This window comes from Ambystoma mexicanum, chromosome 4q (genome assembly GCF_040938575.1).
Source record: "Ambystoma mexicanum isolate Mex_15411 chromosome 4q, UKY_AmexF1_1, whole genome shotgun sequence".
NCBI classification, from domain to species: domain Eukaryota; kingdom Metazoa; phylum Chordata; class Amphibia; order Caudata; family Ambystomatidae; genus Ambystoma; species Ambystoma mexicanum.
This window is the reverse complement of record NC_090928.1, coordinates 959,018,770-959,090,858: the sequence shown is the minus strand read 5'-3', so window position 1 is coordinate 959,090,858 and position 72,089 is coordinate 959,018,770.

The window sequence follows — 72,089 nt, the reverse complement described above, 5'->3', positions numbered from 1 at the left end:
GGAGCCAGTGAAGGGATTTCAGTGCCAGAGAGATGCAGTCCCTGGGATTGCGGACAAGGATAAGTCTTGTGGTTCTTTTCTGGATGAGTTATAACAGATGGAGAATAGAAGTAGGATGATTGAGAAAGAGGCTGTTGCATTAGTCTAGCCTAGAGAGAGCCAGGACCCTGGAGACGCTGAGCCTTTGGGGGAAGGTAAGAAAAGGTAGAGTACCTCTCAGGTGGTGCAGCTGGTAGTGGGACTTTTTGGAGATGACCAAGATGTGAGAAGAGAAGCAGAACAATCAGTAAAACAGCCAGACACAATACTGTAAAGGAGGTGCAACAGTTTTTGGGACTCTGCAATTATTGCAGGGCAGCAGCCTTTGACTATAGCACATAGGTAAGGCCGCCTTTAGAAGAACTGAAAGAAGCACAGAAAGACAGGAGAGATCTAGCATGGACAAGTGAGATGGTAAATGCATTTGATGAATTAAAAAGAACAATCAGCACAGGTTCTGTGTTAGGAATCCCAGATTATAATGAAGACTTCTTGTTCTCCCAGTCAAATGGAGATGTGGTGATGGCAGCCCTCACACAGAAAACGTCATTGGGACATAAACCACTGGCATATTTACAGCAGGATTTTTTCGGCCCAGTAATAAGAGGCCCTTACTCATGTGAACCTGCATTGGCTGCAGCAGCTTTTGCAATTGAGAAATTGGTGGCCATCACAATGGGCTGTTCAGTTACATCATATGTGGAACATGCTCTCTTTGCCATACTTCAGAAACCCAAAAGCACATTGACAACCCAGAGAGCATCGGTTTACGAGATCATAATCTCAAATTCATTGATGAAAATTATTAGGTGTCACACAGTGAACCTGGCAAGGTTCATAGCAGAACCAGTGGAAGATGATGATTATGTACATGACTTTAGTACCTACAATGATTTTCATAATGGCATACATCGCATCAGGGAAAACACCCTAGAAAGGGGTATGATTCTCTTCATTGATGGGTCATCAATGATCCACCAAAGCAGTGGATCACAACTTAGTGGGACAGTAGTAGTGGAGGCAATAGACAATGGAAAGTTTGAAGTTGTTAAAAGTGCAAGATTGCCAGCTAATATTTCAGCGCAAGCAGCAGAGTTGATAGCCTTGACTTTAGCATTTGAGGAGAATGTGGATGAGGCTGTGGTAGTGTCCTCTGGCTCCGCCTACGTGACCAAAACAGTACACTCAAAGTTGTCATGTTGGAAGAGGCAGGGCTTCCAATTCACAGACTGCACACCAGTACAGCATGTGCCATTGTTAGAGAGGCAATTGGTTACCATTGAACATCCATTAGCAATAACTGTGGCCAAGTGCACAGGGCATACATGAGGCAATGAAGCCGCAGATGCAGAAGCAAAAATGGCAGCATATTATTCTACACATCAAAACTACCCCAAACAAATACAAACACACACACATAATAAGGTGATGACAGTAGGGTTAAACCAATGGCAATAATGCAGATTGTCGAGTTGCAGGGATGCGCCCCACAAGTAGAGCAGGATTCGTGTCAAAAGAGGGGGTGCTCACTGTCAACCTCTGAATTAGTGTGGCATCAGGACAGCACGGGGAAACCCATTATGCCTGTCAAGCTGCTTACAGTAGCACTGCAGCTGCTCTATTATCCAGCACACATCACCAAAGAATGCCTTTCAGTATTGATTTCGGAAGACTGGTTTACCCTTAATCTGAATGAGCATGTAACCAATTATTTTTTATAAATTGTATGATGTGTTAGAAATGTACTGCTGGCCACACACTGAGAATGGTGAGAGGAGCAATACCTTGTCCTACTAGACCATTTTGGCATTTGCATATCAACTATGTAGATAAGCTCTAAAACTGTAACAGTGATAAATATATGATCGGAATTGTATGCCCTTTTTTCCACTGGATCAAAGCATGTCCATAGATACATCAGCCCAAAATTCCTACAAAACGTGTTTCCCAGATGGGGAGTACGTGAAGTGCTATGCTCAGACAAAGGACCCCATTTTGCAAAGAAAGTGTTTGAACACATAACGTCCCTATTGAGAATAAGACATACATTCTCACCTACCACCTGCAAGCAAACAGAATTTGTGAGCACCTCAACTGCCTCTTTAAAGAATGCATTGCAAAAATAAAATACACCCTGCATAAGAGTTGGCTGCATGGCCTTTCCCTGGCACTGTTTGCCGTATACACTCAGCCAGGATCTGACCACCACCTGACACCTCATGAGCTGGTGACAGGATATAAAATGACTTCCACAATTCCTCCTCCTACTCCGGCTCAAACTGATGCTGAGAATTCAGATACTGTACTTGGAAAAGAAATGCATGGCTATTTGATGCCTATGACAAAATCTCTCAAATGTATCTCCAAACAGGTGCAAATGAGACAGAGAGGTTTAAGAGTCACAGAAAATGCCAATGGACATATTGATATAGACAAGTTGTTGCTGACCCTTCAAGTATATCGAGGCAACAAGGTCCTGTGCAGGAGCTTTGTAAGGTGCTGGCATAAACCCAGGTTTGAGGGACTCATTCTAGTAGAAGCAGTGACCCCTTCTGAAGTTAAAGTAGAAGGGAACAAGTCCGGACTCCACTTAAATGATGTCAAGAAGTATTGTTGTGATACCCACACCCACGTCCCCTGTCCTCGGATCCAGAGGGCAAGGGTGAAGAAGTCCGAAGACCCCAGACCCGGGCGATGACCAGAGCAAATCAGCAAAAAAATGAACCTTTATAGAAACAAAAGGGGACTTTTCCTCTGGTAGAACACTGCATTTATTAAATGATATTAGATATTCTCTCAGCGCCTAGAAAAACATGCACAGGTAAATAGCTGCAAAAGGCAGATACGCTAGCTCTCCCGATCATGGAAACTTTTTTCGCATTTCGATGTCTGTATTTCATTATTTGCATTGCAGTAAAAGAGCTTGTAACTAAGATTATGCTCTGACCAGTATCCAGTGGGAATAACACAGGTATAGCCACTGAAAGAATGGACAGTTTAATTACACTTGAAGCATTCCGAGTCATTCCCTGAAGCAAACACATCATTAAAAGATTAAATAGAAGTGTGACATATGACAGAAGTCCCTTGAGCAAGTATTTTGATAATTCTCTTCACGTTATCAATAACATGTGGTACAAGCAAATGATTGAAGTGGGGAGGGCGAAGTCTGATGAGAGCTGATTTGTCTGTTCCCTCATCCCGTATGCCATGAGTGCCTCTAGGGTACTAATAGCAACAGAAGCAACTACAAACACAACACATTGCCTGACATATCTTGCACTACACATGACACAAGGACAATTCCAGGGCCAAACAACATCCAAAGAGTGGCTAATGAAGGCAAACTCTCCAAATGAGGATAGTCTTTTAGAACAAATGTTCTAATGATCAATGGTAAAAGTCAACACAAAGTAACAAAATATGTATTATTAGGTCGAAATTCGGGAGAGATTAGAATATAAGACCACCAAGTTAGGGTTGATGGATTGAAAGGATGTAAGGCGCTAGCAGTGCTAGAGCAGCCTGAGGATATTATTGTGTTATATTATGTTGATTTATAATGTGCATCACTACCAACCAAGGGCAGTCTCCAGGTTGCCATGTGGCTCTGCAAGAGAAGAGGGTGGGGTGTGTTAGTGAGGATAGGATGATAGGATAGGTTCAGCACCAGAAGGAACTGGCATCTGCGTGTATTGTCTTGAATGTGGGAGGTGGTTTGAGGGGCCCTGCTTGTTGGGACTGTATGGGTAGGACTCAGTGCCTCTTATATGTGCTAGTGTTTCTGTTTGGTGTGTGGGTTATATGAGGTTAGAGTGGGGTTGCGGTCATGAGCACTGGTTATTTGTATCCATAGGGGGTCCAGAGTCGCTGATGACTGTTGGGTGGTTGACTGTATTGTATTGGTGCGCATTTGTGTAATATGGATGGATTAATGGACTATGTGCCAGGCTATGTTCCCTCTGAAGTTATTTTCATAGTCTCAGAGAGTTAGTTTATTATGAGTATTAGATTAGTTCTCGGTGCATCTATGTGTAGTGTGGCTAGCCCCTAGTCATTTATAGTTGCATTTGTTATGTTGGAGGAGCAGGGAGGGGGGCGGAATTGGTTGGTACCTCGGTTAGTTTGACAGTGGGCCTCATTATGACCCAGGCGCTAAGTGGTTAACGGCACCGTAAAAGGCTGCGGCGCCATTAACCACTTAGCACCTTACTACGAGATCCCTTTGCGGGACCCGACCTGAACAGCTGGTCTGGACCAGCCGTTAAAGTAGGGACCCGCAAAGGGACCTCGCAGGCAATTACGGTACCTCAATTGCCGCCTTCCCCATTCCCATTGAGCCCTATGGGGCAAAAATGGGAATGGGGAAGGGCCATGGTAAAATGGGGAAATACCGCCCCACCAACCTTGGAATGGGGCAGTATTTCCCCATTTCACCATGGCAGACTCGTTACAACATGGTACCAACCATGGTGCTAATGGTTTAGCGCCGGTGTTATAATGAGGGCCAGTGTCTCTGAAGTGCGTCTTTGGTTGCCTCTCGATGGTACCTACCCAGGTTCTTGGTTAGGATCCGTTGGCCAGCCCCACCTCCTCTCCAAGCACAGAGGCTGACTTCCCCTACCTATTTGAGGGCATGGGTTGTTTGTACCTTGTGTGTTCTTAGTTACTCAGCTGGGATTAGCCAGAGTAGCTGTGTTTTGGCCTGTTGTGCAGTTGGCTGCTAAATGGGTGACCAGCTGGTATTATAATAAATTTGAGGAAGTGGTGCTCAACCGGGCAGCCCTACATATGTGGGTGAGCAATTGTTAGGGTGATACTTCTATTTAATGCGTTACCATTTCTGGGCTTTCCTGAGTGCACGCATTGCACTTGGGGTGTCTTTCCCTGGGTCGGTCTGTTGATTGGGTGGGCTACTCTTTGCCGATTTCTCTAGCTGTGCGGTATGACTGGGGGGTGGATGTGGGCGATGGGGTGTTATGCAGAATTCCCTGCAGAGGTTGTGTAGAATGCAAATAAAGAGTGATTTAAAATATGGCCTAAATATACAAAACTTTTTACCTAGGTAGAAGATGAGGGAAGACCAGTACCTACAATATCATTGGAAAATGCTACCTTGTGCTTCAGAAATAATGGCACCATGAAAGTTGGAATTAACAGAGGATGAGGATGCATTTTTTATTGTTGCAGGTATAAAAGTGGGTACAGGTGTGTTCATGGATAACTATTGGGCTTGTGGTTCAAAGGCCCATTTGCACCTTCGACCAAATTGGAAGGTCTATGCACCATAGTGATATGATATGATATGATATGGTATTTGTAACGTGCCTATACACAGGTGTTTCAAGGCGCGACGAGGCAGGGAGGGGAGGAACAAGGGGAGACAAAACAAACGATCCTACTAGGCCAGGTGTCATTCAGATCGCGCAAGTGCAGGGGTGGGGGAGGGGGGAAAAAGTGCAAGGGGAAGGGGAGGGGGGAAGTGCAGTAAAGGTAAGTGGCGTAAAGTAATAAATAAAAAAGGGCCAGCTAGTGGCAAGTGCAAGGTAAGTGCAGAACAAGTGCTGGGGAAGAGGGGGGCTGTAGGGATACAGAGACAGTCCCGTAGTGCAGAGGGGTTCCAGGGGATCAGTGACTGGGACCAGGACCGAAGGCAGTTTAGAGTGGTCCAGTTGCAGGATCAGTGCAGTTTAGTGAAGAATTAATTAGCTGTTCAGCAGGGGAGAGGGAGAGAGAAAGCAGAAGCAAAGAGGAAGGTTTTGAGGTGCTTCCGGAACCGGAGGTGGTTCTCCTCAAGTTTCAGGGAGGCAGGAAGGCTGTTCCAGAGGGAGGCCCCTGCCGCGGAGAGAGATCTACTGATAATCAGTGCATCAGCTATGGTTTTGCCTCAGAGTGAGTTACAGATTGGTAATTTCCCACTGATGAGTAAACATGTCAGAAATACAAGGTCTCTTATCTTGAAATGCATCAAAAAGGAAAACTATTTTTCAGCAGCATCAAAAGAGGCCTATAATGGCATACCAGACGAACATAAACTGTTTGGTAGAGCAGCAATACTCAGTACCTCCTATCTTGTCCTTGGCCTGCAAACAGCAGGGAATGCCAAGTGGTTGCAGATAACAACATGGAAGCTGTTGCAAACAATACATGCAACTATAAAAAGTTTTAATGCAATCAAGGAAGAATTGCGCGCAGTAAGGCTAATGACCCTCCAAACTAGGTATGTCGTTGATTTGATAACTGCCATGGAGTGAGGCATTTGCGCTAAAATCAGGCAATCTTGCTGTACGTATGCATCAGCAAATGATGAGGAAAATGGGACCCTTACAGAGGATGTAACAGCCTTATAGGCACTGCACACTAAGATAGTGACAGAGGTGGAAGAGATTGAATATGATAATTGGCTCAATTACCTGTTCCCATGGGTTCCCACCTGGTTGGCAAAATCATTCAAAATATTCTTCGCCATACTGGTACTGGTCCTAGCGGCTATCTGCATCTTGAAAATAGCACTGAATCATTTTAAAAAGGCAGACACAAGGCACTGGACATTACAATAATAATAAAAGTGGGTACCCAAGTAGATGAGTATGTACAAACAGATGCACTGGCCAAGATGTACAACCTACACCAACCTATTGACCTCCAGGGACATATTTCAAAAAAGGTAGCAAGCGCTCCTCTCCAGAAAGAACATGGCATGATAGCCTGTTCTGAGATGAGAGATTGCAGCACACGCTTTTTGCTCACTGTACTTTTCACAGATGTTAAATATTCATTTGCATATCAGCAATGTGGGCAGTCCAGCACTGAAATGCTATGGCAATTCCTCTCTGAACAAGAGTACCTACAGCAACCCCATACACGTGTTTCAGCCATCAGTGAGGTGAAGCTGTGCCTCTCTGAGCACAGTGAGCAGGAAGTCCACGTCTGGTTGCCCCCAGGTAACTCAGGGTGACCAACCCCAAGTTCCTTGCATATATTTCAAAAAAGGTAGCAGGCGCTCCTCTCCAGAAAAAAACATGGCATGATAACATGGCATGATAGTTTGAATGTCCTGTTGACCCTCACAATTATTTCAAACAGTGGGTGGATTGTGAAGCTGATGGGGTTCGCTGGTTTATGACATGTGGTCCAGAAGAATATGTGCCAAAAAGAGGTAGCTCGAGGGGGGTCAGGAAAATACAGCTCCCAAAGGAGGGTTGTAATGCAATAAACAGCAGTGAAGCGGTGGTCCATGATTGATTCCTATAGCTGCCCCTCGCCGGTATCATCCAGGTGAGAGAAAATACCCGTTGAGGCAGCCATACTGCACCAGAAGTCTAGGGGTGAAAGACGAAACTAAGACATGAGGTTGTCGTTATGAGTAGAATGAGTCACTATGAGTAGAATAGATGGGGTGACCAGTAGGGTGACAGGTAGTTGCTACTATATGTATATCTTGAGCCTGATCTTCTTAAGTTCATATCCTCAAGACCTTCCTCTTTTCCTCCTCCTTCTCGCTCCCTCTAACCTGCTAACCTAGCTCTTTGCTCTTTTCATCTCTCCCTCCTCTTCCTTACAGCTTACCGACAGATGCCTGGTGTACCTCAGAGTCTCACAGGTCCCGGGCACCCCCGCCAGTTCTCTCTGCACTTGCCTCAGGGCCCTGCACCCCATACTCCCCTCCCTCAATGCACTTGAGAATTAACCCAAGAGTGTGGATCTCTCTGCACTTACCCCAGTCTCCACCGACTGGTTGCACTTGGACTTCCCCCTCCCTTGCACAATCCGAATGCACCTTTGCCTGAAGATGGCCTGTCTGTTCTTCCTTGTCTTCACCCCTTAATGTGCACTTGGTAAAACTGCAGAATCTCCATCAGGCCTATCTGCTGTATCTTAATTGTTCAATGTAGTATTTCAAGGACTCTAAAACACTTTTTTATCTCCCCAATGTTCCTACACTTCTTGAGCGCTTTGAAAGACTTGCCTGTGTATAGGCCTTTATAAATAAACATTACCATACCATAACAAACCTATATATATATATATATATATATATATATATATATATATATATATATATACTAGCATTCAGATTATTTTCATATTTAACCGAAAAAGATGAACATATGAACAAAGGAAAAATGTGATGCATGTTAATTGGTTTATAGTGACTTTTTCGAATGGCATTTTGTCGAATGCCATTATGTCAAAAACAATTCGCGAAAAAAAATATTTTGAATTTCTTATTCATTTATTTTTTTTTAAATGGGGGATCTCCACAAACCCCTGTTTTTTTTAAAAACACTTTTTTTACTTTCAAAACCCCAACAAAACATATGAAATAAAAAAATTACACATTCTGTAAGAGGATTCAATTCAACACTACAGCAAAGTCAACGCCTAGTCTATAATACTGAATGAAAACCCTTATTGATATATCTTTAGGTCCAGTTCATGCGTTCTGGATGACTACCCCTATATAACACCCCTCTCTTGGAATCCCCCTGACCCCACTGAGCCAAGAAGTAGTTCTGTTTTGCAAGTTTAAAAGGTTTATTTGATAATTTAAAATAGATATATCACACTTTATAATAAATTAATACTTGAATATCACCCTTAATCTGATATGATGAAGATTAACAACGGAGAATCTGGCACTAACACGCTTCTCTATAATCAATAAGGAGTTGACATGAAATGAATAAAGTGGCACACTGGTGAATCGGAACAAAAGTATAAGGTGGTACAGAATGCTTTATGTAAGCTCAGGTGGATGCAATATTCAATGAATGCAGTACAGAAAATACTCAATATGATTTCAACCAACAATGTAATCACTTTTCTCTGGCAATCCCCTCCCCCCCTTGATGCAATGCAAGGAAATGGAAGGAAGCACACAGTTCTCAGAAATGCAATCAAATGTGATTCAGTTCAATCCCCCCCCAAGCTTAGACAACAGAAGTTTAAAACACAGATAGGAGTTTTGAAAACACAGGCCCAAATGCTTTGATATGTGCTAGCAATGGATGAGAAATATGCTGGAAATGCTTTTTAATTCCCTTTCAGAGGTTCAGGGTAAGTGGTATCTAGTTAATATTAGTCCAGGCTCACACTAGCAATGATGCAGGGATAGTTAACAGGTTAAACGAATTTCTGGCAAATGGAAGGCAAGCAGCAGCAGTTTTTACATGTGAAGAAATTGCAAATCGCGGTAAAATTCGCGGATGCGTGTTCCGCGATTGCGGTAAAACTATAAGGGGTAGGAATGCGGTTCTTGGTGCGATTCAAAGCTACGATTCTAAGCTATCAGAGGAAAGTTACTGCAAGTCTCTAGCCCAAACGGTTGCGGAGATATGACCGATTTACTAGAGGTCGTTTTTGGTTTTTGCAAATTTCAAAAGCTCAAAATGACAAGTGCAGCTTGCAACTAGAAATGACAGGTGACAGCTAGGAGGCAGTTCTACTTAGGTTAAATAGATTGAATTAGATGAATTTAAACTAAGAGATTGGTTCTACACAGTTCTGCTGGGTACTCACACTATATTCTTGAATTAAATGGGCCTCATCACGGATCTGGTCAGGGTTTTAGACTGGGCTCTGGTCACTCTCTCTGCTGGTCTCTTAGTACAGCACTGCTTTCTCTCTGGGTCTGGTCTCTTAGTTCTGGATAGATTGATGAATTTGAAGTCTGGATCTCTGGATGTTGTATGGAGGTAAGTATGGATTTTTCCGGCAGAGCGTCCCGCTGCAGATGGATTTTGAAGGTCCCTATCTGTCCTGTCTGTCTGCTTTTATGTGTTTAGAATGTGGGTGTGTTCTAGCATCACTGACCCTACCTCTCTCTCAGCTTCTAATTGGTCAAACTTCCATTTCTCATTTGATTGGGGAATGAACTGTGAGTCAGAGTGATGTCATTTTACAGCCTGCAGAAAGTCCACTCCTCTGTCAGATTGCACATATTCTATATTTGATAATAAAAGACATATTTCACAGTTACACAGTTGCTTGAAATTACATATATATGGTGTGGCTGAATTTAGCCATGTCTCTGTCCAAATCTGCTGTTTCTAAGAGCTTGCATTCAGAAATGGCACATATTTCACTTTTTAACTGATTTTTCAATTTCTGACATTGACCCAACTTTACATACATGTGTGCAGGGAGTATGGACATTAACTGAAGAAGTTTCAGATTTTTAACATGCATACATTTAGAGTAATATCCACTTTTCCGCTGACACCCCCCTGAACATGCCACCGGGTCGAAAAACCTCTTAAAATGTGGGCAGAAAAATCACAAGAATTATGGTATCATTTATAAAATTTTCACATGTCCGCTCTATGAGTTATTCATCTTTTTAAAGTTATGTTCTGGCTCCAAAGGGGTGTGGTTTCCCAGGTCACATGGTATAGAAACCAGTCTTTCCAGTTTCTGCCAAGCCAGCTTGCTCTCACAGGCAGTGCCCCTCCCAGCTCTTGCCAAGAGGAAGCTACATTTTACGACTGCGGTAATAAAAACCTTTGCCTGAGTGAAGAGGGCTTTGTTCACTCTCCTGCAGAGCACAGATAATTCAATTATCAGATAGATGGCATATCCTTCGTGTGGGCAGCAAAAGGAAGGTTGGCCTGGGAACACAGTGGTGACTCAAATTTCCCTCCTGATGGGGGTAGTTGCCAGGCAGAATTCAGTTCCTTAAGCCGGGTTTCAGATAAAATGTCACTTTTTGTTCCCCAGTTTCTGCATTCAAATAAAACTAAACATTTTTACATATGCAGCTAGAAGGCTGATTCTAAGTTTAAAACTATGACATTTAAACAATTACAAAGGCATGTGACACCAAACATAGCTCACTCATTTAATCTAAACATTTTCGATTTTAGTGTCTTTAAATCCAGTGCAACTTAAACTGCTGACTCCATAGCAGTTTTGTTATAAGCATTGTTTTGGGCTCTTCATTTCCCAGATTTTGTAGGCACACAAAACTCCATTCTGCCAAATGTCTGCTGGTGTTCAGTAAATATTTTGCACATATTGCAATGTTTGAAAATAGGCATTTTGACTTGCCTTCAGGGAAACAGAGTGGTTTTAAAATGCCGGCTTTTGGATAGTGGTGAGTACTGGTACTGCACCCATTTTTGGGATTTAAGAAATGAATTCCCCACAATTCTAGGTTGCATTTGGCAATCAGCATTGCCATTCCCAATGGTTTCAGACTACTGTGCGGGTAGTCCAATGGTGGTTTTAGGCAGCGTCCTTCTGTGCCCATAACATCGGCAAAAATGAGTGGCAGCCTATTCTTCATGTATTTCCCTGTGCATTTTCTGGGAAGCTCTGGCCATCATGATGTTTTCATGTCAGTACTGCACAGTTTTGAGGTAGGGCTAGGATGCATGGGTAAATACATACCACAATTCAAAAACATTTTTTTCGACTAAATGTTTTCGAGATAATTGCATTTCAAAGAAATACATTCGAAAAAATGACCGGATACCATGTTAATTTTACTAACAAATTAAACACCACATTTTCTTTTATCTCTGATTTCAATTCTCACGTGAATATCATGTATGTATGCTTACTCTGATTATTTGCAGTGTTGTTAGCAGTGGTGGCCACGTTCGATGCTAAAAACACACTGCAAATAATCTGAGTAAGCATTCTTACATGATATTCATGTGAGAATTTCAATGAAAGGTAAATCAAAATTTGGTGTCCAATTAATTTGTAAAATTAACATGTATCGAGTTTATTGCAAAACAAATCACTGAAAAGAAAGACACACTAACTCTCTTCTAAAATATTATTATTATTTTTTTAAACAATTTATTCAATTTCACACATAACATAAAGAACATCAATCAAAGTAACAATGTCTCACATTAATCAGAGAGAACAACATTTACATAATAACATAAGCATCATAAAGAGTTCATGCCAACAAATGACCAACCCTAGTGAAACACATTCAACATATTGACATGAATATACAAAAGACAACAGAAACATAAAGGACAACACAAATAACACCACAAATTGAAAGGAGAAAAGAAGAGAAAGAAAGACTGAAAAAAAGGAACCCATCAACCTCACCGTGAATATCATTGCTATCAAAGCAACCCAATATTTGCATTAATCATAGAGAGCCATAAACGACCCCAGAGCTTCATGTAATCCTCCTCCTTATCCTTATTATGAAATTAAACCTTATCATACTTTGCCAAGATATGCAACTCTGTCAACCATTCATCAACATTTGACTTTTTTCTTGTTTTCCAAATCCTGAGTATCAACTTAAGCGCTACCATTATGGTCCTATCAATCCACCTCCTAGCGCCACCACATCTATCTTTAAGGGAAAGTAAAATTATATTCACTGCTGATCTCCGCAAAACAATACCAAAAATCAAATCAATCCTATCAATTACTTCCTTCCAAAACGCCCGTACTCTCGGGCAATCCCACAGTAAATGCAATAAAGTGCCCCTATTAACATCACAACACATTAGGTCGTAACCCCAGCTTAAACATCTTAACCGGTGTCCAACACAATTTCCCTACAACTTTCTGTCTAATTAAACGCAAACCCATATCAGGTACCAAATTCAAAGTAACCCTTAGAATATTCCTCCAATCTACTTCAGAAATCTCACCCTGAACATTTTCCAACCAAATTTCTCTCAATCTAGACCACACAAATTGGAGTTTCTCATTAAGAGGCATAAATCGCATATAAATCGCATATAAGTACTCACGCAGTATTCCTGGCCCTCTAACAACTTACTAATCTCAGTTTTTTTCCAATCGAACCATCAGCCATATCCATCCGTCTATTTATCATAGAAATCAAAGCCAAGTATCTATTCCTCTCACTCAGCCTCAATCTGTATCTTTCTCGTAGTTCCACAAAAGTCAACAACCGGTCTCCATCCATCACATCCGCCAGCCTCAGAATCCCCTTATTTATCCAACCTATCCAATTCAAACATTTATTATCTATCTGTATAGCTTCATTAAACCATATGGAAGCATCAGGGCTGAAACCATAACTCTGATAATTTTCCCTAAACCACTCCCCCATCACCTTTCTAGTTGCCACAATCGGAATAAACTTCAACATCTTATTTGGTAGTTTATCCATACTGTGTAAGTTTCCTAGGTCAAATGGTGCACAAACGTCCCTTTCCATGTGCACCCAAATTGGTTCTTTTGCATTCTGTTCTCTAAAGTAATATGACCTTTTTTTAGTAAAAAGGATTTGTAATATTTTGTTAAATCAGGAATCCAAACCCCCCATCCTCAACCTTTTGTATCAGCATGTATTTTGGAACCCGTGGCCTTTTTCCCGGACCCCACAAAAAAGAAAAAAAAAGTTTTTCAATTAGATTAACTGCTTTTTATATGACAACAACGGAATTGATTGGATAATATATAAAAGCTTTGGTAAGAGGACCATTTTGATTGCATTGATCTTTGCCCATAAATTCAACATCAACTTCCCCCATCTCTTAATCAGTAATGACATATTCGTGACTACCAAGTCCAAATTAAATTGCAGCAATTTCTTCAAATCTCCAATAATATGTATACCTAAATATTTGACACCCTTCGGTGACCACTTACAATTCCACGAACGCAAAACATTACAATCACAGCGGCTAGACAATGGAAAGATCTCAGTTTTGTCCCAATTCACTTTATGTCCCGACAACTCACCCACTTCCTGAAACATATTTTTTATTACATCACCACACACCTCAGGGTTTGACAGCATAAGAAGCATATCATCAGCATACAACAAAACTTTAACTTCAACTTTGTTGCAACCATAATTCCTTTAATAATCTCACATTGTCTAATATATGTAGCAAGTGGTTCTAACACCAAATCAAACAAAAAAGGTGACATCGGACAGCCTTGCCGCGTGCCCCTCAGTAAAGGAAATTATTCCAAAATTACCCCATTAACCAATACTCGGGCCTTAACATCTCTATGAATACACTCTACCATTTTCATGAAACACGGGCCAAATCCCATTTTCATTAAAGTGTATTCCAGAAACTTCCAGTTAACCCTATCGAATGCTTTTTCAGCATCAAAAAACCGAATAACGTCATTCGAGTCCTTTCCAAAATGTTCACCAACCACATTTAACACAGTTCTGATATTATCATAACCATACCGCCCTGGAACAAAACCCACCTGAGACTCATCAATCAAATCTCTCACACATAACCTCAACCTATTGGCCGAAATTTTAGTGAACATTTTTAGATCTACATTCAACATTGAAATAGGTCTATAGTTTCCACACTTAGTATGGTCTTTATTGGGTTTTGGGATCACAACAATCAATGCTTCTTTCATCGATTCACACATCGTTCCTGATTCTATAAAGTCATTGTAGAGTTCACACAAAACTGGCGCCAATTGAACATCAAATTTCTTATAAAATTCCGAGACTATACCAAAAGGACCCAGTGATTTCCCATCATTCATTTGAGATAAGGCAGTACTAACTTCAGAAAACTCAATTGCAGAGTCAAGTAAAGCCTGCTTCTCTAGAGCCAGTTTGAGAGTGAAATTTTCCCAAAAAACATTTCTAATCTATCCACCGTAGAAACACTGTCATTTGCGACTTCTTGAAATTGAGGGAGAAGCCCAGTCTGTGGAGGAAGTGGCAGGTGACTTTCAGATGATCCAGTGCTTGCTCGGCAGAACGCGCCCTGATCAACCAATCATCCTGAGGTGCGCTGCCACCACTACCATTAACTTGGTGAAGACCCTGGGGCGGAGGTCAATCCAAATGGCAGGACTCGAAACTGATAGTGTGAGTCGCCAACTACGAACCTCAGGTATTTTCTGTGCTTGAGATGAATCGGCTCATGAAAATAAGCATCCTGGAGGTCCAATGACACTAACCAGACCTGAAGTTGAAGGGCCTGAAAGATCTGAGAAAGGGTAACCATTTTGAACTTGTCCTTTTTTTTCCTGAGGAACTTGTTCAAATTTCTTAAATCCAAGATGGGTCTCAGTCCTCCGTCCTTTTTGGGGATAAAAAAATACAGGGAGTACCATCCCTTGTTCCTCTCTGCTGCAGGTACTGGTTCTACAGCACCTTTCTCCAGTAGGGTTAGAACTTCTTGTTGTAGGAGCGGGTTCAAAGACTTCAACGGGTGTCTCCCTGGTGGATTGCTTTGAGGTTGCGTTAGAAAAGGAAGTTATGTAGTATCCTTCAAGTTCAAAAGGCAGGGTCCGAAAAATGAAAAATAACAAGTGAGGAAAGGGCAGACACAACGACAAATGACACACATACAGACAAACAAACATAAAGTAAATGCATTATATTACATTTCTAGTCCGATAACATCAGACTCAATAGATGTGTAAGTATATACACCAAATACAACATTCTGAACTATACCCACCAGAAACGAAACTCCATGCCCGAACAATAAAAGTATGACGATCAATATCATCCCTATGATAATCAAACTTCTTTGAACTCCCATAACCTTATTAACCCTTGCATGCCAATACCCAATGTAACATAGTTGGATTCCAATGTATACATCAAACACAACCTCTACACTCACATCACTTACTATTTCAAAGATTACAAAAATCACAATAATAGAATATATACACCTACATCACCCTCCAGAACCCCATTCAATACAAACCTCAACATATATACACAATCTCCCCAAACCCCTATGCTCAATAAATCCACAATTCCAATCACCAACACACTCCACCCCCAATTATATATGATTCCACTTTTCCACCAAATAAAACGAATGAAGACTACCCATAACCCCTTAAGCAAACCGGCACAAGCACACCTGAAACAGCAACCAATAAATTCCCACAAACAAACCACATGTATAAAGAATAACAGTCTCTGACCATCATTTCAACTGGGAAACAACTCACCACCACACTTCAGAGCATATTACCATCATCAAAGTGAGCCCCTTAACCAGACACTCCTCTCTCGTATCCTAATCTAACTTTAGAGTGTTGAAACATTCCATGCTAGCCTAAACCATGCCGGGCAAACACCACCCAAGCACATTACGCCACAGTCCAAGCAAAAGTAAAAGTAGGACCAGTGTTATGTACCCATGCCTTTCACAATAACTCCCCCACACATTAATCCATTACCTCCAATGTTGCACAAGAAAGCATGCTTTATCACCGTAGTCAACCACTGAAATAATCATCTCTGATTAACTTAAAAAATTACTTCAAACATCTATATGTAAAGAAGGTTTTTGTAAAATTTCCATACCCCATAGCGAAAATTAAAGGAGACCCAGTGAAACAAAGAAACACAAATTAATATACAACTAATCCAGGTCATATCATACAACAACTGAAACCATCAATGTATAAAAAAAGGAAATACCCCACTGCCAGAGGCCATTAAATTATCCTGCAGTCACAATTAAGTAACCAACACATATTCAGGCACAAAGTGGACCGGACTAGTATATATGTAATAAGAGCATTCCACAACAGGAGCAGCTGTGACCATCAGGATCAATTAAATAAAGGTTTGTCCTCGGATTATCTTCCCATGTTCCCCATGAACAGGTCTGAGGCACATAACAACATCAACTTAAAGTGGCCACAGTCAGCACCACACCCAGTCACAGTTCCAAGTACATTACAAAAAAACTTTAGACAATCACAAGTACTTCTGTTCGAAGTCAACAGGGCGTTCCACAGAGATGCTTTACACGGAAGCCCATACAGCAGGGGATGTAGAAACCATGACCTCCACAGAAAAAGGGTGTACCCATGTGTAGTGTCGGGAGCATACTGCTGCAACCACATAAAATGACATAATATACCTTCCAACACTACACTTAACAGCACCCCGATTGCCAACAGTGGAGTGCAGCTAGAGTTGTTAACCCCGAACCACATGCGGGAACAAGAAATGGCTGTTGTGCGACAGATAATCATAAATATCCATGGATTCCCTGAAAATTAATCCCCAAACCCACACCCATCCATTCACCAATATCCTTGATCCAATGCACCGAAGCATCCAAGTAGCAGTCTCGTAACATGTTGCAGCATAGCCAAAAAACACCTTAGGAAGATGCAGCGGTTTAGTAGGAACGATGAAGGTTCCAGGGAACATCAACAACCACTGTCCATCCGGTTATGCCTCTTGGAAGGAAGGTGAGTGGACCAATATGGAAGCAGATGGAAATAAATCTCACACAAATGGATGGCTGAAGGGCCTTGCATATCACTCTTTCATCATGCATACTATGGGTGTCAAAGGAAGTCTGAATCCCGTTGCCAGCCATCATGGTGAATCTCTACAGCTGAAATACCACTCAAGTAGTGCCATTTTCCGATTGACTCGCCTTACCGTAAGTAAGAACTCACAGTAATTTAGCCGTAATGAACAGGCGTTGCTCTATAATCCCAGCCATCTCGGGCACCAGCAATCTGGTTGGCAATACTTAGTGCGCACCCACACCCGCAGCAGCTCGACTAAGGAGCAGAAAAGTTGCTCATTCGCGATTATGAACAATGTATGGGACGGTTCTGTGCAGAGAACATGTGCAGCAGCTTCTTAATCCCAACTACCGTTGCAACATTCTCCAAAGTACAAAACGTTGTGAAATTCCCCCAGACAGCATGCGGTGTGCATATCCCTGGCTGTAGCGATGTACAAAACTATCAAGTATTACACAAACTAATGTAAATTGTGAGTGGAGTTGGCAGGTCTGGTGGCCATGAAGAGCACAAACAAAGTAGCCTAAACACTCCGTAGGTCGAGCCACAGGGCAAGTACGAGAAGCACAACATGACCGAAGGCAGTAGCAAGCTTACCTCACACCAGGCCAAGGTATTGAAGCACTGGAAGAGCAGTCACAGAAAGTATATACCGCACACGCAAAGAAGTGGTCCCTTTAAAACTGCCGAAATGTGTAACTCTCTATCCCTGCAGGCACCGAACAGTTTCACGTACTCGTACACTGCCAACGACGGCGTAGGCACCCAGAAGGATCCCAGTGTGTTCCATCTCATATTGGCTGATCCGAGTATTTTCACGGCAAAGGGGCGTGGCGTAAAGAGCAAGTGAACTCAAAGGCTGCATCGTCTCTGTTACGTTTTACGTAACGTAACAAGCGAACAAGGTGCTTTCCTCACAACAATAACACTGAAAGCTCATGGCAATCATGGTATATTTTCAAGGTAATAAACATTCCAATTCCGTTGCGAATAACGAAGTGTAGGCGGCTGCCATTTTCCCAAAGCAAAACACAATTGCAATACAATATAAGGAGTAAAAGGGCACAAAAAAAAAACTGTTTTAACAAAGGATTACACAGAATCATAACCTAATGTTATGTAAATCAGGTCTTCCTTTTTTCTTCCTCAGCCTAGTATTAGACTCCAAAGCTGACGATGTTCCTTCCATAGGGTCCATATCCAGATCCATCAAAAAAGCTTCTGCCAACTTGCTTTCTGTGAAAGAGTGTAAACGACCATCCACCACTATCCTTAAGATTGCAGGATAAATCATGTAATACATTAGATTCTTTTCCCGGGCTTTTATTTTTGCCCCAATAAAAGCTTTCCTCTTGTCCATCACATCCTTACTCAGGTCCACAAACACCATTATTTTATTGCCACCCCAGGCAAGATCTTTCAACCCCCGAGCTTTCCTTAACACCATCTCCCTCACAGGGAATCTCAGGAATTTAACAATAAGATGCCATGGCCTCTCACCCAGGGCTGGTTTAGGTCCAAGAGACCGATGAGCTCTCTCTATTTCCCATGATACAGCTGCATCCAGATTCAGCAATTTTGGCAAGTTCTTATTCAGAAAGTCAATAGCATTACCTCTTTCTTTTTTTTTCTGGAAAGCCAGCAAAGCGAAGATTATTCATTCTTGAGAAGTTTTCTTGTTCTGATAGTTTTAAGGAAATCTTTTCATTAACTGCCCTCAGTTCTCTGATTTGGTCCATCAGCCTTAAAGTCTTTTCATCTACCACATTCAGATGTTCCTCCACAGAATCCACTCTCTTGACAACTGTAGTAAATTTTTCCTCTGACTTCAAAAGAGCTGTCTTTATCTCCCCAATGTCAGCGTCATTTTACTCAGCGTATCAAAGAGTTTGTCTTCTCTGCTCTCTCTATTATCACCATTTCCACCTCCCTTCTGTCTCTTAGCATCTGGAGTATTAGGAGTTGACATTTTCAGAATATCAAGTATATTATCAAGAGAAAAGTTCAGGCACAGGAGCACAGCAGTTAAGCTGCCTTCCCTGGGGCTGACAGTTCTAGAATCCGAAAAGATTTTTTTTTTAAATGACAAGACCAGTTTACCACAAACAGCGTGATAATGAGTACTTTCTACAAATGACCTGTTGATGGTGCCTGGAACACCACAAAACGTAATGCTGAAAAAACAAAAAAGCTAATTATCTCAGGAACGGGATGACCTATCGAGCTGGAAATAGTTGCAGTAATTTGGCAATAAAATAAAGAATATTCCATGCAACATTCTTAACGCCAGACCTCACAGTTCATGAGGAGTTACGTCCCAAAGATCAACGCCATATATAAACACAAACACAACTTTGTTTTTTATATATATATATATATATATATATATATATATATATATATATATATATATATATATATATATATATATACATATATATATATAGAGAGAGAGACTTACTAGTTGACTATGCATATACACACGAAGTACATGTAGCAGACACAAGTACATATAGACATAAAGAACACATAGACACAAAGAATATTCACACATAGACATGAAGGACAGAAGAGCAGACAGGCGTGGCGTATATATCAAGCTCCTGAAGCACTTAACATGTAAGAGATGCAGGGCACAACATAGCGAAGAATGAACCAAGGCTCAACCATTTTCCTAAATACAGAGGCTGCAGCTGGTCTCAGAATAAGCAAGGCCTCAGAACCCAAGATGCTGAATTTACAAAAACACAGAAACTTGTGCAGAGTCCAAGCAGTAGCTCACCATTAGAGCCAAGGTCAGAAAGTAGGGAGGGAGTAATGGATTCATGGAACGCAGAGATAACAGTTCCCATGACGAGAAGCAGCAGACTCCCCAGTTAATCAATTTTAATAAGAGTACAAACAACCATTGATATCCAGGTTTATGAGATTGGCAGGCCAAAAGACTTTGCAGAAGGTAACTGACCTTCGCCATAAGTGGCCACAAAGAACATAACATGCACATTAGAATTAGCTAAACCTTAATAAATAGAAAGAAATGCACTCTCAAACACAGTACTCTAACACATAATACAGATATGGAAAACACTGGTTATTCATTAAGCGCCAAACACAGATAGGACATGTGCAGAACTACCTCAGTATGCACACAGACACTAGACGGCAGACAAAGACATGTTCAAAGGATAGGGAAGGCCTTATCGCCTCAGGTTGAGCAGGAATGTTCTTTAATAGAAAATATAGCAGATCAAAAGTCTCTTCCCCAACTTGTGTCTCGCTCATGTCTTGACGCCCTGTTAGTAAGCTAGATGCCAATCAATAATAAATCCATGTGCCACACCACCTATAATGGATAAGACTAACCAATTAACTGACTTTATAATGATGTATTTGATATAGTATCTGTATTAGGGTGGGTATATGTGGAGCCATCAGATATATATTAACCAATGGAGTGACGAGCCACTAAACATTCTATAAATTTAACCAACCCCTTTTTCCATAGGTTTTGTAAACTGAAAGTGTAATGTGACGTCATTTATGAGGTCATTTTGTAACAAAACCAGCTTGGAATCATTTGAAAGGGGAGAGCTATGAAATGAAATGATTTTATGCTGTACCAGCTTGGATTTGTTGTCTGAATAAAGCTGGGTTTTGATGCACACCTGAGTCCTCTATCATTGAGCATTATTCTCACTAATTGTGTGATCCTGGGTGCACTTTAACACGATCCTCTCGAAAGGCTGACCCAACCATGAGTAGTAGAAATATGGGGCCATTGGTGGCACTGCCTTCCTTGTCGGATGATTGGAAACTATGGCAGGACCGGACAAACTCTTTTATCTTTGACTCCATGTGGGGCCAGAAGAAATGGGCACTCAGCCTGTCGGCTGTCTTTGTCATTCCTAGATGACCTTCCAACAGAATATTGTGAGCCAATTCAAAAGGAACCTCTTGTGGCACTGGGGGTCCACTAAATGCAAGATGGCCCCTGCCTCAGAGTTCTTCGGCTCAGTGTACATTATGCTGTTCTCCCAGCACACTTTCCCCCTGGGCCTGCTACTCTGTCTGCTCATACAGATCTTCCAAGGTTGGGCAGTTGCGCTGTGCTTGGCAAAGGTCAGCCTGACTTACGCCCCCAGCTAAGAACAAGTCGCTTAGCTAGGGAAGACCCTTGAGGTTTGATACTACTGTGTCTTCCATCCAAGGCTTTTGTTCTATGCTTGTAGATAGATGGCTCTTCAGGAGTCAACTGAATAATCACATAATGTCCAACTGTTGGTAGACTTCTCTTAAGGGCTGGATCCCACAACTCCTCTTCCACCTCCCAGAGGCAGAAAGCTAACTCCAGCTTTTTGAACCAGTTGAAAATCTCCCTCCTCTCCATATAAAGTTGGACTAAGTCCTTGGTGAGGTGGCTCCTAGGCTTTCCTTGGGAGCCACCGCTGGAGATGCTTTTCCCCACTAGATGTTCTTCTGGCTTCTGTCTAAGCCTCAAGCTCCATCTTTTGCAACATCACATAGTCCCTCTGCTTCTTTTCTGCCAGGGTTTCAGCAGTCTGCTGTTTTCTTTATGCTAGGGCCACTCTTCATTCTTCCAGGAGGTAGAGCCTATCAGGGTTGAGTACAGCGAGACGCTCGTGGAGCCTGGCCAAAGAGTGGGAACCCATGCATGAGTGTGAATTGCGAAGGCTTGTGGCCTTTGGGAGACCACAGGGCCTGGCCCAGTTGGAGGAAAGCTGAGAAGTGCTATCACTGTTACTCTCCTCAGTGGTTTCCATGCCCCCACATGCATGCGCAACAGGGCTGGTGGCTCCAGCTCACGGCTGACCTCCTGGGATCCCTCGATCCATCTAGTTTCCTCAAAAGCTTAGAGGCTTTTTACCAGTTCGGCTTTACTAATTTAACTGCCATGAGGTAGCCCATCTGTTGACAGATTATGCACAGGATACTTGCTTTCAATGTCTGCACATTGCTCATGACAGGTTCCATGGTTTAATAAATACCTTGGCAGTGAAAAGTATCATTAACTGCACGCTTTTATTTTGGCTGTCTGAGCTGTAGGCACAGGCATCTCAAATGCCAACCGCAAGAGTACGATGATGAATATGGATAAAAAGCCCACTAGTCCCTCACACTTCTACGAATCAAGAGCCAACGCAATCATGAAGGCAAAATAGGCAAAGTTAAGAGAAATACCTCATTCACATTTTATTGTAACGTGGGCCGAAGGAATGCTTTGCTCTTAAAATGGGTGTGAATGTAATTCAGTAGTGACACAAACAGCAAAGATTAACAGTCCAAAATAAAGGGAATGTCCAAACAAGATTCTGTAAAAATAGATATACTTCAATAAACACACCATCTGCAAGATAACTAAATAGAAAGCACTGTAAAAAACCCACTCTTGTAGAAATACAGAGAGAATGCAACAGAAAATAGAACTCATTAATACAGGGGTGATAGGCACATTACAAACCACAAAAAGAAGGCTATGTCCCAGTGGACCGAGGGGGCAGTTTGGGGTCAATAGTACTTGGTTTCAGTTCTTGGTGGGTTGATTGATGTCAAACCAAGTGTCGAACGTAGATGCAAGCAGATCAGGCTCAGTTCGGGCACGTTGGATTGTGTTGGCCAATGCAACAAACGTGCGTTGATTAGGGGTGAATGCAATTGCTCTGTGCGGTTGAAGGGGGGACTCTCAGCGATGTAGGTCGGGGCAGTCCCAGGATCTCTTTGCAGTTGAGCTAGGCTGAGTCGGGCTTCTAGCTGCTGGGAGGTGTTTATGCATTACGCTCCAGAGCTTCAAGTCGGCGGGCAACAGTCGTCAAAGGTGGCGATCTTGGGTGTGTTGATGTGCAGGTCGGTGAGGAGTGATTTATGGATTGGCTGGGCTAAGCCATGGTTGTAACTTCAGGTTAGAGTTGGCGTAAGACTTGCCTGTGATTCCTGTCAGTTCCCGGCCTGGAGCAGTACTATGGTTTGTCAACATTGAATAAACAGATACATTCTTTTCATTCAACAAAGGTTCTTTCTGCAACTCTTTCTGCCACAAGGTTGAAGCGGAAGTGCCAAGTGTCATCCACACTCCAGCCACCCCCTTCATAGTACCCGGTACTTTCACGCCAAAGTATGTGTCATATGATGAACAAATAAACCAGCAAAGAGCAGCGGTTGGGCTTTGCCTAGTGCCTATAAGAGTAATAGCACCTATTGAAGTACCGACACTTAAGAAAACATAGACAGTAAGGTACCCATTAAGAAAACCATATCTACAGTCAAGACAGAATGACGGTTGTCAGAATGGAATACCTGAAGAAGCCAAGAAGATAATAAAGGAAGACGAATGGTGACATCATGAGAAATCAGACTGACGTACTTATAGAAGATATAATGACCTGAGAATACTGACAAAGAGACGAAATACCATGAATAAGTGACATCTTGAGCCTAAAATGAAGAAGTTGATGTCAAGATGCAGAAACGTATGCCATATGCACGATGGAGATATTCAGTTAGGTTAAACATCTACAGATGCAAGAAACCGCAAGAAGCAAAGAAATTGTTAAGCTTGCTTATGCTTAGTAGTAAAAAGATTGCGGCAAGCACCAACATATACATATATATATATATACCTCAAAAGCACTTTATAGATTAGTGTAAATCAACTACGCACAGAAGCAGAATTGAACAAAGGTTACTAAAGGTCCCAAGAGGTGAGTGTTTCAGCAAACAAATCGAGAATTAAGATGAAAAGGAACCCAGCTGAAGGTAACCATGCCAAGAAGCCAAGGTCATATCGGGCTGGAAACGGCCAACAGTGAATACAATTAAGGAGAAAAAGAACAGAGTATCCTGTTCAGAAAGGTCAAGATAAGCCACAGATGGGGTTGATTTCATGGTGTCCTAATCACGTGACAGGGCTGGCAGGAAGGGATGAGACTTTTACACCTACGCATGGATCCCTGCCATACCCATACTCTGCATGCTCCTAGACGTAAGTAGAAAGTACGAGTGGGGTTGATGCCAACCCAATCATAGTGGACCGTGTAATCCAGGGTCCTATAGTGAGTAGAACCAATGGGACGTCGTACTTTTAGTGATGTTTATCATAGCCATTTTAAAGGAAGGGCTTAGTTGCCCCACCCGACATTGATTATACAATCCCCTCTCCCGTTACCACATACAGTTATAGTACCCATGTTAAAGTTACCTTCCTATAACCAATCACGTTGCATGTTAGGTTTTAAGATTGGGCGTCAGTGATGGCGAGTTTTTGATATAAATACCGTGTTTTTTCTGAACATAAGTGGAGTTGAAGCGAGCAGGAAGATCGAGGGGTTGCTGATGTTCATTTGTACTCCCCGTTTTTTGTACTTGTCATTAAACTGACTCCCTTTGCCAAACTATTGAGTTGTCATAGTTATTTGATGCAAGAGTACAAATTTGCATCCCCATCTATCTCGAGGGTGCTGCTACTCATCTTAAAGGGCTGTTTGGAGACCCCAAGTCAAATGGGCCGGCTGGGGTCCATCCAGTTCAAGGTTATCAAATGATCAACTTACTTCAACAAAGGTTCTTTCAGCAACTCTTTCTGCCACAATGTTATCAAATCACCAAATGATTTCCTGGTCCACTCACCTGCCAGGACTAACTACTATTAGCACTTTCCTGGCATACTAACCTGCCAGGAAGAAATCTCCTACCAGTAACTTCAAACGTGTTGGTTTGATTCCAGTATTCTCCACACTAGTCTCCCAATGTAGTTTCACAATTTCTTGACTGTCAGCAATGTGAGATACAGGCTTTTCCAGAACTATATCTCTTAAAAGGGAACTTATGCTTTGGCTGTATTATCACAGGTTTCTCACAACCTCTTGGCTGTTTGTAATGCTGAATATGAACATTTCCTAGCGGTTGTCTTGGTTTGTTAGGCCTGTAGTTTCTAGTTGATAGGCAATGTTGAGTAGAAACTTACCCCACTGGTACTTTGTGCAATTTGTTTTGACAGCCTCTTGGTGGTAGGCAATCATGGTTACAACCTTTGCCTTCTTGATGTTTGCACAAAGTTTTATGACAGCTTCTTTGCTGCAGGCAATACTGGTTACACCATTTCCCTTTTTGGTATTTGCACAAAGTCTTATTGCAGCCTTTTGGCTTTAGGCAATACTGGTTCCAACCTTTCCTCTCTGGGTGTTTGCCCAAAGACTTTCTTCTTTGTCTCTTATCTTTGTCTCGTTTCATTAATTTATATTCATTAAGCACGTTCTGCTTGGATTCATTAGTCTTTGCTATTCAAAAACATGACGTTGTGCTTTCTTTTGCAGAGGCGCCGGGGTCAGCACTCACTCACCGGCTTTTCGCTGAGGCTTCCTTCAGCTTTCCCGTCTCTCAGCAGGGCTTCGGATGCTACTCTGTCCCTTCTCCTGCTTCGGCAAGCTTCATGTAAGTGGTGCATGGGTCTCCAGGAGAAGTAGAAGCTCTGTTGATCTCCTGCGGCTTCTCCAGTGTGCTTCACGTTGCTTTGGTAACGCATCTTCCTTTAAGCTGGGCTTCTTCTTAATACACCGTCTTCTACCGCTTGCACTCTGCAGTTCTTCCGATTTTCATCTGTTGGGGTGACTTCTGCTGGCGGCTTCTCTCCATGGCTTCATCTGCACCAAGGGCGGCTCAAGCTTCCTCTGCTACACCTCCCGCACAGATCCGAACTGCTTCTTCCTCTGCTTCAACTTCATCACAGCAGAGACACAACCTATTCTTCAACCTCTCCATCTGGGTCTTATCCTGAGCTTTAAATATCCTGCTGAGCTGCTCTAATTGGCAATGACTAGACTGCACCTTTGGAGACTCACACTTCTGAGTATCCATTGTCTCTCAGTTCCTCTTCTTCGTCACAGTACTTCTGATATTATGGGAATTGGAGTTCTTAAGAGAATGCATGATATTAAGGCATTCTCTTTTATTTTCAACTACATTACATTGTTCTATAGACTGAGAGTTACCAGATAAACCAGGTTTGGATAAATAGGGTTTGGATAAATAGTCTGCAGTTTCACATTAGGGGGAATAGGTCCTCTTTATGATAGAATCATGAAATTCAAATGGTTTTCTCTTTAATTCCTGAGCCTCTACGATACCAACTTGACTCTGTTTAACTGATTCTTTATAACTGCTTTCTGGAATCTTGGGGGGATTGGAGCATTGATAGTATGCCATTAGATATATGGGGATGATTTCCTCCTCATCTTCTGAAGATTAATACTGCGTCTCTCCTAATAGAGTCACCACTTTCCCTGAATAGGCATCTCCTCCCATGTAATCCTTCATTCTAATACTACCCCCAGGGCTAGGATCAGGTAGTGGCTGCCTTCCCCTGTCCTCATGGGAGGAGACTTTAGGCTGGGGTTTGGTGATGACTGCACAGGATTTATCCACAGGATTCATCACATGTTCCCCTACACTTTCCACCCTTTCCCTATTATAATCACTGAGCCTTCAATTCACTGTTGCAGCCACTTTGTTCATCGTAGCAATACATGCCCATCCTACTAAACGCATAACCCCATGTGCTTATTGGTCAATAGCTGCTACTCCCCCCTCTGTTACTCATTTTAGTTTTACTTTTTCATTTGCATGTGCTTGTGTATTTCTGTGACATGTGAGACGAGAGAGCACAAATATGTGTCGTTTTGCCCTCTCTTGCACTACCTTCTTCACCCAGCCTCACCACACCTTTTGCCACTCAGTACCATGGCGACCTTGAGTGACATCTACAAGCAATACTTTTATTATTATTTTTATTTTTTTAAACCTCTTTTCTTTTTTTTTCTCTGTCATAAAACTGGTATACTTTGTACTAGTAAACCTACTGGGGATAAATGTGTCCCTTTCTATTTTAGACAAAAGAGAAGAAAAGCAAAGAACAAAACAAAACATAAAAAGAAACATATTTCTCCTTCTGCCTCGTCCTGCCATTTCTTCCTGGTACATCCATGGACAATAACTTGCTGTTCTCCAGTGGAGACCAAAATGATGACTCAGACGCGTGTTTGGACCTTGTTTAAGGAAGTAGGAGTACACGGTCTGTCAGAACTTTTTCGAAAGGAGCGGTACCACCTGAGAATTCGGGTCCAGGGCCACTTTATGAAATATGTGATGGGGCTGAAGAAATTTCCCCTAACCAGAATCTCTGCAATATCGAAAGATGGAGCAGGTCTGAGAGATGAAATATAGGACCCAAGAAATAGCTCCATCTACCCATTGAGATTAGCAAGAGGAAAGAGTCTGGTATTTCCGAAGTCAGGAAGACAGCAGACAGCAACACAAATGGTTGCAGGTGGTTCATAGCCAGGGATCCTCAGCAAGACCGGGGTGTTAGGAAGCTGCAAACAGCGGTCATCCACATTTTGATATACACAAGAGGACTATGCCCCCAATAAATGTCCAGCAGCTTTAGGCTACACAAGGACATAAACTTGTACAAGTTGGGCTAGAAACACAGCATGTCAATTGTGTGTTGTAAACTCACGCAAGTGTTAACCAGATCATTGAGATACTGGACAAAATTATGTTCATTGTGTTTGTTTGTACTTCTGTGTAACTTTGTACACTTCTATGTATTTCACACATATGAATCCACCATGTCGGCTTATCTTCAGTGAGTCCAATGAAAGGTATCAAAACTTAGATTTTGTTTGCTTTTAAAACTGGACTAACACAGCAACAAACCTTTTTCTCAGCAAAGAAAATATAAATAGATATGAGCCAAGCAGGGACGTCATTTCACCAAAATGCCCAGGGTAGCAGACGTAACATCACACGATGCTTGACCTCTGATGACATCACAAGATGAGATGTAATTTGACCGACCCCGATGTGACATCACAGGAAGTGATGGAACACATTTCACCCCTTGACAAAGCAGGAAGTGGCATCACAGCATTGTTCCTAGGTACACTGCTAAAAATATATATGGTTACATCACTGTAATGTGATATACATTTCATATAAGAATGGATCACCATTTCTATCATTAATGTCAGTGTGCATAGGCCCATATTACCAAATTACTGTGAATGCAAGCAAACGTCCAAGGCCAAATGGTAATGACGTTTTATTATTTAGCACTTACGCTTAAGTGCTTTTCATAGAACAAATATGCATACAATATCATCCAACCTGTGTTGGTACTCATTTATCAATCTCAAAAAGATGAACGACTGACTGGGCCTTGCCTGGATCCGAACATGCAACCTGCAGATCACACACATATTGCAGCAGCGATTACTCAACCCACTGAGCTATCTTACCAGCTATAGTAAAATGAGAAATTAAATGTCTGAATGTTCTCAAAGTCAGAAAGCAAATGCCATTGTGTAGTGGATACCATTAAACTGGTAAATGATATTTAGCAACAGGTCTGGTGCAAAGTTCATCTACAGGTCTGGTGGAAAGTTGGCCACATGTCAAGCCTGCATGGATCTACTTTTTAGGCTTCAGAGGTTGGCAAAATACACACCATTGCGAGGGTTCATAACTGTGTATTAAGGAATTTAGAGTATCTGAGGGAAAGCAGCGCACTCACAAGGCATCCCGTACTCTGTGCACTCGTTACCTCGAACATTCAAACAAACATCCTGAACAGCATGCCAGGGAGATAGGAAAGATAGGCACATTACAACCATGCATTCATTATGGCTCAATTAAATCAAGGGCCATTTCTACATTGTACATAAGCTTTTAGGCACAAGGATGTTGCCAAGTGATCGAGGACACCGAGATGGAATGTCCTGTGATGATCGAAACAGAGACAACAGCAGAAAAAAACATGCTATAACTGCAACTTGCGAAAAGCAAAATGCATAGTCCAAAATGGATACTTATTCTACTCTAAATGCTTTGTGGACGTTTTTTCTGTATTGTTAATTTGAGGTGTTTAAGAAGAGACTAAATCAGCGACTCAACCCCTGAAGTATACCTGAAATAAACCTTTAATGAGTCTACCAATTATTGTATAGAATGCCAGAAAAACAAATTATTTGTTATTCCTATTCTTTCTTTTCAGGGTCACTGCTCAAAGTGTTACATTTGTGGAACCCCCTGTTTTTTTAAGAGGCCTGAACAAGAAAGCTAGTCTTTCCAGAACCAAAGAGCCAAATGCCACTGGCTACAACCCAGGAATTTCAATTAAAAAAATAAAAACAAACACCACAAAAGGGGTAACAAGGGAGGCGCAGGGGTAGCAAGGGAGACCTTGGGAGTCGCAGGCACACGGCACCCCTGGCACCCCCCAAAGGACATCCCAGGACCAAAGGTGGGAAAATAGCTTAGGTGATTTTCAAAACCCTTATTTATTTCGATCTGTCGAGGATTTCCTAGTCCTGAAGTAAGCGCATATTTTACAGCAGATATTGCATTCTAACACTAGAAATGTCTGATTGTTTGTACCGTACCGAAATGTTGCGACAAACAGATCTTGGTGGTATCTTAATTAATTTTGCTACCTTAGAAATCATTTGGGAAATAGAATAGAGTCACACTTCAAGACAGTCATTTCAAGGAGGCTTCCTTGTGGAACATTCGATTATTTTTAACCTAAAGAAGACATGCACAGAATCGTGGCAAGTTAGAAACTGCCGTAATCCTTCTTTGGTGCATTTTTCCAAAGTTCGCAAATGCTGTGGATACACAGTTATTAAAATGTTCGACTTGTAAATGCAATCTACGTGCAGACATTGAAAACCAAAACAGTTTTTTAAAATGTATATTAGCATTTCTTTTTGGAACATTGGGAACTTGGTTCTGGATATTGGTAATTGGAAGCAACTCCCTGCATTAATATGGCAACTGGCTCCTTAGCTCAATCTGTCAGCGCCAAGAAGCCGTTACTGTCATTAAATCACTCAACAAAATACTATAATTTAAAAACAAAGCACATAAGAGTGACGCTGAACAGCATAGCATTTTATGTTATGGATAATTCATTCTTATGATACTTCCCAAATGGAGGGAACGCTTGAATCTGAAGAATTTTGGGAACCTGCATGGCAAGGACAATATAGCAATCACCCTGCAAAAGCAAGATGGCTGCAGACATCGAAAATATATAAGAGGGACCAGGTGCCTTTTCTATTTCTTGGATGGTGGTCCGATGTGAAGAAGCACTGGTGCCAGAAGCCCCAGTAGAGCAGTCGGCTGGGGGCAGGTGAGTGGTAGTTGGGGGGATGACGTGGAGGGCAAAGGTAGAATCGGGCAGGGGAAAGTGCAGAGGGGCTGGGGGAGTGACCAGGGGAATCATAAAAAAACATGACAGCACGCAAGGAAGGACCACAGGGACTGGTTAAATGCAGGCAGTATACTGGCAGCTCTCGTCCCGGTTTCCAGCAACCTAATTGGATGAGCACCCTGCTCCAGGTGCAAATCATTTTAGCACTTTTTCTGAGCGTTCAGCTAAGTGGGAATGAGGAATTCCAAGGGGTGGACTAATCTCTGTTAGATTTCCCAGAATGTCCTTTTTCCCGGGGCTATCGTGTTCTGAACGTCTCCCCCACCTCCTCCCTTTCTCGACCTCCTTTTTAAAAAAAATGTTTTACTCGCCACATCCTCCTCCTCTGTTCCAACCAGCACAGGTATGTTCTCTGCCAGGTTTATACATAAATGCATATGGAGCTATTTTCTCTCTCTTGCCTTTCGAAATAGCATGCACAGGTGCCACTCACTGCTGCCTTGTGCAGAACAGGAGTGCATGCAACCAGTGTTCGGCATATCTGTGTAACCATTGCCCTCTACAACACATAACACAACTTTTTGAATACCTATGAAGCATTAAAGTCTCGGTAAACATCCTGCTTATATTATAGCACTCACATGTTAACCGTGTTCTGGCCTTCCCCAGCACAACAAGCGTTCCCTCATCACGCATGCGCAAGATGATCAGCACGGCTTTGTGCACCGCTGCATCAACACTAATCATAAACAACTATTGTATACATGTTCCCTATTCTGTTTTCTGAGATGTGTGCTCCTGCTCCCAGTGGGGGGCAATGTCAGGCATTTTGCACCCTGACCCCTCCTCAGCCCGGCCCCATTAAGTCAGGCTTCAGAGAGGTAACATAACCACATGGGATCAATCATTCTTAAGAGAAAATAGTTTTCACAAACCTCCAATTACATTGTCATTTTGCACCACGTGGCGAGGAAGAGCACAGTGATACGACAACACTTTCAAAGACAATCAACATTGCAAAGGGTATTCAACAACGACATCCCTGCACAACGCAATGCGAAAAACCAACAAGCCACGCCTATTCTACAGCCAGCTCGCCATGAACAAAATAGCCTGTCCACATGTTAACACGATTTATTATCATTGATGCATAGGTCTAATTGCATCCAGCGTGAAACATACATGAAACACTACCCATACAATGCATGAACGTAGTGGGGAGAGGTAGAATATGATTGTGAATAATATAGCCCATTTTAAGAAATATGGAACAAGTCGATGCTCAAAACCCATCAACCTTCTCAACAATGCCAGCAGCGGAAATGAAAGCTGTTAGGGAGAATTCTCAGAACTGTGCTAATTCCCTCCACCCTAGAGACCCCCAGCAACTTTTCTGGATTTTGAGGAGTTGATTTGTTTAACTTGGAGAGAGTGAGACCCTTTTCCCCAGTCTCTCATGTATTTTAATGTGATTTTGTTCACTTTGTTTCTTTTGGTTGTGGAGTCTAACAAACTCTGTAGGCAGCGTCTTTTACATTGTGTCACACAGCACCTCCACTGCAGTGGCACAGGGACATCTTGCAGATTTCTCCAAGGTTTAAATGCCTTCTCTGGGATAAACTACTGTTTCCCAGAGCAGTAAAGTGAAATTGACTTTACTTACATTTGTAACTTTGTAGACCCAGCACACACTGTGATGGAGAGGTAACTTAGTATACCCTTTTTCTAGCTTCTCATGTAACATTGTTATGTTACCATTTCCTCGATAAATGGCTGGTGGCAGTAGTTTACTTTTTACTACCATTGTGTGTTATTACCGCGGGCTGCGTTCGCAGCCAAGGTAAAGCACCGATGGGTGCCATTTTTGTCAAAATGGTCCGGTCTTCTTTTTTTGCCATTTCCTTGTGGAAAGGTCTTTCTCGAGATTTACTCTGCATGCCAAACCAGGTTTGGTCCCTTTGTTCATTTTGTCTTTGGCGGGATTCACGAGTGAAGCCGCCTCTGGCTCGAGGGTGTCTGGCGGGGGCAGGAAGCAAGAGAGGTGCCTGAAACTCGCTGTGCTTAGTCTCCTAGGAGACAGGAATGCACTCTTAGGTGATTGGCTAGCTGGCTGTCCGGCAAGGATAGCAATCCTGCTGGGTGACTGACAGCTAGGCTGGAATGAATGGGAGAAACCTGCATAGAAGGCAAGGCTTTTTGGCTTCGAAGGCAGTGTCGACCACTGGACAAAGGAATCTGAAGAAGAACTTGAAGAGGACGCCTGCTGCAACTCCTGGACTGTTGGTTTGCCCAAAGAAAGCCCTGCTGCAGTGCTGAAACTCCAAATCCGTATCGACAGAGAAGCCCCTGCAAGGACGACTTCTACCTTTCAGTTGGTGGGACCAATCAACTCCAAAGTAAGCCACCTCAACATCTTCTCGGAGCTGGTTGAAATTCCACTGCTGTTGCTGCTGAAACCGAATAGCCAGGGAGTGGAACACCAAATCTTGTGAGTTGTTTTTAAGCTGGCCAACAGCTCCAGGAAGATGCTCCGGACTCCCAGGAAGCAGGACTGACCGAGGCTGAGCGCCTTCAACAGAGTGTGGGAACCCAGAAGCAAGGAAAGCCCATCCCGACAGCCAGGAACAGTAGTGCTGCTATTTGCGGTAGACGCGAGGAGCTGAAACACTGAAGTGCCACTTGTTTGAAGTTTGCCAGTTGCGAGCGGTGACTGTCCCATTGTAGTGCAGGAGTCCCCAGAAGTCATCCCGCTTGTCCTCATGACCGAAGCCCAGGAACACCAGGATGTGCAGAGCTGCACAGGAACAGAAGTCCTTTGCTGCACTTTTCTTCAACCTAAAGGTACTGTAAAGTCTGAAAGAATTTACCTCTTGTGGCGGTAACTTGCTTGTCCTGATTGGAGACTTGTCTCGGTTGCTCTTGTAGAGTTACTTGCAGCTCTCTTACCTCACACGCCTAATCAACTTACCTACAAGAAGTGCTTCAGTACAGCTTGACTTTTGCTAACTTAACATTGGCTGGCCTGGCTCCCTGAATGCCTCTTCTCTCTTCTGCTTATGTGTTTTGCCTTCCTTCCAGGAAAGGGTTAACTGACTTTGCATTGAGTGGTTATTTTAAAAGTACCTACCTGCTTAAGAATAACTGTGTTAATACTTGTTTTATTCTGTACTCTCTTCTCTTTAACACTACTCTCAAGAACATTCTAAATGCAACAGTGATAGATTAATGTCAACAGCACCCTACCTATTGAAGTAACCTGAGGGTGTAGGTAGTGCTTGTATGCCATACCAAATGGGTACTTGCTGATTTAGAAATCTAAGAGTGTGTATCATTGAAGTGTATTTGTGTGTTGCTTCATATTGCTCCCTTCTGAAGAAGGCTTATTCTAACTGACAGATTAATTAATAATTGTTTAATCAAGAAACCTTGTGTGTAAGAGTTTATTTGAATACTTGTCACTGCGAATCTCGATGTAACTCCCCTACAGCTCACATTGACCACTCTTGAGATAAGCGTGGCTGCTCAACACGCTACCAACCTGTGTAGTATAGACTTATACCAAAGGCTGGGTTCCTATTGCCAGGAGGTCAGGGTTGTTGTAGTGCACCCCAAGGGTACTGCATACAATCTTGCCTAACACTGGTGGCAGGCGGTGAGGATCTATTGTAGAGTTGTTACACAAAGAATTTACTTTGCTTTTTTTGTTCAACCAAAAACCTTCACATGGTAAAGATCCACTAGAAAAGCTATTGTAACATGCCACATATGTATAACTTCAATCAGGAAGCCCTGATCAGTTTGACAGTAGAGCAACTGAAAGAAATACGTAAAGTCAGGTATCTCCCTGTTAAAGGAAATAAAAAACGCTGCAATTGCAAGATTGTTGAATCATCAAAGTATGGATAGTAGGCCTGTCACACCTACTAACCCAGGAAATATGGAAAATGATATTGGGGATGATAATTCAGAGTCTAACTCTGATGTCTTAGAAGACTCACAAGAGGGTGCGGAGTTTCAGAAAGAGAGTCCCTCTTTTCCTCAACAGGCCCTTTTGCCTAACCCTTTAGCCACTCGAACCACACAAAGTCAATCTCTGAGTCCAGAATTTGTTTCTCTTGAGAAAATGAGACTTGAGTTACAATTCAAAACATTACAAATCCAAGCTGAAACCAAACATCAGGACATCAAACTAATTGAAATGGAAATGCAACATGCTCTTGAAATGAAGAAATTGTCTCTTGAAACTGTTCTATCCCAGAGTCTTCTAGATCTTCCAGTCCAAAGAGACCTTGCATGCCTAAAGAAGCAACGAGTGTGTATGATGTGAAACGTGATATTTTGGATTGGTTGGGTGCTTTTGAATTTAACTATGGGATTCAGGTTTCACAGGGAATCAGTTGATTCCTTGGCTTTTGTCTAGGCTCCCCCAGGTTCTAAGTGATGCTGTAATGGAGCTGGGGGAACTTGAAGGATTGGAGTATACAACTGTGAAGCTGGCTTTAATAGCTACATTTGGGAAAACTCATTCCCAGTACTTTAAGAGGTTTAGGACCCTCAAAGACTGATGATACCCCTTGGGTTACCTGGGTGTTTGAATGCTTGACACATTTAGATGGTTGGGTTACGAGTTACAGAGTGAACTCCTTTGAAGGAATGAGAAATCTATTTTTGTTGGAATCTATTGTTGATGCCTGCTCTCCTGAGCTGAGACAGCACTTGGCTGACTCAAAAGAGATTGATCCCAGGAAGCTAGCAAAAGCTGCTGACTTGTGGGTTGCCAACAGGGCTACTCACAAGGATTCTGGGGCCACTCCCAAAAAGGATGAGGGGAAGCAGCACAAGAAAGATGACAAAGAGGATTATTAAACCTCCCATCCAAAAGAGGGCCACAAACATAAGAAGGGTAAGCGCTTTGGGAAACCAGGTCAGTCTAGTGAAACCTCTGGTGCCAAACAAGAGGGAGGTCAGCAGAAACCCTATTCCAAAAAACCTTTGGTAAAGGTTATGCTTGTAGGTCTACTGACCATGTTAAAGGGGATCCCAGATGTAACAGTAAACCTTCAAGGGTCCACACTCCCTCCTTAGATTTCAGATCTGAGGGAGAAGTTCATATGGCAAGTGGAAACTTTCATCTATTGGCTGAAGATCCCATTGGAGTCTCAGCCAGTGTTTCTTTAGTGTCCCTGTGTCTGTGGGAACAGCTGAATTTAGATGTGTGTAACTCTATACCAGAAAACACAAAAGAATATTACAAGGACAGTGTACCTGTGAATGGTCAGGAGACCTCTGCCATTAGAAACACTGGGGCTAGCATCACAGTGGTGAATGAAAACTTTTTCACACCTGAGGATGTTACTAAGGCACCCAAAGGCCCCACTATGCTTGCTGGAGGCCCTGCCCAGATGGTTCCTATACTGCCCTCGCTCATCCAGTGCAACAATATGACTATAAGAATACCTGTCAATGTACAAAGTGAGGTAGGTGCCTTGGAGTTGTATCAAGCACTCCCAGGCCTCCCAGTAAAAGGATGCAGGACTAGACTAAGAAGGCCAGAGAGCTCACTTTAGATGGCTCTCAGTGGGTTGTTACAGAGCAACCTATAACACCCAGTCCACAGGAAGAGCAAACCTCTACTTCCAGGAAGAAAGAGACAAGGGGGAAACCCGAGGTCTCAGGAAACAAGAAAAGTAGTACTCCTGTGCACAAAACCAGGACATCCCCGAGAGGACAGTCCACTGTTACACCAGTGACTCCTCCACCAATTGAGGCTGAGTATGAGGTCCAACCAGAAGATGGTGAATCAGCTACTGATGACACAGAGCTGGAAGAAGACCTACCCCCTGTTGGAGATTTGGATAATAAAGACCATTGTGAGCTGCAGATCTTGCTTGCAGAAGGTAGCCCTGTAGGACAGACTTCAGCAGAGGTCAAAGAGAGTGTCCTACTCTTGAAGGTCTTCACCAACAGGCAGCTTCCCAGCTGGACGGGCAAGAGCCAGGGAAGCACAGCTTGTACTGGGAGGATGGCCTCCTCTAAAGTGAATCTATTGAGTCTATCGCAGGAGACTACAGAAGACGTGTAGTGCCTCAGGAGGTGAGACCCCAGTTTCTACAGTTAGCCCATGAGATTCCTTTAGCTGGTCACTTACGTTTTAAGAAGACCAAGGAAATGATTTATCTTTATTTCAACCTGCCCAAAATGGGATCTTACGTATATAAATTCTGTAGAAGCTGTCACACTTGTCAGACTTCTGGCAAGAGTGGAGCCAAGAACGTGGCACCTTTGGTGCCTCTCACAGTGGTGGGAGTCCATTGTGAGAGGGTAGGAATCAACATTGTGGGTCCCTTAGACCCTCCCACTTTTTCAGGCAACCGATTAACATTGGTTGTGGTAGACCATTCTACCAGGTATCCTGAAGCCACACCTGTGAGGACTGTTACTGCTCAGGCAGTGGCTAAGCCACTCCTTTGTAATTTTAACTGGGTGTGTTTTCCTAAATTGATTATCCCAGACAGGGGGACCAATTGTATGTCCCACTACATGCAAGCCATTTGGAAAAACTGTGGAGTGACCTACAAGTTCTGAACAGGCTACCATCCCCAAACCAATGGTCTGGTGGAGAGGTTTAAGAGAACTATGAAGAGCATGATAGGTGCTTTAGAAGAACCCCTTGGAGGAAAGTGGGACCTTCTACTCCCATGCCTTCCTTTGCTCATAGAGAAGTCCCTCAAGAACGGGTCGGTTATAGCCCCTTTGAGCTCCTCTATGGTCATCCGGTTAGAGGTCCATTGGCCATAATCAAGGAGGGGTTGGAGAGTGCTCCTTCCCACAAGCCAGTGACAGTCACTGACTATGTGTTAGGTCTCCAAAGGAGAATGACACACATGATGACAGAAGCTTCTGATAACTTGAAACCAGGCCAGGCTCTGGTTAAACATAGGCATGACCAGAAGGCCAACATGGTTGAGTTTTCTCAAGACCGGATGGTTCTAGTTATGGTACCTACAAGGCAGAGGTCCTTACAGGATACATGGGTTGGACCCTTCAAGGTTGTGGGAAAACCTGGAGAGGTCAATTATTTGGAGGAGTTAGGCAATCCTAAGGAGGCCCCCAGGGTGTTTTACACCAACCTCCTAAAGGCCTATGTCTATAGACCAGAACTGGGATTTTTGCTTCTAGCCTCTGCTCAGGAGGAGGAGAGTGAGCCTCTACCTGACCTCCTCAGGGGACAACCTTTAGATAGAAATATAGAAGGAGTTAATCCCTCTTCTGATCTGACACTGGAACAACCGTAGGAGTGCAACATTCTGTTAAATCAGTTTGCCCCTCTGTTTTCACTATCACCAGGCTTGACCCCTTGGGGCTAGCATGAGATTCTCACTGGCAACCGTCTAACTGTCAAAAGCAGGGGTTAAAGGATGTCAGACCATAAAAGAACCCACATAAAGGAAGAGGTCAAGACGATGCTTGATCTTGGGGTACTAGAGCCATCTACAAGTCCATGGGCTAGTCCTGTTGTACTAGTGCCAAAGGCAGGATCCAAGGAGTTGAGATGCTGTGTGGACTATAGAGCTCTTAATGCAGTTACGGTGACTGATGCCCATCCTTTACCTAGGACAGATGAGCTGGTAGACAAATTTGGTTCTGCCGAGTACCTCAGTACCTTTGACCTAACCTCAGGCTATTTGCAAATAGCTCTGACTGACCACACCAAGGAGAAAACCGCATTTTCAACCCCAGGAGGCCGCTACTGGTTTACAGTTTTGCCTTTTGGACTAAAGAATGCACCTGCTACATTTCAGAGGATGGTAAATCATGTTCTGAATGGGATGGAGGACTTCTCCATGGCATACTTGGATGACATTGCAGTGTTCAGCCCTACTTGGAAGGAACATATTGACCACGTAGGATATGCATTGTAGGCTCTTAAGCAGGCCAATCTGAGCATAAAGGCAAGTAAATGTCAAATTGGTCAGAGTAAAGTGGTCTACCTTGGACATGAAGTAGGAGGAGGTGAAATAAGGCCATTGACTAACAAAGTACAAGCTGTACAAGACTGGGCCACCCCTACTACTCAAACACAAGTGAGTGCCTTTTTACATCTCATAGGTTACTATAAGAACTTCATAGAGAACTATGGGACCATAGCTTCTCCCTGGAATGTGATCTCCTCACCCAAATTCCCCAAGAAGGTCAGCTGGAAATAGGAGTACACTAAGATATTTGAAGGACTTAAGAACGCCCTTTGTCAAGCTGCACTCTTAGATCTCCTGACTACAACCAATACTTTATTGTACAGACTGATGTTTCCAATACAGGTATAGGTGCAGTTCTGAGTCAGCTGGATGAGAAAGGCAGGGAACACCCAATCTGCTTCATCAGTAGGAAACTGAAGGACCCTGAAACAAGGTGGGCAACCATAGAATGAGAATGTTTTGCCATTGTGTGGTCTTTGAAGAAGTTTAGCCCATACTTGTATGGATCTACTTTTGTGATTCAAACACACCACAAACCCTTGAGATGGTTAATCCAGATGTAGGGGGGAAATCCTAAATTATTAAGATGGTCAATCAGCCTACAGGGGTTTGATTTTACCATAGAACACAGGTCAGGGTGTAATCACCAAAATGCTGATGGTCTCTCCAGAAAGTATGACCGATTGGAGTAACGTGATTCATCCAGGGGTGGATTAAATTCTCCTGTCCCTTGGTCTGGGGGGACGAGTGTTAGGGAGAATTCTCAGAAATGTGCTAATTCCCTCTACCTTAGAGACCCCCAGCAACTTTGCTGGATTTTGATGACTTGATTTTTTAACCTGCTGAGAGTGAGACCCCTGTATTTTAATGTGATTTGGATCTCAGTGTTTCATTTGGTTGTGGAGTCTGACAAGCTCCATATGCATCAGCTTTTACATTGTGTCACACAGCACCTTCAGTGCAGTGGCACAGGGAAGTCTTGCAGATTTCCTCAAGTTTTAAATACCTTCTCTGGGATAAACTACTGTTTCCAAGAGCAGTAAAGTGAAATTGACTTCACTTAAGTTTGTAACTTTCTAGACCCAGCACACACTATCTTACAATAGGGTGCTGTCGGGGTTACTTAGTATGCCCTTTTTCTAGCTTCTCATGTAACATTTTTATGTTACCCTTTCATCGATGAATGGCTGGTGGTAGTGGTTTACTTTTTACTACCATTGTGTGTTTTCCCGCGGGCTGCGTTTGCCGCCACGGTAAAGCACAGATGTCAAAATGGCCCGATCATCTTTTTTCGCCATTTCCTTGTGGAAAGGTCCTTCTTGAGATTTACTCTGCACACCAAACCAGGTTTGGTCCCTTTGTTTATTTTGCCTTTGGCAGGATTAACGAGTGAAGCCTGCCTCTGGCTCCAGGGTGTCTGGCGGAGCAGGAAGTGAGGGAGGTGCCCAAAACTCCCTGTTCCTAGGAGACAGGAATGCATTCTTGGGTGATTGGCTGGCTGGCTGTTCGGCAAGGACAGCCACCCTGCTGGGTGACTGACTGCTAGGCTGGAATGAATGGGAGAAACCTGCAATCTGGAGGATAGCTCAGCGGCAACGTGCTCGCCTTGGAAGCAAGACAACAGGGAGCAACATTGGTTCGTTCCCCGGGTCCGCGCTTAGAAACCTCTGGGTATTAAGCGCGTTATAAATATATCATATCATAAAAGGTGAGGCTTTTCAGCTTTGAAGGCAGAGTCGACCACTGGACAAAGGAATCTGAAGAAGAACTTGAAGAGGACACCTGCTGCAACGCCTGGACAGTAGGTTTGCCTGGTGAAGGCCTGCTTCTGTGCTGAAACTCCAAATTCGTATCGACAGACAAGCCCCTGCAAGGACGACTTCTCCCTTTGAGTTTGTGGGACCAATAAACTCCAAAAGTAAGCCACTTGGACATCCTCTCGGAGCTGGTTGAAGTTCGACTGCAGTTGCTGCTGGAAACAAATAGCCAGGTAGAGGAACACCAGATTATATGCGTTGCTTTTAAGCTGGCCAAGAGCTCCAGGAAGATCCTCCGGACTCCCAGGACGTAGGACTGACCGAGCCCGCGCCCCCTCAACAGAGTGCGGGACCCCAGATGCAAGGAAAGCCCATCTCACCAGGAACCACAGTATTGCTATTTGCTGTAGACGTGAGGACCTGAAAACCAAAGTGATACTTGTTTGAAGTTAGTCGGTTGCGAGAGGTGACCGTCCCATTGTAGTGCAGGAGTCCCCAGAAGTCCTCCCTCTTGTGCCCCCGACTGAGGCCCAGGAACAACATGATCTTGAGAGCTGCACAGGAACAGAAGTCATCTGCTGCACTTTTCTTCAACCTAAAGGTACTGTAAAGTCTGAGAGAACTTACCTCTTGTTGTGCTACCTTGATTGTCCTTGTTGGAGACTTGTCTCGGTTGTTCTTGTAGAGTTGCTTGCTGCTTCTTTACCTCACAAGCCTAATCAGCTTGTGGCCCTACTTTGATTTCTTCTATTCTATAAAGACTTTTTAAACATTTGGAAAGACTTTCCACTTACCTACAAGAAGTGCTTCAGTTCAGCTTGACATTTGCTAACTTAACATTGGCTGGCCTGGCTCCCTGAATGACTCTTCTCTCTTCTGCTTATGTGTTTTGCCTTCCTTCCAGGAAAGGGTTAACTGACTTTGCATTGAAGGGTTATTTTGAAAGTACTTACCTGTTTAAGAATAACTGCCTGAATACTTGTTTTATTCTGAACTCTCTTCTCTTTAACACTACTCTCAAGAACATTCTAAATGCAACAGTGATAGATTAATGTCAACAACACCCAAGCTATTTAAGTCACCTGAGGGTGTAGGTAGTGCTTGTATGCCATCCCAAATGGGTATTTACTGATTTAGAAAACTAAGAGTGTGTATTATTGAAGTGTGGTTGTGTGTTGCTTCATATGACTGATAAATAAATTAATTATTGTTTAATCAAGAAACCTTGTGTCTAAGAGTTTATTTGAATACTTGTCACTGTGAATCTCTGTGTAACTCCCCTACAGCTCACATTGACCACTCTTGAGATAAGCCTGGCTGCTCAACACGCTACCAATCTGTCTAGTACACACTTATACCAAAGGTTGGGTTCCTATTGCAAGGAGGGCAGGGTTGTTATAGTGCACCCCAATGGTACTGCATACAATCTTACCTTGCACAAGCCGCAGCACACATATGGTAGCTGACTTAGTCTTTGCAACTACGCATGTCTGTAGTGTAAACTATCAGTTTAAAAAAGCAATGCATGTGCCTCACCGAAATATACAGTAAGCAAGCAACGATGTCTCTGTGTGCCACCCACAGGTGCCATGAAGCCTAGCTGGAGGATCATAGAGCCGATGGGATACCTGACTGTCTTCATCGCCCATACGGCCGAGCAAATTCACATTGCTCATCTACCAACTATATGCAACACAAGGGTGGACTGGGACCCAAAAGAGGCCCTGGAAGTAATTTTCAAAGTGGCCCTATAGTACACATTGTTAGCGAACATGACCCTTTTCCTATGGGTAAAAGTGGAAATAAAATATGTTACCACTATATAAGAGGCCTATGGTGCAGGGGCCTACTGGGAAATCTCTGGAGTTCCCTATAGGGCAGTCCAGCCCTGACACACACATAAACACACACAATTGCTGCACCTCACATTTCGCTGACACAACTTAAGAAAGCAATCAACAGCCGTTGCCACAGATAAAAACAGCCCAGCGTAATGATAAAGCAAATTAATATGTGCGCAAACAAATGTGGTGACATCCTTACTACCCTAGCTGTGTGAAACTTGAAAACACGTCATACAAAACCGAGAGACACATAGAAACCACATTCACAGACCACAAACTACGCATCTGCTCTCATCAAAGCAAATTCCGGGGAGCTCACAACCAATGTGGTTTCAAATCAGTTAACAGAATACACATGCACCATCTCTAACATAACCTATAATGACATGGGTGAAGTAAAACAGGCAATTATCTTTCAACAAAATCTCGACATAATCTGCTGTGTTATGTACAATTGGGTAAGAATGGCAAAGTCAAACACTGATATAGTGTGCAATTTAATTATTGACGTTTTAGAAACAGTGTTCCCCTCAGCAAGCAGCCAGCACCTTCAGTGCAGCTTTGATCAAGCCATCTTGCAAAAGAACCACTGGCTAAATGGTGTTAGGGGCTGAGCATTTCAAAGCTCTCTTGCTCTTCTCCCTCTCAATCCCACTAACAACGCCACACGTCTCCTTTCATTGTAGATCCACCAGAGCTCCAAGAGACCACGCAAGTGGCAGCAGTGTGCTGTACAAGACCACATGACAACATAAATAAGGGAGACTCAATTAGACAGAAGATGGAAGATCAGGCTTGTCATTTCACAACTTCATTACTAACATTGATGTTCTTGTGTAGCAAGTAAGACTGTGCAAACCTCTAGCCCTCCACACTTTCATGTCAAACAAAATACTGTGGTCAGGTTTCAGTAGAATGGCAAGATTTAGTGTTGGTCGGAACTCAGGTGCAAGTTTCTCCAGAACATTTGTGCTAGTTCAGCAGGTCTTCTGAAATTTGGCAGGCCTATCAGGACCACTGAACTTCTCTGAGAAATGTGGTATGCCAGAACTAGCCCTAGAATCGTTAGTGAGGGTCAGAGGCCATGTGAAAAGTCCAGCTCAATCCTGTTTTTCTGTGGGTTTTTCCTGGTTGTTAGAGGTTGGAACAGGGCGACTCTATACACAGAGCAGTATAGTTTGAGGTGTATAGAATAAGAGCATTTGTGTGTGTCTTTTTCACACTTAATTTCCTGTATATTTTTTATTAAGTCCCCTAAAGTTGGACATCCCATTGAGAAACATTTTCGAAAACCTTTGATATCGATTTGTTTTTTAATCTTTCTCCCCTAAAAAAAAGAAACCCTTGGTGAAATTCTGTTGTGAAAAACTTTGTGAAACAGTTGGTAGAAGCTTGAGTGCGGTTTTAGTGGTACTTTGAACTTCGAGAGGCATTTTTAAATGGATATCTGATAGTACTGCACCCCCCATCAAAAGTCTGCCACGGAGGTGGAGTACCACACAGATTGAGGGTTGAGGGTCATCAGCGCCATATGGAGTGCGGGCTAAGTGCAGTCTTGCCATTCTGGGTTGGGCTGTGAAGGAGTGTGAAAGTCACAGAGCAGAAAAGGCCACATGAGTCACCTTCCATCTTTGTATTTGTTTGGCAGTTTGGTCCGAAGTAAAGGCGTAACATGTAAGCCTTACAGAGTAAACAATCTGTGGCCACTGTTTCTGCCCTAGGACTTTAATTATAATTATAAGCCCATAACCGCCTCAACACCCTTGCAAAAGGCTGATGTAGAGAGCAACTTGTTGCCTGCAAGTAAACCAATCAAATCAAAACCGTCAGGAAGAGATAACCAAGGTCTACTGACAGCCTTTCTCAAAAAAGTGGGGAAGGCTATTTATTGGAGGTTTTGTAGGAGGAGTGTTCGCCTTGCAACTTAGAGTCTCTCCAACCTACCAACAATTTAGAGGGGGTTTCGGGTTGTTTGATGATGGATATTTTTTCAGACTAATTGAACTCTAGGGTTGACACTTACTGATGCTGCACCAACGCCTGCCGCCAAGGTCTCAGTGTCTCCTATTTTGTCCAACAACATTAACTCCTCCAGATCTTTCAAGTCTTTGAGGTTCTCTTATAAACCTGCAGTTCCACTGACCTCAGCTCATTGAACCAGTAGGATTACAGCTATAAATAAAAAACAGCCATCGCTACTTGCCCTAATTGTTGTCCTGAATTCTCTCGTAGAACTGTATGAGAATATCCACAGGGAATTTAAGGAACAAAAATCCATCTTAAACATGATTAATTCATAAATGTTTTTTTCTTGAGGGCTGTGACAAACAATGTTTGTTTGTTTGTTTATTTATTTGGTATTGCGCGCCAAACCCTTGGGTAGCCAGGCGCAGTAGGTCAAGACAACTTAAGCTTAGTTACAGAATGTGTACAAAGAAGCATATATATATACAAAACAGATGGAAAATAGTTGCTGCCAGGTCGGTTACAGTGGCATGGTACATAAAGGCAAGGTTAGAGACATGAAGAAAAGAAAACAGTGCAAGGTACCGATAGGGTAAGCTAACGGTCATTCGTTCGTAGCCATTTAAGTACATTAAGTCTAAATTTAGGATACGGTTGTTCCTTTCTGAGGTCATGCGGAATTCATGAGGCATTCCAAGTTTGTGCTGCAATAACTGGGAAGCATAATAACAATGTTCTGAAGCATTTTCTGATTTGTATTGGGTGACAACTCCCTCTTCTGTCTCATTAGCAGTTATAAGGTCTCCCACTTCTTTACTTATGTGAAAAAATTAACGCCCCGCTGCAGAATGCTAAGCCGCCACTATTTTCACTTAATGAGGCACCTTTAAACAAAGATTTAAAGAGTAATCTAAAAATCAGGAGAAGGTACATCAAGAAAGTTCAAAGTGAACCGATCTAATTCCCGGGGTAATATATTGCCTGCAACAGAGAAGGGTAAGCAATCAAAAACATCTAGTTGTGGAGCAGGATTCCTTAAGAAGGCTGCTCAGGGTTTGTCTTCCACTGGTAATGCTGAAGTTTCCAAAGCCTCTATTAAACACGACTTGATGCCAATTCAGGAGAAAATAAGTCATGAGTGTGATGACCTAAACTTGAGTACCCTTTCTACTTACTTCACTTATGAGAAGATCGAGGGTGTAAGCCAGGGCATAATTCCATCCAAGGAAGGACTGGTATGCAATCTGTCACCTTCAAAAGGAACTCACAATTCTATGCCACAGAAGAAACTAATTGTGTGCCAATTCAAATGTCTGTCTCTGGGGGAGACATAAACCCGGGTTTACATTTCTCTTGTGAGTCGATGAAAAGATGTGAAAAGAAAACGGGCTTCAAGCAGTCCCACGTTGAAAGTGTTATCCCCAAAAAAATAACAAAGTATTAAATATAGGTGGGGCTGGACAGAACAAATCTCTAGGTGTGTGCCTTTGGCATCTATATCAATCCAAACATTGTGTTATTCTAAACAGACTCCACCTCATTTACTGCAGGATATTACTAGGTTACATATGATATCATAAAAGGACATCAAACAGGTAGAATTAATGTATGTCAGACAACAGAGTGGATTTATGCATTATCCATTTGTTCTCTAACTACCTCCCCATTAATGGAAGAAGCCCACTCTTTTCTTCCTTTAGGCTATTATATGTATAGTCTTTGTGAGTACAAACAACAGATAAAAGATGACACATGCTATCGTAACATGAACAGCAATGTGGTTAGTTGGGTAGGGGACATGCCAATTAATTTGGATAGAAGGTCTTTGCCTCAAAGAATGGATATGGATTTGTGTGCCAAGTCATAATTAGCCCTCAAAATGGATAATTGGTCATTAACTACATTTACTCCCCATGCTTCGAGTAACAGCCAAAAAACAGAGCAATGAGCAGAGGATTCTTCCCCACGTTCGCTTATTTCATGGAGGACATCTATCCAATTCACATGGTATATAATGACTTTTGATTTTCTACAGGAAATACAGCTTTTGTATTAACATTTGCTTGATGGTTAGCTCTTTTTCCACCACTTGGTGTCCAAGGGTCATATGGGTTGCTCTTATGGGATCCTCCTTACAGATGTGAGTTCTTCTCAAACTATGAAATGAGATCTGTGGAAAATTAATCCACCTGATATTTTTTCAGTTAAAATAAATGTTGGGGAGGCTTGGTCGTATTATGTGTTATGATCTCCTGATACTGAATATTTACTGGAATCCCAGGCGCAGATACATTTATTCGAGCCTTATTGCAAGTTGTGCCTTTTTGGTATGAAGCTTGGGCAGATGAGATACTTGTGGCGGGCTATTTCAATGCAGATTGTATATCGCCTTGTCTGTCAACTGATGGTCCTCAAACCTTAGGGGCCATTAGAAGTTTTGCAATGTGGGAAAAGTGCTGGGAAAAATGGGGATACATTTGTTACTGCCACTTTTCCCACACTACAAAACTACATGTTTGCCAGTGGGGGTCACTGATTTACCTCCAGCCAAGAGCTGGAGGTAAATCCGGTCCTCAGTAGCAAAAAACATCTGGTATTATCAGCACCGGTATTACTGGTGCCAGTAATATCTGCAATCCCCTCCATAGAGTCCTATGGCGCGTTTTAGCCTCAACACTCTTCAATTTATACATGGGTGTTTTAGGGAATTCTTTATCCGCCTTTGAATATTTCCCACCACTGGGGTATCTGCATATTTGACACCTGGTTTATGCAGATAATGTTGTATCAATGGATCAAATGGATCAAAAGCCCATAGACCACCTGAGACTAGCCACACAAGGAACTAAGACCTGGAAATGTATCTGTCAAAAACAAACACCCTAATCTTTAATCCAGGGAAAACTAGACAGTTTAAATATAGGGGATGCATCAATTACATGCAACTAGAACTGCAGAAAAGATGGACATTCTCGGAAGCAACATTGCACAAAATATAATCTCTGATGGGGCCTTAAAAGAACTTCATGCTAAGAGTTTAGTCTTTTTGATCTAGATGAAAAGAAAATGATATAAAATTTGGAAACATTTCAATTCTCCCTTTATAAAGTTTTATAAGCACAACATTGTGGCACATTTGACCTATGGAGCTGAACTAAAACAGCTAAGGAAGAGTGGGATAAATTGTAGGGCAAGCTTTAAAGACACTCTCTAAATCATCCAAGAGAAGTTCCCACCTCGATCATACATTAGGAGCTGGGTCTTAAATCACTGCAGGCCTATTATGACTGAAAGTCTATACTTTTGTATATCAAAGAGCTAAGCACCCTGCCTTACTCTCTGTTTACTAAGTTGCAAGATTTACTGCAGAAGCAGTCATGCCCTGCTTTAAATAAATGGGTGTTAAAGATTCAGAAGCTTCACAAAATTGTCGATGTTACCGAACAAGAGTATGTTGAGTTTCCTACCAGAATTAAAAAGAAATTGAAATTGATAGATTGGATAAAAACTAGATTACAAATCATGAACTATACATCATTTAGATTTTCTTTCGTTACAGAGAAAGGTTCAGGAAATATTCCGTAGTATCTAAGGAAATCCTCTAGGTGGAGGATGATATTCTTATGATTTAGGTTAAACTTACTTCCTACATGCAAAATTAGCAGTATTCGTTCAAATACCCAGAGAGCTTTGCGTAAATGTAGAAATTGTAGCGATGAAACAGAGGTGGCAACCCTGGAGCATCTATTTATGGTTTGTCCCCATTTACACTCTAAGCGTGTTATCTTTTTTTCAAGATTGATTGACTTCTTCAAAAAAATGTCTCCACTCAGCACTTGGAGTTGTATTTTCTATCGGAAACATTAGATGAGGAATAGTAATTTGTTAATGTATGGGCTGTCTTTTTTACTTTTGGAAGACTGATGAATATTTTTGTAATTTGGTTTTGTTATATATGTATTTAGGATTTTATTGTTTTTGTTCCTTCTGTTTAGATTCTTTTTGTTCTGAAATGTTTATGAAATATATGAAACAAGTTAAAAAACATTTTGTAAATTCCTGTCTGATACCCTTTAGGCCTTTTTCTAAATTCTTACCTTTTTTTAAACCCTTTTGAAAGACGCAACTCGGTCTGGCACAATTTGCGCTGGGTCCCGATTTGCAGGGGTCGATGGGGCGGTAACTCCCAAGGACCCAATGGGGTTGATGTGCACTTTTACCACAGGCAGTAATAGCGCCGAAAACAGCAGAAAACGGGTGGCAAGTGGACATTTTTATCTCCATTTTTACATCCATTTTTACCTCCATTAAAAAGCTGGAGATAAAACTCCAAATAGCGTTACCGCCGCATTTACGGGCTGAAGCCCAACTTGTGATGAGGCCCTTTGTGTGACATCCATCTTGTTATTTTATTTCATATCCTTTCCCTTTACTTTCCCCCTTTCACACCACAAACAAAATAATAAAAAAAAGAAACCCATTCTAAGAAACCATTTTCAAACCCCTCCCACTTGACCTTCTTCCAATTATTAAGTAAAAGAAGAAAAGGAAAACAAGGAACACTTTGCTTGAAACTCTTGTAAAAACCCTTGTTTGACACTCCCTTTAAAATTTCTCCTTCCTCCAAAAAAAACAAGGATAAAATAAAATCCAGCCTCCAAGCGCAGGACCGCAAGCACCCCTTGGCCCTGCAATATCCTCAATGCTGCCATAAAAAGTAACACTTTGCTATAGAATCCTTTAAGATAGCTTTCTGTGCACACATTGAGCTAATTTATAAACCCCCTCACTTCAATCTTCCACCCATCATTCCAAAATTTGAAAAATTAAAAAACATTTGTGAAACCCTTTATGGATACCCTTCTGATACATTTTCACTTAGTGCCCCACCACAAGATACTATGAACACATAAAAGAAACGACTGAACGTCTTTGGGAGCATATCTTCTGCAGGGGTTGAAAGAGAGATGCAGAACTGCTGCATGCAGCCATTGGCGAAGGTCCCTTAACAAACAAGGAAGGATTTGGGGAGAGGGTCTTGGTTTTTCATAGAGGGAATAGAGGGTGGGTGGTGGGAAGACATGGCAGTGGTATTTGAAGAGATGTTGGAGGGGGCTGATGGTGAAAGGCAAAAGCAGGACAGATAAAGGAGGTAATGGTGGAGGGAGTGGGGAAGGGAGGAAAACAAAGTGGCACAGATGAAAGGTTAGCAGAAGGTGAAACAAGAGGAGCCAGAGATAGAGAGATAACTGGAGGGGGCAGGCTAAGAGGCAGATACATTGCAGGAGGAGGGACAGTAGGATGTGGATGTGGGACAGCAGGTGGATGGATGGATGGATGTATGGATGGATGGATGGATGGATGCAAGCTAATCTGGAATGCATGAAGTCAGTGTGATGAATCTGGCAATGTCATCACTGCTTCCATGGGCATAACCTCCCCTAATGTGGCCAGGGTGAGGCAGACGCTCTCTGATCCGAACCCTGCGGGGTGGTCATTTGAGGGAGAATGATGTAGGGGAGACAACCCTCGTGGAGGTAAAAGGGAAATGCTGAGTGAGACATGGTATTCACCTTTTTCTTCTGAGGATATGCCACCCACACCTAATGCTTTTATGGTGTATTGTTACACCTCCACTCATCCACCTAAGAAGAGTGTTGAAAAATCTTTCACCAGATCTCTATACAAACTATCAAAAACTTACTTGCCTTTCAAAACCATTAAGAATGTTTGCCCAAACTTCATGTGCAAGTCATCAAGAATGGACTTCCATTCCCATAAGCAGAGGAAGAGGGATCGAGTAATACAGATCACTCAAGCCCAAGAGCACAAGCCACACTCTAGTTGTTTCAAGTGCTTACCTACAGTGGGGAAATTTAAACACCTGAAGCAGCTGACCAAAGAGAAGTGCGGCGGGGAAAGACTGCATCTCTCAGAAGCAACCCAGAGGCCAAGGGACTAGAAGGCATTCCTTGGAGCCAACCGGCTCATCCCGGAGGAGAAGGGAAGTGGACCCCGAGGAACAAAATGCTGCAGGGACGTCAGAAGCCTAGAGAAGACTTCTGGGAATTTGAAGGTGTTTGGAGGTCGATCCTACCTTATTTGAGTTCGGGAAGACCCCAGAGAGCCGAGCAGTAGTAACAAAGAGGACAGAAGCAGGGAATTAGAAGCATTGAGCAGGAAACTGAATGCTTGCTGCCGGCTTAGCACGGGAGATATTAATTAAATACATCAGGAAGAAACGTTGAGTCCACGGAAGGGAAACAGTGACACCGGCGTATAGACAGAAATACCAAACACTGTTAATGAACAAAACAGCCTCTGAGAGAAAAAATGCAAGTGAACATTGTTATGAAAAGGGGAAAAGTAATCAGAACACAATATTTACAATTGTGTGAGTGTATGCAATACAGATGTGAAAGAAGACCTGGCAGAACAGTATACCAGGCAGATATAATACCAGAAAAGGCTAATATAAGAGACTTTGGGCCTCATTATGACCCTGGCAGTCCGAAAACAAGGTAGCCTGTAAGCTCACCGGCACCGTTGTTTCCATACCGGCATATTACAGTACCGCCTGCCGGAGCCAGCCACCATACTAGGCAGACCGGTCACGGAAGCACCGGCACTGTTAACAATGGTGCCGGTGCTACTGTGTTGCCACTTCCATAGAGTCCTATTATGGGAATGGGGTCTTACATTTTACCAGTGACTGACTTTCCGGGCCGCTGCAGTTGTAACCTCCTGGTGGCATCGGGAAGTCAGGTGCTGGTAAATATTTACGGGTCCGGAGGCAACACACCGGTAGCACCGGTAGTGTTACCGCTGGACCCGTAATGATGCCCTATGAGCATTGCTAATATGCAGTCCACATAGGAAAGCCCTGGCAGCAGATTATATCAGGCAATTTGAAGGTGTGCTTGAAGGTGAAAGAAAGTGCATTTGTAACAAAACCATGGCAGTAGAGTAGATGAGGCAGTTTGAAAGCATAAAGGAATTTTTACGCAAGAGAGCCCTGGCAGGAGAGTATACCAGGCAAATACAAGTTGCAAGAGTGATAATAAAAGAAAGTCCCTGGCAGGAGAGTATCCCATGTGTTGCTAATTGTGAATGTGTGTCTTCATGAGAAAGCCCTGGCTGGAAAGCATATCAGGCATTAAGATGAACAGATTCTAAGCCAAAATTAACTCAAGAAATCCTGATCAGAGAACATCAGGAAAAGACAGAGGAAATATATTAAAGGAGAAAAAAAACCTGGCAGGAGAATAAACCAGGTACCCTAAAACAGCAAAGTTTAAGGATCAAGTTGTTTTCTGCGCCAGCCATGTTAATACTCAATGGACTGATCATCCTGAACGGAAACCAGAGTACAGTGCAATCCAGGGAAGGGGAATCACCATCTGGAGCAAGGAACTCTATCCTTTGGAACTTTTTGTGCTGGAATTTTGTATTTACTTTTTGAACATTTATACTTCACTCAAGTTAAAGACACTTTCCCTTTCCACTTTAGAATTGTTTTGTTAGACTGTGAGAGTCTGAATAGAAATTTGGACACAGGACATTTTGTTTTGGACATTCTGGACACTGACAGATACTTAGATTTACTTTTAGGTAGGGAACCACCTCTAGTACAGGGAAAGAGAGACATTTTCCAAACCCCTTTTACTTCAAGACCAAAACTCTGAACACTGTCAGGCCGATTCATGGAATTCCTCACAAAAGTGTTGCACGCGGCTGACGCACAGCGTGCCCGTGCGAATGTCTGCGCCAGCCGCGTGCGATAAAATCAATTTCCGCGCACAGCGTATTCATGGATTCTCGCCTCCAAAAGCAGACGTGGTGCTGAGTGGCGCAGCGACCCTGCAGCAGCGCCAGTTACGCCCCCAAGAACGCACTCGCGCAAGGAAAAGCCATCAAGATCGCAAAACCATCGCAAAGGGCTGCGCCAACCCTGTACCAGTTTACCGGACTGGCAAACAGCAAACGCAAAGCGGGGAATGTGTATTACGGGTTTCGGGAACACACGTGCGCGAGAAGTCTCACACGCGATCTGGCCTGGGGGAGCGTGTGCGTGTATTTCAGAGGTGCGCGAGAAGTCTCCCACGCGATCTGGCCTGGGGGAGCGTGTGCGTGTATTTCAGAGGTGCGCGAGAAGTTCCACACGCGATTGGCCTGGGCGCGTGTATTCCAGAGGTGCGCGAGAAGTTCCACACGCGATCGGGCCTGGGGGAGCGTGTGCGTGTATTTCAGGGGTGCGCGAGAAGTTGCACACGCGATTGGCCTGGGCGCAGGTATTTCAGAGGTGCGCGAGAAGGTCCACACGCGATCGGGCCTGGGGGAGCGTGTGCGTGTATTTCAGGGGTGCGCGAGAAGTTCCACACGTGATTGGCCTGTGCGCGTGTATTTCAGAGGTGCGCGAGAAGTTCCACATGCGATTGGCCTGGGCGCGTGTATTTCAGGGGTGCGCAAGAGGTTCCACACGCGATTGGCCTGGACACGTGTATTTCAGATGTGCATGAGAAGTTCCACACGCGATCGGGCCTGGGGGAGCGTGTGCATGTATTTCAGGGGTGTGCGAGAAGTTCCACACGCGATTGGCCTGGGCGCGTGCATTTCAGAGGTGCGCGAGAAGTTCCACACGCGATCGGGCCTGGGGGTGTGCGTGCGTGTATTTCAGGGGTGTGCGAGAAGTTCCACACACAATTGGCCTGGGCGCGTGTATTTCAGAGGTGCGCGAGAAGTTCCACACGCGATTGGCCTGGGCGCTTGTATTTTAGAGGTGCGCGAGAAGTTCCACACGCGATTGGCCTGGGCGCGTGTATTTCAGATGTGCGTGAGAAGTTCCACATGCGATCGGCCTGGGGGAGCATGTGCGTGTATTTCAGGGGTGCGTGAGAATTTTCACACGCGATTTCAGCAGGGTACATGTATTTCAGGGGTGCCGGGGAGTCCTACATGTGATTTGGCAGTGTGGGTCCTCCCAGGTGTCCCCTGTACACCCTCCATGGCCCCTGCAGGCAGCCCACACCACAGGGGACTACCCTGCATCCAAGGTCATGTCCCGCAGGCAGCCCACCCAACATGGGCATGCCCCCCAGCAAAGGCACATGTCTCCTTGCACTACTGATCACCAACTCCTGTCCCCTTGCACCCCCACCCCCAGCATTGCGGGGCACCTGCCAGCAGGCCCCCACTCATGTCCCACTCATGTCCCCCTGCACCCCCACCCCCCAGCATTGCGGGGCACCTGCCAGCAGGCCCCCACTCATGTCCCACTCATGTCCCCCTGCACCCCCACCCCCCAGCATTGCGGGGCACCTGCCAGCAGGCCCCCACTCATGTCCCACTCATGTCCCCCTGCACCCCCACCGCCCAGCATTGCGGGGCACCTGCCAGCAGGCCCCCACTCATGTCCCACTCATGTCCCCCTGCACCCCCACCCCCCAGCATTGCGGGGCACCTGCCAGCAGGCACCCACTCATGTCCCACTCATGTCCCCCTGCACCCCCACACCCCAGCATTGCGGGGCACCTGCCAGAAGGCCCCCACTCATGTCCCACTCATGTCCCCCTGCACCCCCACCCCCCAGCATTGCGGGCACCTGCCAGCAGGCCCCCACTCATGTCCCACTCATGTCCCCCTGCACCCCCACCCCCCAGCATTGCGGGGCACCTGCCAGCAGGCCCCCACTCATGTCCCCCTGCACCCCCACCCCCCAGCATTGCAGGGCACCTGCCAGCAGGCCCCCACTCATGTCCCCCTGCACCCTCAACCCCCAGCATTGCGGGGCACCTGCCAGCAGGCCCCCACACATGTCCCCCAGCCAACATGTCATCACAATCTAGATCCCTGGCCATTATGGTCAGCCTCCAAATGCAAAACACCCACTCGAGTATTGCATCCACCCACTTATAAATGGCAATGACATGATAGAACCCCAATAGCAAGTTTGGAAATGAACACATGGCCCTCACATACACCCAATGGGTGTCAGTGAATCTCAAAACCCATATCATGATATGCATGATATCAATGAGATGATACTACACATTGAAGTTTGATGAGGAAAATGTATTAAAAACAGCATAAATGGAATTAAAAATAAATAAATGACAATGGGAATCCAAAACCAAAAGCAGCATGTCCGTAAAATAATGAAAAACGACAAATCATAATCCAAAGGAAAGGTGTCCAAAGTCACAGTTCAAGAAAGTAAATCCAACGTAAAAACAAAACCGAAAACCATTGCTCCATGGGTAAATCAAAAAAAAAAAATAAAATCCAACAGTCAACTATATACAGATAAACAAACCAGGGTCCATGATCCCAACTGAAGAAATGAAACCTACATAAAAATACTACCTAATAAAATAAAACTATATACAAAAATGTGGCCCATTGTCCAAAAGGTCCAAAATAAATAAAAAAGCAAAGGAAACCTAACACTAACTACATAACTATTTACAAGGGCAGCGGGCTAGTCCGACGGCTCACTGGTTGTTGTCATGGGCCAGGGCATCATCGAACTCCTGTTCAATGGCTTGGAGGCGGCCATGTTCCCTGGCCCCGAGGTCCCGCAGGGATAATGCAGTGTCCAGCTCCAACTCCCTGCGAAGACCCTCGAGGCACTCAGCCCGCCTCAGGGCCCTCCGCATGGAGTTCTCCACCCTGACCATTGTGAGCCGTTCCTCCTCTGCCCGCTGCCGCTCCGCACCTATCTGCTGGCCCAACCGCTCCCACACGGAAGCTACTCCCATTCCAGGGTTCTCCTGCCTTCCGGCCGATGCCTGCACCCCTGATGTGGATGGGCCCGAGCCATGATGCCTCCCATGTCGAGCCTGCCGCTGCCTCCGACGCAACTGCCTGTGCCAGCACGACGGCATCCAGGCTGATGGAAACCACCGACGCCGTTGTGCACGTGCCCTGCCCGATGATGCCGTCACATCCTCCATCTGCTTGGGTCCAGTTGCTGGTGTGTCCACCACTGCTGGACCTCCGACTCCCGACTGTGGCAGGGATGTGATCCCCACTGAGGTGGCTGCATTGGTCGGGGCAGGTCCACAGGGGGCCCTCGTGGCATCTGGGCCGGAAGACGGCATGGAGTACGACTGGCGCATAGCCTCCACAGAGGAGGAGAGGGTCGCCAGAGTGCCCAACACATGTACGAGACCCCCGACCATGACCGCTCCCAACTGGGCCACGTTGGCACGGTGCTCTTCGTGATGACGTGCGTGCTCCCCCCGGGAAGCACGCACCTCATCATGAATGACAGCCGTGCGCAACGCGACACCAATCAGGACCTTCTCCATACGGCCAGGGGTCCCCTCGTCCGCAGGTGGAGGGGAGTCAGATGACATGGACATCCCCCCTACCTGCGGACGGGCATGGGATGGGGCATCCCTGCTGGTGCATGGTGGTTCAGTCACAGTGTCAGGGACAGTGACATGCACAGGCACCTCCACGGCGACCTGTGCTGCCTCCTGCCCCTGCCCCTGGACTGCACCACTTGCACCAGCAGGGATGCCCCCACCAGGCCCATGTGCGGCTCAGTAGCAGCCTCCTCCTCCTCTGTGGAAACCACCAACCTGGATGGCTCCACGCCGTCTTCCGCCGTTGCAAGCCCCTGTGGGGGCTCACCCACCCCTTCCGCTGCAGCCGTGGGGGCATCCCCGCCGCTTAGCTCCAAAGCGCCGTCTCCGCCCTCTTCTTCACTTTGCGCTGTGTACAGGGAGACATAGAACACAAGCATCAGGGTACTGTACAATGGTCCCCTAGACAGGAAGCAATAGCAGATGAGTGGCACTGTCAAGGATCACTTCCATCATGTCCCTCCACAACACATGGGTCAGTGCAGGCAAAACACAAGCAGTAACAGGCATGGCGCATGCTATGGACATAAGCAAACATGTCCAAGGGACTCTTGAAGCATACAATGTTGTTTTTGGACTCACATGCATCATGGGTCATGCCTATCACATGCACACACTTCAACGTACTTTCATCCATCTGGACTCGTACACCCCAGACACAGTGGATGCAAGGATAACTAGGCTGCATCAGTGAATCTGAACATTGTCACCGACATGTGTCATGCATCCATGGCATCCACAAGTCACAGGCACGCAGGTCAGAAACACAGACATGGACACCATACATGTACATGGCATAAGCACCCATCCCTCACCCACACCCATGTCCAGGAACAGAGACTGGCATGCTCTCATGTGTCCATTCCGCATAGGGCTCCCCATGTTACATTTAAACACATACACCAACCGTGTGCTTCACACATTACTGGTCTCACATGCATGACCATGATGTCCCTGCACACACACACGCGTACATGGCCTATGTCACACATACAGGCAAGTATCAGACAACCAGCACGCTGCAAAATGCCCTGTCTCACAGAGCAATGCTTGGCCACTTACCGCTCGACTCCAGACGGGTCTGCCTCTCAAGGATCTGGGCAGGGAGCACTGGGCGTACGCGTTCCAGGACCCTCAGCTGGATGGTACTCATGCTGCCCCGGCCCCCCTCCACGAGGTGCCGGGCCTTTATGAGGGTCCTGGACCTGAAGTCCTCCCAGCGCTTCTTGACTTTCTTTATGTTGCGGGTTGCCACCCCCTCCGCTTTGATGGCAACCACAAAGTCGTCCCAGATCCTGTCCCGTCCTTCCTTGTCGGCGCGTGGTGATCCGAAGAGGGCATCATAATGCCCCAGGACAAGCTCCACCAGGACACCAACTTCCTTCTGACTGAAGCTGGTGGCCCTCTGCCCCTCTGGCTGGGGGTTGCCAGTGGTCTCGGATGGTGTTTGCCCCGACATTTCAACCCCCAAGGCAGGCGTGGGTGGGCAACTGGGTCCTGGGGCTGGGCTGTGGAGCGATGGTATCCCAGTCGGGAGTCTTCTGTTCCAGCAGGGGTGGACACAGCAACTGGACCCCTGCAGATGGCTGATGTGCAGGCACCAAATGGCAGGGCACGGTGGCGGCAGGCAGGCAGGTAGCAGCAGATGGCTCGTGGGAGGCTACTCACGGCTCTGGGGGGCAGTAATTCAGCCTTTTAGGCAGGAGCGTGGTCTTTCGTGTGCTTACGCGTGGCCAGCTTGATACGGAGTGATTTGGCACGTGAAAATTCTGCACGTCAGCGTGTGAATCGAGGAAAGACCCTTAGCGCGTAAGCGCGTCAGCATGCATACGCGATTCCATTGGACCAAAGGTCCTTAGCGCGTATGCGTGTCTGTGACGTATCGCGCACGGGCGTTGCTTTTCGTGGGGTGCGGTGCGTGTGTTTTGCAGGCGTTGGGGTTCACAAGCTATTACTTCACAGCGGGTGGGTGTTGGCTACACGTTCTTCTACACGCAAGGCAGACGGTGAGTGGTACCCTGCTCCCCCAGGCCCGATCGCGTGTAAAACCACCTGCGAGCCCCTGAAATACACGTACCCCGCTCCCCCAGGCCCGATCGCGTGTAAAAACACCCAGGAGCCCCTGAAATACACGTACCCCGCTCCCCCAGGCACGATCGCGTGTAAAAACACCAACACCCGCGAGCCCCTGAAATACACATACCCCGCTCCCCCAGGCCCGATCGCGTGTAAAAACACCCACGAGCCCCTGAAATACACGTACCCCACTCCCCCAGGCCCGATCGTGTGTGAAAACACCCGCGAGCCCCTGAAATACACGCGCCCAGGCCAATCGCGTGTGAAACTTCTCGAGCACCCCTGAAATACACACGCCCAGGCCAATTGCGTGTGGAACTTCTCGCGCACCTCTGAAATACACGCGCCCAGGCCAATCGCGTGTGGAACTTCTCGTGCACCTCTGAAATACACGTGCCCAGGCCAATCGCGTGTGGAACTTCTCGCACACCTCTGAAATACACGCGCCCAGGCCAATCACGTGTGGAACTTCTCGCGCACTTCTGAAATACACGCGCCCAGGCCAATCGCATCTGGGAAACTTCTTGCGCACCTCTGGAATACACGCACATGCTCCCCCAGGCCCGATCGCGTGTGAAACTTCTTGCGCACCTCTAAAATACACACACACGCTCCCCCAGGCCCGATCGCGTGTGAAACTTCTCGCGCACCTCTGGAATACATGCACACGCTCCACAAGGCCCGATCGCGTGTGAAACTTCTCGCGCACCTCTGAAATACACGCACACGCTCCCCCAGGCCCGATCGCGTGTGAAACTTCTCGCGCACCTCTGAGATACACGCACATGCTCCCCCAGGCCCGATCGCGTGTGGGCCTTCTCTGGCGCACATTTTTTTCCTGCGTAGGGACGCTACCGCCTGCTTTCGTGTGGCGGACATGTATGGGCCTGTGCGCATCTTTGGCCGTGCGCTGTTTTTCCCTATTCGATTCCATGAATACGTGTTGCAGGCGAGCGTGTGGGCGTTCTGCGCACTTGCCTCCTGTACTTCCCCCGTGACGCCCACATTTTCACGAGTTGTTCCCCATTCTGCGTGTGACGCCCCGTGTTACGCCTACTTTTGTTATGTGCGCCGCGCTATGTGCGAATTTGCTGTGGCCTTATCGCACGGCGTTCGATGACCTGTGCGCCAGCGTGCGCCAGCGTGCGCCGAGCACTTTTTCAGCGCACATCCCACATTTTGCGCGTGCACGGACTTCCATGAATTGATGTGCGATGTTTTCTGTGCGATAATCGCACTTGCACTGCGATTTTCGCTATTTCACTGCAAATCGCACATTTTCGCACGCGTGCACCGTTTTTTCGGCGCACATTGATTCCATGAATCGGCCTGTGTGTGTCCGGGTTTCATTCCTGACTCATCACATATGGTGTCAGAGGTGGGATCGGGCTCAGTTGACACAAACTGGGGGACACTCAGGTTTGGAAAACATAGCAACAGAGCCTCCAATCCATTAGTTGTTACATCCTCAAAGGAAGGGACCAATATACTATTTTTCACCAGTACATCATTTACCCGAGGAACAGTCATCAAGCAACCCCACTTCAGTAGTTTAGAATCACTAAGTCAAGATGGGTTTAGAAACTGTCAGCCCCTTAGTCATTCACATTCTAGAATGGGGGTTGTTTTACAACCACTAATCCACTAAGCCATTCAACCAGTAAGGAAGACCGTAGAGGGAAACACATACCACCTTTTTTCTCCCTGAGATTATCTGGTGCAGGGGAGAGACAAGACGCTAGTATCTTTGTATTTACAGATGCATTTCCCTACCAGATTTTCCATCTGTGTTATATCCAGCAGGGAAAGAGAGTTGAAGATAGTAGCCCTCCTATCATGTGGTGATGAACTGAAGTTTGATCTCTTAAATTTCTCCTCAACCCCAATTCAGATCAGAAGGGGCAAGTTAATGGGAAGCCTCGTATATGAAATTATATGAGATACTCCCTCCACCAAGACCCATGAGGAAAGCAAGGGAAGTTACAGTGGGAATCTATCTGACGGGTGGGGAACCCCAGAACATTTTCTTTATTGTATAATTACTGCTGGCAGAATTACTGTTGGTTGAAATTCCACAGAAATCCCTGTGGGGTCCTATGGCTCCTGATCCTTACAATCCCTCTCTCCACTAAACTTTCTATTTTCTCTCTGACCACACCAAATTCCTTGAGATGCTGGTTTTCAAATGCATCATAACCTACCCCAATGAACATTTTTTATCTGGCCCTCTTCAATCTGAATTTTGGAGAAAGTAATCCACTGAAACTGCTCTCATGGACGTCTCCAATGTTCTTTCCTCTGCCGAAAAACACAAATCTTTCCTATGCCCTCAAACTTCTCCATCCCTCTGCATTAATTCATACGGAGGCCATCCCTGCCTCACGCCAGCTCTCTCTTCTCTATGCTTCAAGAACACAAGACTCACCAGGGTGGCCTCATGTCTGCTTGACCGTTCCTTCTCCATCTCTTGGAACTCTAACTACCTCTCTCAAACCTCTCTTAAAGCTCTCTTAAAACCTCTCTTAAAACTTAAACTTAAACCTCTCTCAAACCTCTCTCAAACCTCATCCTGGCCCCACTCTTGTTCACCCAGTAGAATCCCCTCTTTGTAACCCCATCTCATCCTTGATTTTACACCAATACCTATTCATGGATGACGCTCGGGTCGTATTAATCTTTCTTTTGCTAGCCCTGCTATGTCTGAATTCATCACAGACATCCTCTATGTAATATCTCACTGAATGACTCTCTGTTGCCTGGTGATTAACTCCTCCACAATGAAAGTTATCTTTCACCCGGCCTCCTCACTCCATCGGTTTACCTTCCTCTATTGTTTCCCCTCCTGAACCCCCCCCCCTCTGTCACCCAATGCTCATGACTTAAGACCCTATTTGATGGCAAACCCAAACTCAGTCACTTCATCACTGTTACAACTACTGTGACCGGGATCAACTTTCTTGACCACCACGCCGGGTGGCAGTGAATGGAAAATCGCTTCCTTTTCATGATTTTACTACTTGCCTTAAAATCCATTATTGACCTTTCCCCTCACTAGAGCTGACTGCATCACCCCCTACACTACTGTTTCTTAACAAATGAAGCATGTGCGGCACTGGCGATGAACAGGAAGTGAGTGTCCAAAGATCCTGCACAAAGCCTGCATCATAGGAGAATACAAATGAAAACGGTTCATTATGTGTTTGTATGTATTGCATTTTTACAGATTTCTTCGTATTCATAATGGATAATTTATTTTATAAGGATAACATCGTCAGCAGGAGATGCTTTGCAAAGAACAAGCTGGTGTGTGGGGTCTAGTTGGGACTGGATTACAGGAAACGGTGTGCTAGAAATTGGTTTTGGGAGCAATCTATCTGGCACGCTGTGCAGATTTAATTTCTTTTGCATCACGCAGTTATCTTTACGCACAAGGAGGTAAAATAGTTTACACAGCAACCCATTGCCAATCAGTTGCCCAAGTTGTGATTAATACTCAAGCTAACATGTTGTAAAAAGAAAACATTTAGCCACTTGATTAAAATTCAAAGTGAGAGGAAAATTACTTGGGTGTCACCTACACTGTTCAAATGAAACGCTACTGATGGTAGGCTTACAGCTACCTACTGGCTAATTCTTCAGCACCTGAGGAATTACAGATTGTTGACACAGAATGTGACTTGGGGGGAGATGAAAGTGATTTAACCAGAATTAGAACGTGTTTGGTAAATTGACTAAAAAATTATTAAAAACCAAGAGTATATAATCCAATGTTACTTGGAAACCTTCCAGCCATCACCTCTTGTGTTTTGCTTTGTCACTCCGAGTGGGATGGGTATGCACAGACTTGGGTCTCGTGCCTGCTAGGCCTAGAGACCAAAGCTACTCCTCACTGATGAGGCCCAATAAGACTGAAACATGTCTGGGGATGCTTGTGGTCTTGTGCAAAAGAGATGTGACCAAGCATTTCGTACTGGACTACCCCTTTAGGGATGGGACCAAGCTTGATTTGCATATGGTCTTTCCCCTTTTGTAATGGATTGGCAGGCGAAAGAACGATGGTCTGGAGGGTTGCCCGGAGCAATGCCACAGGTTAAGATTTTAATCCAATGTTAACAAGCGGGTTAGATACTAGACCACATTAGTCATGTGAAAGCGGCCTGGGAGCGGACTAAGCTGCTCAAACCATACACTCACAGCTTTTGGCATAGATGATAAAATCAATAATTCAGAGCCTGATAAATTACAGAGTGACCACAAAGAATGATAAAAAGTGATTTACCCAGAATCTGATATTAGAACCGAGATTTACATTTTCCAAGTTTAGCAAACGTGCTTGGGTGTTCAATAGGGTGCTCAAATGGTACACTGCCATCTTTATGCCTTCAGCTCCGTAAGTCTTAAAACCCAAGCAAAATCTTCAGTTCTTGGAGAAAAAATAGAATGATGTGATCACAAAGTCCAGTTATATATACATATCTTAAAGTGTTCGTTTGTTTCATGATATTTAGTTGTCAAATAGAAGCACTATGAACAGTTAGTAGCTCCCTGGTGAAAATAATGAGACAGTAGACTTAAATGAATGAGTTAAAAATCTCTGCTCAGCTGACAGCAGTAGGTTATTTTGTCTATTTGGTGCCTTGTGGAATCCGCCACTGATCCCGCTTTGCTGTCTGCAGTCTTTGCTGAGCCGCACTGGTCAGATGCGCCCCGGCTGCTTATTACGCCTGGCCCCTCCCTCCACATCACTTTTGGACATGGTTGCTGGGAACTAGCCATTTCCCAGAAACAACTCCAGGTAAATAGCCTTTTTTATTGTTGTTTCTTTTGGCACATAATTGCTTTATAGACCACGCCCTTGGGCGGTACCGGGAGTATGGGTCCTGAAGACATTGTTAAATGACCTAGTTGTGCTCAGACATTGAACTTTGTCTTGAGGGCCCAAACTCTTGGTATGGATCTCATGACTCTGGGTATGCTTTTTAAATGTACAGTGAATATTTGGTAGTCCTGGGCCCAAGGCCAAACTGTACCTACCTCTGCACTCCAATGTGTGATCTTCGATGCATTGACTGATAATTTGCATTTGTTTTCTGTGAATCCCAAACCTATATTTGGGTATATGGTTTACTGTCATTAGGTTCAGCACGAGCCCAGTAAGATTGCTTTGGTACTGGGATATGATATGATATGACATTTATATGGGGGGGGAGACATTCTAGCAAAATCTGCATTTAAACAATGATTATGGACATCATCTTATGAAACATCAACAGCATGCTCTGACTGTAAAGAACCTTACTTCTCTGCTTTGAGCCACTAGCTGCAGATGGTCTTGTCTGTTTGGGAACGTGTTGATCATAGGCCTAGCACTTCCTTCCTCCAACTAGAAAACATGTTATGTATCAACCTGACACCGTATAAGAAATCTACATGAGAAGAGGTTGAGCAAAACAAGTCTCATCCACTCGGGAAAGTGGAAATAGCAAAACAGATCATGCATACATGCCAAACAGCTGCAAGGCTATTATGTAGGTAACTGTGCAGTTTAACGTGCATGTATGTTGTTCTCCAATGATTTATGGCAGTTAAGGAAGGAAACAACTGCAATTATATGTGCATAGGTGTTCAAATAACATTTTGAACTGTGAGCACTTCCCACACTAGTGCTTGAAGCTGGAAGGTAAATCATTTTTAGGGAGCTAAATTGTAATTTCCATTTCCCTCTGCAATCTCCTTTGCCGTTTTATGTCCTGCAAATTAAAAGATGCATTTTAAACGCATCATTCATAAGCATATGGTGAGCAGATAATACTGACTTGACTGCCAAAAGACATGTGGACCTACTGTAAAAACGATGGGATTGGTGGTTGGACTGACCAATGATCATGTTTTGGGATTGTGGCTGACAGTGATGCATTTAGCTGTTTTTGCAAATAATTGCAATGTTCTTGATTTACTTCGTCAGCTGCATAAGACATGACTGTTGGATCTATGCCTTTATGAACATATATAATCCTGTTTCACCACAGGTGCTTAAAACAAAGCTACGCGAACATGCTTAAAAGGAACATGTTTTCGGACATTGATAGAAAGGTTATATTGGAATCGACTATGTGGTTGTAGATATTAGCTGCATTTTGTATTACTGAGTTTAGGGTCATTAGAATTTTGCCACTGCTGCAAAATTGCTGGTAAAAGTGGTAGTAATTATGTCGTTGCCACTTTTCTCGCACTGCCAACCTGCAGGTTTGCCGGTGGGGGTTACCTGATTTACCTCAAGCCAAGAGCTGTAGGTAAATCGGGCCTGCCAAATGACCAGTATTACTTTCATCGGTATTACTGGTGCCGGTAATACTGGCAATTCCCGAACGACCACCGTTGTCAGCACCTGGAGAATCCTGGTAATACCGGGATGTCAGTTGCAGGTAACGGTAGGTCAATTTTCCGCTATCCCGCCAGAATTACGTGCAGGATATTGCAAACCCATAATGACCCGGTAATTGTACAATTCCAGTCCTTCAGTTTTGCTCGAGGCTAGATGGGGCTGGGACTGTTTCAAAAGCATTGGTCATCCTCGTTATTAATGGTGTGATGGGAGGATACTAGTCAAGGACTGTACTGGAAGAACCTGTGGCTGTGTGGATGAGAATCCTGCTTGGGATTTGTTAAGGTTTGCATCTTGGGGCTGGTGGGCCTCCGGGCCAAGGAGCTGTCTGGTTCCTCCGCGATCTTCAGAAATCGTGTCTATCATCAGGTACATTAAATTAGTTTTACATGTATGCAGTTCACAAAAGTACATTTTGTTTCAAATAAATCCAAGAGTCCAAATGAACACTTTTTCAACTTGTTATAACTGAAGTCATCTTATTCTTTGCCTCTGTGTCCCAGTGGCTTCAAAGTGCAGAATATTTAAAGTCTCCATTAGCAAATATGCGCCCTAACTTGTCACAGCAAGTAAATACAAATGATAATTATTTTTCAACTTATTTTTGATCATTTAAGTGGTGTTTGTGATTATCTTGGAAAACAAAAAAAATTACCTCAAATCAAAATGTAACATGGACTTTGCAGAAGGAAATTGGACTCATTTGTATTTCTTTTTTGCTGAGGGCACAAGGTGTTGCATCTGAAACACGTAGAGCAGTAAGTATGCAGGGTTATCCTGTGATAGGTGCATAGTGTTCTGCCACCTTTGGCTCTCCGTATGTTTTGAACTAACACGCCCATCACTCCTTGCCAGCATAGTGATAGTGCAGGATCATGGGGGGGGGGGGTGGGCGGGGGGCAGTAATGGAGAACATTAGAAAGCATAACACGTTCCTGTTAGGGCAGCAACACTGTTGCAACCAACCTCCCAATCTAACAGAAATCAAAAATCAAATGAAAGAAAATATACTTGCTCTCCATAGGAAAGGGGAGGATTGCGGTAGCTTCATGTCGCTCAGGAGTGGAACACACCAGCCACCCACCCCGGGGGTCACAAAGCACTCCTAGAATATGTTAAAATGTTAGGAGATGGCGCCGCACATGTAGAAGACGGTTAATCAGAGGTTATGCACAGCTAATGGATGTTAGGGAGATCATACAGTTGTAAATGGAGTCGTTCTGGATTTATTTTTGTGTTTTTTATTTTACTGTTCATTTGTAATGCGCCTATTCACAAGTGTTTCGATAAGCGGAGGGTACCGCTTTGTAAGTTCTCCATCTACTACGATCTCAGAAACATTGCTTTTCCATTTCAATTGTTGAACTGTCGCAATCCTCAATAGGACACTCACAAACACATAATTTCCTCCACTCACACATAACCACACGTTTAACACCTGACCTGTCTCATTCACTCGCTCATTCAATCGGCTCTGCCGCAGTCTTAACAGCATTGCTCTAACCTTGATAGTTCTGGAGCAAAACATACATAGACACATACATTGTTCTTAGTGTTTGTATTGGCGTTTCTGCTGGAGGGCAGTTCTGCTGCTTCGCTTTCAGGATGAAATTTATCTGGAATGCAAAAACAATATGTCATTTCCTCTGAATATGTCCTCTGTGGACTGGCCTATAGGGAACTATGGAGATTTCCTGGTGTGCCTCTGCACCCTAGATCTGTTTTGTGTGGGCACCCTGGTTTTCTGCTTCTCTGAACAGGGATGGACTGGCCTATAGGGAACTGTGGAGATTTCCCAGTCAGCCTCTGCACCCCTGGCCTCTTTTGTGTGGGCACCCTGGTTTTCTGCTTCTCTGACCAGGGGGGGACTGGCCTATGGGGAACTCTGGAGATTTCCCAGTCAGCCTCTGTACACCGGGCCGCTTTTGTGTGGGCACCCTGGTTTTCTTCTTCTCTGACCAGGGGTGGACTGGCCTATGGGGAACTTTGGAGATTTCCCGGTAGGCCTCTGCACCCTGGGCCTCTTTTGTGTGGTAACCTATTTTGCTTCCACATTTTCTCATAGGAAAATGGTTGAAGTTGCCGAAAATGTGTAATATGGGGCCACTTTGAACATTATTTCAAAGGCTTCTTTTGGTTTCCAATCCACCCCTGCTCTGAACGTGAACACTGATGGTTGCTAACAATAACACATCAGCGATAGTTTTCCAATCACATCAATTAGCTGATTTTGAAATGTGATGCTAACACCGAATCCAATAAGTACTATTCACATTAAGATCGTCCCTTTACCTCGTCAAACAAAATGAACCCAAAGCATGGAAGCGCCTGTCTGATCACCATTGTTACTCTTAGTTTAGGCAGTTTCAATATAAACGTTCTCTACTGCCTGAACGTGACAGATGTATCAGGTTTGGTAGATTACAGTGCAGGTATGTGGGCATCCTGCTTCTGATGTTCTCTTCTCAAGATGTAGTTTGAACTTGCACCTGGTTCTTGCTGACTGGATACTGGAGCTCCGAGAAAGACGACCTCTCGCACCGAAGTAAATAAATGCGAGCAGGGGTCTTCAGGTGTGACTGCTCCTCGTGCTGCTGTTCAGAAATCGCCACCGGCAGGGCATGCTGGTAAATGTAGTCCTAAAGATACCTTACATGTTCTACAAGTGATGTGTCTTTTAGGAGCGTTATTTTGTGCTGGTGTTTCTTTGGTTGGGTTGTAAAGGCCCTGCGCCTCTATGGGGGCAATAGCCAAGGTCCTCCTAGATTTATTGTGCTGAGGACCCAGATGTTTTCTGCGTTGTTTCCACCTTGGGCTGTCTAGGGGTCAGGGACTGCTCATCCTTAATGGACAATGGAGCGCCAACCCACCCCCATTATAGAGGAAGCAAAGTCAGGGGTTTCACTGTGTCGTGGGGAAACAAGGTTTCCTCTTGGATGAAGTTACCCTGCATGGGCAATGAGTCATGCAAGGGTAAGACGTGTTGCTTGCCCAGCCTTGCATGGTGCACTGGCCATGCTGGTTGGAATACTGCACCCTTGAAATGCCCAGGGGGGGCTCCTGCATCTCAAGGGGGGTTAGGAGGGCCTGGGGCTGCCAGTCGCTGCTGCTCCACCTCGCTCTCCAGGCACCAGGAGCCAGGGAGAGGTGTCTGATTGACACCTCTCCATGCCTCCTGCCTGGAGGTTGTTCTGGGCAGGACTTTCATAGCAAATGTGGAGTGAGTGGGGACCTGGAGCCGAGCTGATGATGAGGGAAGCATTTTGATTCATGAACAAAAATAAAAGCGTGTATGTAATGCATGTGTGCATATATGTGAGTGATCGTGTGCTTGTGAATGTGTGTGTGTGTACTTGTGAGGGTGGATGAGGTGAGCCAGGTGGGAATACAAATGAAAAATGCTTTTGAATGTGCAAGTGAATGAACAGATGATTGCTGAATGTCTGAGAGAATGAATACAGATGAACAAGAGAGTGAATACATACTGCTGTGATGTATGATTGCACATGGGAGTATTAATAGTGAATGAATGAAAGTGAATAGTTTTGCTTTTTGACATTGTAGTGAAAGCATGCGTGCATGTGTGACTGTGTGATGAATGTTTAGGAATGCATGTGGGTATGAATTTGCTAGACTGGGGAGGAGAACTGGTACACACAAGACTGGGAGGAGAACTGGTACACACAGCCAGCAGGGACTTGATGATGTTGCTTGTACATGTTTTCATAGTATGGTACTAACAACACGGCCAAACTCTTTAAAATCTGCAAGGAACTGGCCAATCCTGTTGTAGTCTCTACCTCTCCTGTTCTTCTCAGGCCCTCTGTATGGCTCTGGCCTCACACCTCTCTGCTAAATCTCAGGACATCCTGTCTTCTATATCCTCTTCCTCTTCCGCTCTCGGCGCCCCTTTGGCCATCTCTCCCTCTCCTCCTCCTTTCTCCTCTTTTTCTGTAACAACACCTGATGAGGTTTTTAGACAAGTTCAATCTATGAAAGTGTCATCGAAACAGGTGCTCCCCTGCTCCTCCAGAACCATCAAGGACCACATTGCCACCCTTGCTGCAGCCTTGTACAATTTCTGTAATCACTCACAACTGGAACTTTCCCCTCTCCCTTAAGCACTCTCTTGTGCACCCCCTCCTCAAGAAGCCATCTGCTGATCCTACCTGCCCAGCAAACTGTCGCCCAATCTTCATCACTACTTTCCTTGGCAAACTCTGGGAAAAGCTAGCCATCTTCCAGCTTACTCTCCACACTGAATCTGTTGGTTGTCTCCATGACCATCAGTCTGGCTTCAGAGCTGCCAGAGGCATGGACACTGCTCTCCTGAACACCCGTGAAGATCTGCTCTGTAACCTTGAATCCAGCATTCCTTCTGTCCTCATCCTCCTTGATCTTACCTCTGCTTTTGACATGCTCAACCACACCATCCTGATCAATCGACTTTGTGAGAATCTGGGCATCACAGATCAGGCCCTGGAGTGCATGACCTCCTTCCTCTTGGACTGCTCCTTCCAGGTTCAACTTGATCCCTTCTCTCCACCACCTCTCTCTCGACCTGTGGCGCTCCCCAGAGAGCTATTCCATCACCCTGGTTTATCAACCTCTACTTGGCCCCTTTAGCCTACTAGATCTCTATCTTCTCCTCTAACTTTCAGTGTTATGCGGATGACACTCCGCCTTCCTTCAGGCTCCCATTAGCCTCCTCTCCTCTCTCATTCATTCCCGACTGTCTATCTGTGATTTAGGATTGGTGCGCCTCCAACTATCTCTGCCTTAATGCCAGTAAGCGGCAATCCTTCTCATTGGGACCCCTGCTTTCCCTCTCTCACTCTGGCCGCCCGCCTTGGGCCAACATCCTTCACCTTCCTGCGAGGCAAAAAACCTTGGTGTCATCTTTGACTCCACTCTCTCTTTCTATCCTCACTTCTCGGACATCTCCAAGAAGTCCCACTACCAGCTGAACCTCCTCCCCCAGAGGCTAACTGTTTCCAGAGCACTGATTCTCTCTAGGCTGGACTACTGCAGCAGCTTCTTTCTCAATATGCCTTCCTTTGCTCTCTGCCCTCTGCAACTAATCCAGAACAGGACTGCAAGAATTATCCTTGGCCGCAAGCCTAGGGACTGATTCTCTCCAGCCCGGAAATCTCTCCACTGGCTCCAGGTGGCTGGAAGGATAAAGTTCAAGGCCCTTTGCATTGTCCACAACGGTTGCTGGGGCTGGGGTCCGCACTACATCTAACGCTCTCTTCCAAAATACCTTCCTTTTTGAATGAAGCCTTCGCTCAGCTACCTCCAACTCTCTAAGGGTTAGATGCTTCTCAACGCAGAGAGTGGGAGGGTAGATCTATCTCCTCTGCAGGTGCCTCCCTCTGGAATGGCCACCCTGCCCCTCTCAAACTTGAGCTTGACCACCTAAAGCTCCGGAAGCAGCTCAAAACTTTCCTCTTCTCCTCTGCTTTCTCTCTCTCCATCCCCTGCTGACCTACCTCACCTACCTGTCTGCTTTACCGACTGGTTGCTTGGCTACCCTCAGAGTCTCACTGGGTACCAGGCTCTTTCTTGATCAGTTACCCTTGCACTGCCTCCGGGCCTTGCATGCACTTAGGGGCTGTAACTGTAACCCTAGAGTCCCTTTTTCTCCTTGCACTACCCAGAGCCGCGCTGCCCTGGCTGCACTTACTCAGAGCATTGCTGCCCTGTTTTTCCCTCCCCTCTTCCGTGCACTCCCCCCCCTTCCTTTCCCCTTGCCCTTCTCATTTTTGCACTTGCAGAATCTGAATGACACAAAGCCTAGTAAGATGGTTTGTCTTGTCCTTCCTCTGTCTTCCCTCCCTTTTCTTTTGATGCCTAGAAACACTTGTGTACAGGCGCGTTATAAATGACTTAACATATCATATCATGCCATTTCAGACTGTCATTAAGTGCAAAGGCAACATGAGTGCAATGTTGTCTTTGACTTTTAAAGACATTATAAAATGGAATGCCATAGTAAGAAAATATGTCTTTGTTGGCTAAGCAAATTTCCCCCCACTGCCCGAATGTAATAACAAATTAAGTTCCAGAAGCTTCTCAAGCCCTTCCTTTTCTCTTCTTCCTTCCCTCTCCCCTGCTAATGTCCCTCTCTGCTGTACTGCCTGGCTGCCTGGCTCCTTCTGATTAATACAGGGACCAAGCCCTCCTCGCCCAGTCTCCCCAGCATGTATACCTCCCCTGACCTCCCCCTAACCTGCTGTTACCTTAGTGGGCTCCCTCCGCCTGCACTAGTCTGACTGGGCCTGCACTGCTATTTAGCCCATCCAACCCCATCCTCGTACTTAGCATCTGAACCTTCATTCCCTGCACTCCCTGTATTACCCTGGCACTTGTGCACCTGGCCTCCCATAGCACTCGCCTAGCCCAAGGGACATCCTCTCCCCTTCCACCTACCCCCCCAGCCCTTGTGCACTCTGCACTCTGACCTGCACTTCCTTTCCTTCCTTAGCATTAGCGCATTCCACTGAAAGGTACCACAATAGGTTAGATGACATATTGAAGGTGGACAATCAGAACCAGGTACTACATTTATCAACGAAACCAGCATTACTTTAAAACACAATCACAATCAAACACAACCTACACTGCACAAAGACCACTCATGATTATTACATTTGGTGGGGGGGGCATTTTTGTAGAAAGCAAAGACTTGATTTGTTACTGTGGCATGGTATTTTACACTGGCGTTAAGGGCAAAGCCAACAAGATGACTGTTCTTACATATGGAGTGTGGGGGCATTTATGTAGCCAACAAAGACATACTTTCTTACCATGGCATGGCATTTTATACTTGTGTTAACTGCAATGGCAACATGATGAGTCTTCTTACAAGTGGGGAAGGAGGAGCTGTTGAGCATCAACCAAAGACATGATTTCTTACTATGGCATGGCATTTTACACTGGAATGAAGGGCAAGACAACATGATTGCAGGGGGGCATTTGTGTAGCAAGCAAGGACATATTTACTTACAATGCAATTTTTTTTAAATTAGTTTGAAGGGCAAAGGCAGCATGGTGATTGTTCTTGCATGGACAGGACACTTGTGTAGCCTGCTGAGACCTGTATTTTCACTAGGACATGGCATGTTATATTGGCTTTAAGGAGTGTTCTTACATGCAGTGGGGAGGATTTGTGTAGCTAGCAAAGGTATGTTTTCTAACTATGGCATTGTATTTTATACTAGCTTTAAGAGCAAAGGCACTATGTTTGACTGTTCTTACATATGGATGGGGGCATTTTTGCAGCCAACAAAGACACATTTTCTTTCTACGGCATGACACTTTATACTGATGTTAAGGGTAATGGCAACAAAGAGAGTGTTCTCACTACCGGTGAATGGGGAGCATTTGCCCAGCAACTAAAGACATGTTTTTGTACTGTTGCATTGCATTATACACTGTTATTAAAGGGAAAGCCAACTTAATTATTGTTCTTTTATGGAAGGGACATTTGTGCAGCCAGCAAAGACATGCTGTTTTACTTTGGCATGGCATTTTATACTGGCATTAAGGGCAACACTGACATTGTGAGTGTTCTTACAGTTGGTGTAGGGACAGCATTTGAGCAGCCAGCAAAGATGTGTTTTCTCATTGTGGCTTGGCATTTCTTTCCTGGTGTCAAGGGCAACACTAACATGATGTGTATGGTTATGCAGCTATAATGGCCTACATTGGTGTAAACAATCAGGCAAGGGTTTCTTACTATGGCATGGCACTTTGTTACTGGCATTAAGGTCAAAGCCAGCATGAGCATCTTCTTATGTGGGGGTAATGGCATGTGTTGGCAGAGCCAGTGTGGACGTGGTTTCTTACAGTATCATTCCCTGCACTAAGGGAAAAATAAACCTGGGTTTGTTCTTATGTGGGAATACAGACCTATATTGGGGCAGCCAGCAAGGACATGTGTGGGCACAATAGGCGTGAAAATATTTGTTTACACTGTTATGCATCATGAAAATGTATGTGCTTGTGCTCTATAGGTGACTTGGCACCTAATGGATTTCTTCATATCTTACCTTACAAAACAGATTGTAAAGTGAGTAGCTTTTAACTTAATTGTTCACAGAAAGTAAAATGTGCCATATTAAGCTATTATTTAGAAAATCCCATCCTGGGTAGAACCCTCTTGACCCCCCCCCCCTTTCTTGATACAGGATCCCTCAGTACTCTC